Source organism: Plectrocnemia conspersa, unplaced genomic scaffold (assembly GCF_051122295.1).
Source record: "Plectrocnemia conspersa isolate PC_06_02 unplaced genomic scaffold, ASM5112229v1 ptg000006l, whole genome shotgun sequence".
Classification (NCBI taxonomy): Eukaryota; Metazoa; Arthropoda; class Insecta; order Trichoptera; family Polycentropodidae; genus Plectrocnemia; species Plectrocnemia conspersa.
The window spans coordinates 2421274-2493362 of NW_028277170.1; positions in this window are offsets into that span (position 1 = coordinate 2421274).

Consider the following 72089-nt stretch of genomic DNA (forward strand, 5'->3'; position numbering starts at 1 on the left):
TATGCTAATCGTCTCTCCGATGAGTATTTCGCATTCTTGACTACCTCAGAGGTCTAATCTGAGTCCGTTGCTCTGTTTGCTTATTATTAACAACACACAGGCGGCGATTAAGAATTCGAATGTGTTTAATTCTGATGACCTGAAAGTATTCGCACAAATTCAGATTCACTCTCTTTACAGAAAGACCTAAAGTCGCTTCGGAGAAGGTCGTTCTTTAGCTTTTCCATGTGTCACGTTGCCACATTTTATAGATCCCCATGCCTGACGAAATTTTCTTGCGGTTTCAGCAAAAATACTTCTGTCGATGTCACCAAAATTTGCGAATAGGTACCGAGGATGCTCAATTTTTTTATGCGGAGCGCGTGTCACTTCAATAATTTATTTACGATACGCTAGTCCGTAGCGTTCTCGAATATGGCTATATTGTCTGAAATCCAAATGAAGCAAAAAACTTTTTATTGAGGAAAAAATAATAATATATCTCTACAAAATAAAATACATTTTAAGATACAAACCGTTTTTTCTCATTGTATTGTTTACTCAGTGAAGCTCTTTTAAAAATGGCCGTGGGGCAGTGATGACAATCCGGCAATCAGCGATTTTTGGCCGCGAGGTTTAGATTGCCCTTGAGAGTCGCGATCGCATCCCTTATTCTGACCCATTGCGACTAGAACGTCAGCGCTTAAGAACATACCTCTTGCACAAGCCACCTAGATTCTCAACCAAACAAAAATATTTTTTTGGCGATAGCTATTATGATAGCATAACTGTTTTTACATATTTTTTTAAATGGTGTAAATGTAAATTAAAATATTTTACAAAATGACAATCTTTTTATCGAGTAAATTTTTATGGTTTTCAAAATTACGGATAAATACCCAAAATATAAGCAAGCGTTATTATTTTTTTGTTGTTATATAATTTATCAACATTAGGATTATTGTATTTTTAAAATGTTAATTAACCCCTGAAATTTACTATGAGCTCATTTTCCAAAAATAAATTGGTAATAACTCCAGATGTTTATATTAAACTAATTTTAGTGAGCTCTCAAGATTTAGAAAAAACGCTTTCTAGTATTTTAGCCTTTCTTAGTTACGCTGAAATTATTTTTAAGAGATTTATTATTATTTCATTACTAATTATTTGTTAATTTTATATATAAATATATATTCGCGTATAAAAAATAGATTGACATATACTATAATATCGAGGTTAATGTAAATGCAAAATTTCAGAGAGGGTGAAATATTTACACATATATGAAAGTACTCTACTGATGAAATTTGTAATTAGCTTAAATACAAAGCTTTTACTCGTGCCTCGCACATCCCTAAATAAATGAAGCAAAAATAATAATAAATTACACTACGAATGTTTGTTGTATTTAACTATTTCAATCCGATTTAAACCTGTTTAATGTATTTAACTATTTTAGTTAGATTAAGATATATGTATAGTCAAATTATCATGAAAATAATCAAAGTGCAGCGCAAAACTATATATAATTGCAATAAGTTGAAGCTCGGCAATTACCAGCATTCAAAGCATTTCTCTCAAAAGTTTCTTAATCAATTCGCTCTTTGTTTGCTTCGTTAGGACTGACGCCTAATTAATTATAATATACACCGTCCACGTGTTACATCTAGTATGAAATTAAGCGCTTGAGTGAGGTTATTAATTTATATCATGACGATGCACGGGTATGTGTAACAAGTATGTAGACTTATTACACTTGAGCGTTCCTAAACCACGTGTTGAACATGTTGAGTTCACTCGTAGATGGAATTATTTGCATTCAAGAAAATTTGGGTGCATGTGAGATAACGGTATCTACATTAGATCTATGATAATGAAATTATAATATTAATTTTATTCAGCTTAAAAAGTGATTGGCAAAGCTTGACACGTTGCGAATTCTAGAACTTTTTTCATTCTCAGGATCCTGGGACTTATTTTATTTTTATTAAATTTATTACAAGAGTTTACAACATATATTATAAAAAAAATCTAAATTAAAATACACATTTATAATAAATCTTAATAATAATAACTAATTTATATATTGAATACATTTTTGCAGCCAAATGTATTCCATAATTCAGACATAAAAGATTTTCTATCGAGCTTTCGCATTCAAATTTTACCATAATGCTGGCACTTTATCGGTTGTTGAGGGTATAACGTCGTCGTTAATAAATGTTTTATATCAAATTCTTTCAAGCAATTTTCAACCATCTTTATAATTTCCATGGCGTCGCATTTTCTTGATACAAATACTAAAGCTAAGTTAAAAATTTGATTTTCCACTTCATATTAAATTATATTTAAATAGTCGAATTCCTGACTTGTTGATTTTTTTCAACTTGAATACAAATTCACATATTTTTATTTATAAACGGATTTTTTTAAGATGTTCCTTTTTCTGATGTAGATTCTCTTATAAATCTACTTTTTGAAATAACTATCTTTAGCAGCCAAACGAGCTACAATTTCCAATACAATTACAATTTTTTATTTTAATTAAATTAACACATTAGTTATCTGCGTTTAACACGTGTTAATGAACAGATAGTGTACTATATTTGCGTTAACACAATCAGTTTGAGAGTTATCCATTTCATCATTATTCATAATTGAGAAAGAGATGGCATGTTTGGGCTTACGCTAGCTCTAAATCACGCGATATTTATTTATTTATTTAGATTAAATTAAAACTATTTTAAATAACAGGTTGGTGGTCAAAAACAATAAATGTATTACTTCAATACATAAAAAATATATAATTAAAGTAATAATCATAAAATAATAAATAAACTTATCATTATTCCTGTTTATATTTTAAAAAAATTTATAAAAATTAAAATATTCACCATATTTTTTATATTTATCAATTAATCAGAGTAATGATAATGATATAGGATCGAATTATATCTGTATCATTTTTATATTTCTCAATTATGAATAATGATAAAATGGATAACTTTTGGACTGACTGTGTTAACGCAAATATAGTACAGTTAGAAAAAAATCTTATTGCTTTTAAAAAAATATGTGCTAAGCAGAACCTATTTGTAAAGAATAAATTGCTACACGAGCAAAGCAATAATATGCTTTGGCTATAAGTAAATTTGTGGACGTAATATATTTCGCAATTAAATAATTATACGGGAAGTTTTTTAAATTAAAATGCTAATTAAAACGTTTGGATTAAAGATGAGAAAAATATTGTATAAGACCAAATGAAATTCTGTGTTTAATTTTTCTTTTTAAATAGAGATTTTTGATTGATTTACTTTATTTTGTTTTGCTAATTAAATTTGCATTTTGCAATTAGTTTTTTTTTTAAATTTATGAAAAACTTTTTACATGCTTAATATTATTAGTATTATGCTCAACATCTCGTCAGTTTCCCTGTCTGCAGTAAGCCATAAAACGCTGAATCGTTGAAAAGGTTTATTGGACCAATTAGACAGTTGTCGAGTGAATGGGCTCTAGCAGCAGTAGCACACATTGCATTTAGCAGTCGAGCATAACGACCATTCGAACTAAGCGGACTTATGCTCAAATTGGAATCGTTTATTTACCATTCATTATTTAGTTCGGTACTGGAGGTTATGGCGCAGTGGCGATCGAGGGGTAAATGTTTTCGTATTAGTAAGATGGCAGCGCTGTCTTCGATAAATACCCAATAAGCCCGGTTCGGATTGTTGTCAAACAAGATTGCTCGCGTTTCTACAATATATACAAACATAAAATAAAATTTACATTATATCTGTATGCCCGCAATATACAATGTAAGAATTATCTCTTTTCAATTCTTAATAACATTGTAATTAATCCTGGATTTTTTTAGACGGGGGAACGAGCACTCAGAATTGCACAATAGCCACTAAAAACAGCAATAATTATCAAAAATTAACACATGCCAAATAATAAAAATCACTTTTAGTCATATAAAATGTTACAAAAAAGTTTTATATGTTAAAAAAATATTTGTTTGTAAAAATAAATTTACTGTTTTTTTGTTAATTTTTACTATAAATTAACTTTTTATATAATTACATAATGCAATATTGCGTGTGATTTTATTTTTTTATTTTTAATGTAAATCTGACTATCATGACTGACAAGTTTTCCCAATGCGTCATAATGGTTTTTATACAAACAATATTTATTCAATTAAACATATAAAGAAATTGTTATGGTGTACAATCGCCAAAAACATATTTGTGTATGGCCAGCTCTTTTAAGATGCTGAATGGTTCGTGCAATAGGAGCTTTTCAATGAGTGCTGATGTTCTGACCGCAGCGGTTAGGAATAAGGGATGCAATCGCAACTCTTTAGGGCACACAAATGATAATATAAAAAATCGTACACAACTTTATGGTACATATTATTTTTTGTTAAAGCTTATATACTGACCTTTCAGATATTACTACATATTTTAATTTGCCTTTGAATAACTAAGTTATATTTTACAATTCAATTATAGTAAAATAAAGCATACGTGGCCATAAATTAGTTTTAGTAATTACTGCAAAATCAATTCATTCATATGGAATCAGCGTGTGATTTTAAATACAATTTGCGTTATCTTTACTTTGTGATAAAATTGTTATTCACATCATACATAATACATTAACCATAAGTGTTGGATCATACAGCCACACTTCTCTATCTGAGTTTATCCAAAGTAGATTCACGAATAAGCAACCAGATTCGATTATGTCTCGATTGTCTCCACATCGTTCTTTATAATTCGCGACGCACACACATACTCACACACGCACACATACAACGCTTTCGGCATATTATTCCATCCGTCTCTAGGGATGCTTTATGCAAATAGCGTTACTGGAGCCTCGGCTGCCGGGCCATATATCTAGAAGAGTTCTTGAGAACACCCAGGGGAAAATTTATATCGTCGTTACTGTCAGATGGTGTTAGGTTATGTCAGCTTTGTCCCACACCCAGAAAACGCCCACCACCACCACACTCGAAGCATCTTCGGGTCCCTTACCCCCACCACAACAGCAACTGTCCTTTGCAGAGGCTCGTTCATGTCCGCGGACTCCGACGCATGATGAACAGGTGTAGATAGGGCTTTCGATACGGGTCTCCCAACTGCTTTTTTAATACCAAAATACCGGTATTGATTCAATTGTTATAAAGAATTTTAAGCTTGTGATCCTCTGGATGCAGTTGGTTCATCCCAAGTATACATATGAATGTCATCATCATCATGTAAATTGTGGAAACCTTGATTTAAAACATACATGTTTCGTTTATAGTGTAAAACAGAAAATATCAGTTTAGGGTATGGTAGTGCTTTTTACAAAGCAAATATAGAAGCAAAATAGTTTTCTTTGCTTTTTTTAGACTTGTGCTTTATCTTCTTATAAAGCTTTTCTAGCTAGTTTGGCATATGTTGTTTCTTTAAATTTGTTTTTTCTTCAATATTGCGTGATGTTTTAATTTGCATATTGAGTGAATCACACTTTTGGCACGTGTCTTTACGTGGATGATGAAAGTGCAAATTAAATTCTTTCTTAAAAATATTCTCATAAATTCCTTAACATAACTTGTTCTATTTTCTTCACATTTATCAACGTATAAATTGTACATTTTTATTATATTAAATTCAAAGTGTAAATACTTTCTATTTGGATTGTGAGTCCTTTCTGATTAAGGAAAACCTTCTATCCTACCACGAAAATCTTTTGTGTAAAACCATTAGTCTGTAAGGCTCCAAATTTTTTTTATTTTATTTCCTTGTAACTATGGAAGCTTTTCAATTTTTATTAAAATTATATTATTTTGATTGGACTTGTCTCATTTTCAAAATCAACAATCAATTAATATCATTAAGCAAAATAAATTACTAGTAAAAAAATGACCCTATTATTTATAGATATGATGGATTTTTCCCTCACATGTAAAATATAGTATTACTGATAATTTGTTAGTTTAAAAAGATTAAGGAACCATCGATTAGCTTAATAATATATTTCTGTTTATTCTTATAAATAAATATAAACTCTGTTCTATACATTTACATATTCTCAAAGTATGTCATTCTATTTGTGTCTTAATAAAACTCGCGAATGAAACACTCCAGCGATATGAAATTTTTCAGAGCGTCTAGTGCGAACAACGCAACTTTAGAAATATTATATAGTTAGGAATTTATATTAGGCGATTCTGCAAAAAAAATCTATATTTAAAATGAAGCAAAAAATCACATTTAAATTGGGGTGTTATGTGTGATTTTTTGGATCACACCAGTTATCATCCAAAAATATTCATATTCATCCAAAAATGGCTGGTGTGATCCAGCCGAAATATCACGATAAAAATTCGTATGTGTATATTTGTATAAATGTGTATAAACATTATTAATAAAATATATACCTTTTACAGTTCTTAATAAAAATCGTATAATATACGGAACTGAACTGAAGAAAGATAAAGCTCAATACGCAGTGATATCACAGATAATATATAACCGCTTTGAATTCGCAGTATGTACTGTTATTTCTTTTCATAAATATATTATTCATCCCATGGATTTATCTCGTGTAGTATATTGAAGTAATAAAATCAAATTTTGCTTGAAATATATCAGGTATCATGTTTCTTATTCCTCTATCAATACATTTTACGATGGTATGTTTTTATTACATTGCACAAAAATACCATGCAGTTTTCAATAAAATGTTTATGAAATGAAAAGCTTAGGAGTCGGAAAATCTTTTGAAATAAATAAAACTCGGAAGGATAACATCCATTGTTGATTATTTACTCACTTTTATTGAAATTTAGAAATTTTATAAAAATGTTTAATGAATGCATTTAGATCAAGAAACTAAAAAAAATCTGATTTTAAAAGAGCATTCAGATTAATAATATCTACGAAATTCATTAGGTTATATATATATATATATATATATATATTTATACGTTTCCGACCCGGCACATTGAACTATGTGCTTTCTGTATAGAAATTCGAGACTCAGCGGCAATGGGAAACTATTAGCAGATCATAACCGCAGACTTTTAGTCTCTTCGGTCAAATTACAGAGGTGTAATTTACTTCGGACCGCCGCTTCATATACATCGAAATCTCTAGTGGCCGTTATTATGTTTGCAGTCGGAAGACTAAGCGCCATAGGTTGAATATCAAATTTCATAAAAATGGCTAAGAAAGATTCTCGAATCACGATCCAATATTATTATTAATATTTCGATCTACAAAGCATGATATAACTTTTAAAATGCTTTACATTGATTCAAGCTTTTGGTTGGCTGTTGATTATTATTATTATTAGTATCTCTTCCCCTTACACGTATACAATTTTGGAGCGCGTTAAATAAGAAAAAATGAAAGCAGAAAATTCGCTGCTGCCTTCGGGGACTTGTGAAATTTTATTGAAACGCATCATCGCAAGCCAGGCGAAAGTGTTTCAATTCAGGCGAATTGCTAAATTATGTTTCATGGGCTATTTTTGTCGTGAAACCTAATTGGCGTCGTGCACTAAAAACCCCGTGCACTTAAATCTAGACCGGGACCCTCCAGCAACTTTCAGTGTATTCGTATATAAGGCTTTAAAAACTTTTCTACATATAATAATAAAATAAAATGCCTAAAACTACAATGGAATATGACATATAAGTTATTTATTGAGCACATAAAACATTAGTAAAAATAGGAGATCGTGTCACAGTGAAACCACTGCCGTATTTCTTTTAGCCAAGATATTATTATTCTTCATCTGCGACATAATACATTTGATCGCTTTACCTTACTTAAAATATAAATTAATCGTTGCTGCTTTTTTATGAATTATTCACAAATATTTAGTTCATCTCAATAGATCCCAACGGCAATTTGGATCGAGTGAGATAAAAAGTGTTCCATTTAAATCTTGCATGTATTTTTTTTCATGAAAAAAAACGCACCGAAAATAATTATACATTAATTAATTTATTTAAATAAAATTAATTTGCTTTTATAGTAATATCATTTTCTACAATAAAAATGATAAATACATAGTCAAAGTGAAAATAGATTGCCAGTTCTTGCATTATTATCAATCCAAAAAAACTTTTAGACAAATTAATAAAAGACAATATATTGTATGCTTCGGTTTTTGATGACTTTTGTAAGAAGGTTTTTTTTTAAATATAGTTTCCCCCCTCCTGTTTCAAAAGTCACCGCCCGCCCCTGATATCATTGTATATATTTTTTACATAAAGTAAATTTATTTTTCGATGTAACAATGTGCCCTAATAAATTACTTCCGACAGATGCACGGTGTTACAATTGAATTTTCATCACTCCCTAGACCATAACAATAAAATAAATAATCACATCGTGAATCGTAATTTTCTATGAATATACATAGTTATTTTATTTACATTTTGTAGTTGACACAAGGTTTCAATTAGTGCGAACAGCAACAATAATACGTAGTGATTTGATATTCAAATGTAAAATAAAAATATACGTGATGCTTTGCTGCTGCTGATGAAAACATAAAAAATCACCCCATACTGTGATGAAAATATTATTTCCCCAATATTGTTTCACGCTTGTGTTGCCATTCAATTACGGGTTTACATTTTACATGTACAGAGGAGAAAAAATGCGTATGATAAATTTTCGCAACAATGAACAGCCAATATGTACGTATCACTTGATATACGTACCCCAATTTGCGCTAATCGAAAAGCTGGAACGTTTTGGTTCAAAGTGTCAATTAACATTCTGTTTGATATCGTGTATTTACAAAGTAAAACATTATATATATATATTGAAAATTCTAAAACAGTGATTTTTAGTCATTGAATAGACACACAGTATTTATTATTGGATGTAATAAAAATTCATGGGCATATAAGGACACAATTTAAAATATATGCAGTACAAGTTAGTTAGCTTAGGTCCACTGGAAAATTATCCTGAATTACTATTGTTAGAATTTAAATTTTTAAAATTAGCTTTTATGTAGGATAGCTTTTAAAAAAATTAATAAACACAAGTTGGGATAATAACAACTATTTTTAGACAAGCTTCCATATTAAATATTTTTTCACTCTATATAACCAAGGAACTTAGCTGAAAAATTTTATCTCATCCACCTTATGCTCCATACCTTGCTCATTTTGAGCACTTTTTATTTCGATGATTTGAAATGAGGACGAATTTTAAATCACAGCCTCCGTCATTTATTGATAATAAAAAATAAAAAAATGACAGAGAGATAAAGATTTTTTTTACTTTAAATGATCATATAATTTTGCATCATTAAATAAAAATTAATAATTAAATGCAATTTTTTGGTTTAATTAAAAAAAACATAGATGAACTAATACTTTGCTGTGCAATATTATCACGGACTTGGATAATCAAATGTGTTTTTATTACGTGTATATACTTATTCTATCCCATCTTCTATAATGTAATATACATGGCCATGGAAAATGAGCTAAAACTCATTCCACGCCATAACTGACGTTGGATGTTTAACCGTTTAAACCACACATTCCAGCTTTAATTATTCTCATGTTGTGGGCGTACTGGTTTTGGCATAGTATATACGAAATATGGACTGAAATATGTTGCGGGCGTAACATAATAAATCTAACCAATAAACATATTTTCAAAAACTTTATAAAGTTAATTGTTTGATACTTACACTTCCTAGACAATTGCAGATTTAACGTAATTAAATTAAATAACTATATATAATTACGTCTGAAATCACATCCAATAAGTTGTATTGTACTAACGGTTCACTTTTATTGGCAAAACCTCTTATATATTATATCACAAAAGCAGTAACGAAATTCTTTGATGTGAAAATAAACTTTGTAAGAAAATTGCTGAAGTAATGTTTTCCCAATGTTAAAAGCTTTTCTTAAAATATCATTAATAAAAACTAATTATAAAGGTGAAGCTAATAAAGTGAATAATTATATAAATACCTTAATTTGCTTGGGGATAGATTATTAAAAATAACCACTTAAAAATAATTAATTAAGGATTTCGGTAAATGCTTTATTCTTTATAAAAAAAAAACACTTTGATTAATTTGGTAGTGAATAAAAAGAAAATAACACCTCCTAAAATTAGTTTTAAATTAAAATTATAAATAAATATATGTCAAACTAATTATAGCTTTTAAACGAAATTCTATTTGAATTGAATTTTATTTTTATTTTTATATCAATGTAATTTTTATTAATAGAGTTTTATATAATATTTGCTTTCTGAATTTATATTAAAATGTTGCGAAATCACTCTCATTGTTACTTTAAAACAAGTTTAGATCTGATTCTCAAAATATCTTGAAAATGCACAAAGGTCATAAAAAAAGTGACAATAAATATAGATCAGTTGTCAAATTCAACTTAATTATTTAAAACTATAATTTATATTTATAGTTGTGTTGGACCAAAAGTATGATTTTGTCATGACAGATTTACTGTCACTTACTAAACCAACATCGAAAAGTATAAGTAAACGTGGTATATACCGATTTTGAACAAGCTTTAGACAAAGTTTTTCATTGGTTATTAGTAAAAAATATGTATTAATTTCAACAACAATTATTTCCTCTTCGTGAGTTTCTCAAATTTTCAACATTGATCCTCTGATTTTCTCTTTATTGATTAACTTTGCAACGTCGGAATATTTCATCATCTTGAAGATATAGATAAAAATCTTTTTATATGCTTTATAAATTTTCACTTTCAACAAACTCTTTTAATCATTATTTAAATATAATATAATTATTGACGAAAAAATATTTTTCAGGCTTTGTTTTTTTTACTTAAATCAAGTTGAGTCTTATTACAGATTTTTATATGTAAATTGAGTCAATTAAAAGTTTTATTATTTTTTTTATATAGTTAAAACCTAAATGTTAATAGGTAAACAATTTAAAATAGCAACATAAGCTTTTGAACATTACACGCAGCACTTACTTTCAGCCTTTTGTTGTAAGTGAAAAAACATATCATTCTCTTAAAAAGCGCTTTGTTATTAGCCATTGTTTTAAAATATGGTTTGCAATGACTTTTGCTGAGATACAAAAGATGTTCTAATCTAACAAAAAATGTACAAGAATTTTTTTTGTACTACTACTTTTTTTCTAAGACAATTTGCACTTAAGATCATCATGTCCGTTTTGTCAACGCTGTGCATATATTTATTATATAAAATTCCACAACTAGGTTTGGGATATTGTTGTTATTGCTACAAGACATTAAGTCACTATCTAATGTTTTAAATAAATATCTCAGCTAAGTTTGTGAGGAATCATCAGCGTCTTCTTTTAAAATGCTGACTATTTAAAATTAAAAAAAATAGGAAAACTCTTATTTTAAGCAGCCGCTACTTTAAAACAAGATCAATTTTATAAAAAAATATTTATTGTCCAATTAAAACCCGTTATCTAAAATATTTGTTATAACAATTTATTTTTATTTCTAAATATTTTAACCTTTTTATAAAATACTTTGAAGCGCTACTTTTTTCTCTTTGATTTTTTTAATAGAGGTATAATTTTTTATTTGTATTCATAGTGGCCATTTTTAAATATTACAGCAGATCAAACTAGTTGGGATAATAAAAATAAATATGAAAAAAATAGCTTTTTTTAGTCATTAATAAATTAGTAAAAAAATACGTTTTTCACAATTTTATACGTCGCAAGTTCCGCAACATAAAATTATATTGAGATCGTATACCAATTAGTCGAACTAATCTTGTTTTATTTAAAAACAAGCAGTTTTACAAGCCCATCTTATAAGGATGCGCTTCGCGCTAGTGATCTGACTCAACTGTCCATCAGTATAAAGGGTTAAAACATTTTTTTTATTTAAATTTTAATTAGCATGTTTATCATTTCACACATATACATATATAAATAGATGGTTTAACACGAAATGGTATTTTATAAAGGTGTATTTAAATTTCAACGCGAAATGTTTTGAATTTTTATTTTGCCGTGTTTTCTCGTCTCTCGTGCATGGCTGCGTCGAGACTTTTGTTTGAAATTAAAAGTTTATTTGCTACATTACTTTCCTTTAGAAACACGTCGCCAAAGACAAAGTAGACCGAGGAGAAGAAGAAGAAGAAGAGGGCAGAAAGATTTGCAGCAGAAACTTAAGAAACTCTGACGGTGCACATTAGAAGCCCTCAAAGCCATACACTGTTTATCTTCATCCCTCATTTCGTTTGTGCCGAAAACACTTTAATATATATGTATATCTTAGAATCGAAAATGTGTCTCTGATAGTGATCGAAGAGTATACAAAAGTTTTAATTAGATTAACTTTGAAGTTTAATATATTGTTTAATTTAAAATTTTTTTTTTTAAATAATTAAATTATAAATACAGAAAAATGTATATAAATACATTAAAAGTAGTTGTGGTTTAAAACCATTGTTTTTAATTTACGAGAGGTAAATAAAAATGTATAATATGTTTGCTTATATGCAGAAATAAACATGCAACGTTTATATTAAAACATGTTGATAGAGTCTACTATTAAAGGATTAATTATAAATTTATATACTACGACTAAATAATGTCCAGATTATATAACTAATTATTCTATTCTGTTCCACGCGAGAATTTTGAATAATAATATCACCTAATTAGCACTAGCGAACTAATTATTATTATTTATTTATTTATTTTATTAATTTATTTAGCATAATAGCTAATCTTTACATCTAACAAATTTAGTAAACATATATAAAAATATATAAAAAATACATAACAGAAAGAAAAAATAAAAATATACAATAATAAAGTCTTAATATTATAATTTATTTCTATATGTACGAAGGTGTTTTTTTATTCCATTTATGAAACCCGTTATATTTTTGCTGTTTCGGATTTCCCTTAGAATACTATTATATAAATCAAAACCTCCGTGCATAACTCCCCTAGCCGTACTCGTTTTCTTATACTTAATTATCTTTAAATTTTCTCTATTTCTAGTATTATATTTATGTACATCTTTATTTCTTATTAAATACTTATTAAAATATTTTGGTAACATATTATTTTCTAACTTATATATAAATACTAAAACATTCATACTCAATATTTCTTGAACATTCAACCATTCTAATCTATCAATCATACTTTTACAATTAGTTAATCTATTTTTATTTAAGATTACTCTCATTGTCCTATTTTGTAATTTTTGCAACATTTGTTTATCTAATTTATTTAACATATTTAATAGTGTTGCACAATAATTAAAATGGGGCAATATTATACTATTGTAAATTATTTTTTTTGTATTTATACTTAATAAACCTATTTTTCTACTAATTTTTTTTAATATGTAATTACAATGTTCTTTAAAATTTAATTTTGTATCAACAATTACTCCTAAATATTTTATATTATCCACTATTTCTATACTAGAGTTATTTATTACTATTTTGGTACTATTATCTAACACATTTTTATAATTAATAAACATACATTTAGTTTTATTCTCATTTAATTTAAGTACATTATTATAAAAAATGTTTTATCTGCATTGGTCTACGTTGGTTTTATTGTAATTAAAGCATATTTTATGTAAATATTCAAGTATATTTTTTATAAATATTCAGCTTTTTTATCTCAAAATGACGCATATTATTTTTTAATATATGCAAACTAATCTTCTGAATTTGGTATGATATTATATTTTTTTCAATATTTGATTAAGTTATTCTTGTATTTTTAATATCTGTTCTGTCTGGGTATCGTCTTCTATATCATCTAAACCATTTTCAAATGAATGTTGTTTTGCAGCCGTACTAGTTTTATCTTTTTTTCAATCAAATATTTCAAAATTAAGTACTCTCTTTAAAAACATAATACCATTTACGAAGCAGTCTAATATCTCTATTAATTATATATTTTTGAGACCATTTATTTGATTCTCCATTGTCATTAACAACTCGTTTTTTATAGTTTTTTAAGATATCTATGCTCACTTTTTAAATGTTTAATCATTGACGATGTGTTTTCATACTTTTTGGTTAATATTGATGTGTATATATTACATTTACAATTAAAACACTATTAACTCTTTTGCCATTTGTGTTTATTTTATTAAAAAAAATATATTTAAATTATTAAATATATTCTTTAACCTTTAGAATACCAGAGCATTGTTTTAGTACCGCACGTGTAGGGTTGAGAATTATGGCTGTGAAATTGAATAAAATGGACACTTTTCTATGTGTAAAAATATCTTTAAAATATACGAGTAATCACAATTTTAGCAAATTATCATTGTTTACAGAATTTTTACTAAAATCTGCGAGATTTGCGTGCTTACACAAAAAAGTTGTTGGTACTCTTAGGTTAATTAATAATAAGTTCTTACACACTGCAATTCACATATTTTAGAAAGTATTTTGACCTAAGCCCGGCGGGTTTAAATCTTAATAATCCTAATCACTACTGACACTTTTAATAAATGGCACTAGCAAAGTGTTAAATCTGTTAAAAAATTAAGATTATTTACACGTGGCCAGCATTTTTGTGGAAACGCGTAATCAAGAGTCTCGTAAATAATTGTATAATAATTATTTTACCGATATTTAACATTTTTTATACCAAAGCATAAGTAATTATTAATTATGTATCATTTTTTTGAGTTTATGTTTCATATCTCAATTTTTAATTAATTTTAACACAAAAATTGTTTTTTTTTAAGTAGGTCTTCAACGTCCCCAAAGAAATGTGCAGAAGTGAAGACATTATTATTGAACACAAAACATTCTTAAAGGAAAAAAGCTGCCATTGCAAGCGTTTTAAAGTCTGTGCTTAACAAGATTAAGGAAAAAATAGACTAAAACCTGCCCTTAGAAAGGAATCATGTTGGTAAATGTAGCAGATAGAGGATCACCACATAAAGCATCAGTCTCAGATTGGCTAAGGAAAACTTCATGGGTCATCGTCCAGCTAAAAAAACACTTCACGGTAGTTATAAGAAAATGAGCCTAAGCACACAAACACATTGAGTACTGGAATCATTTTAGTGTTTTTTAAGCTCTTAAAAATTCCAATTTTGTGATTAAGGTATTTTTTCAGATGTGCTTTTCTGACAAGTACACAAATCATCGTTCTCGGAGAAATTCTATTCGGACTGTTTCGTGGAGATGGTCAAACATCTTGTCAGTATAGTGGTGTGTTCAGTCATCTCTTTCAAGAGGATGGGGCGCCTTCACATCGTTCAAGGTAGGACAAGTTCTTAAAAATTGGTTCCTGCCTCAAATCGGAGAATAGTTTCTTGGTGGCCAGAAGTATATTTTCATGCACGATTTCGTACTTTGCCATTAAGCAAGGAATGTCACTGAATTCCTGTCAAAAAAACGTGCAGGTTTTGCCATGGCCAATAGGCGGTATTACAAAATTTTCACTTTTTATGCGATAATATTTAAATAAAAAAAAAACGAATATGGTAGTAAAATGTTATTATTAATAAATAAAAATTACTGTGCCTAAAATCTAAATAATTTTTTTATGCATATAGTAAATTTCACAGTCTCCAATATAGTTCCGATTGCCATCGGAACTATATTTGAGACTGTGAAAAGTCGATAATTTTAGATCCGAAAAAATTTTGAAAATCCGTTAGCTCAAAACGCGATGGCCAATCCTTACTGTCATCGATGAGTTGGAACAATATCAATTTTGAAGGTTCTGAAGAGATTGCAGATGGATTTGCTAGGTATTTTCAAACCGTATACCATAATGATGGGTCACATTTAGAGTTTAATTCTAATTACGATGAGACTCATCGTTCATGGTCATCTTTGTTATCAATCAAAACCTTTAGTTTGGTTGATATGGAATATGGATTTAGCAGAATAAAGTCCATTTTTACCTCGGGACCAGATTTTATTCCAGACTACATTCTGAAAGGATGCAAGTCTGGTATTTTACAGACTCTAAAATTTATATTTAATTTAATTTTGAGATCCTCTTGTTTTCCAGAATTGTGGAAATGTTCAAAAGTCACTTCAATTCATAAAAAGGGTCCCAAATCTCAGATTGACAATTACAGGCCAATAGCTTTGATCTCATCACCTGCAAAATTATTTGAAATTGTTTTGCATATATACATTTTTCATTGCAGGTGTATGCTTCTCGACCAACAACATGGTTTCCGTAAATCTCGATCCACTGTCACTAATCTAATGGTTTTGTCTAACTATGTTTCAAAATCATTGGACTCTGGTGTACAAGTGGACGTCATATTCACAGATTCTGAAAAAGCATTTGATAAAGTTAATCATGCTTTACTTGTAAAAAAGTTATCTAATTTCGGGTTTTCTGAAGATCTCATAAATCTATTCTCAAATTACTTGACCAATAGATATCAATTCGTCAAGTATAATAACTCCTTTTCAGAACGATATAAGGCCCCTACTGGAGTACCTCAAGGATCCAATTTGAGTCCATTGTTGTTTTTATTGTTCATTAATGACATAGAAACAGCAATAGAGCATTCAGATTTTTTATTATATGCAGATGACTTGAAAATTTACAAGAAAATGCATTCGATTTCTGATTCCTTCGACCTACAGGAGGATCTCAACTCTATATGGAAATGGGCTTGCTATAACCAATTGCCTTTCAGTGTAAAGAAATGTCACACAATTTCATTTTCAAGGTCGTTAACGCCGGCAAAATATTCATACCATCTAGGCGGATATTTTCTAGAAAGGTTTTCTTCAACTAAGGATTTAGGAGTGACTTTCGAAGAACGTTGGAAATTTAGCCAGCACATTGCAGAGACTCATAGCAAATCCTTAAAAATGCTCGGTTTTATCTTGAGAAATGCGCGTTACTTCAGGAATACTTTAGTATTGCGCACTCTTTATGATACTCTAGTCCGCAGCATACTAGAAACTAGCTCCATCATTTGGATCCCAGGCGTAATGAATCAATGTAATGAATTGAAGCTGGAAAAAGTACAACGTAAATTTCTTCGATATTTATACTTGAAGGAATACGGCTATTATCCGTTCTTGTTTCCCAGTGCTTTTATTTTGGGAGCCCTGGGATACGTTTCTTTGTCGACTCGCAGAAGTGTTTATGTAATTAAACACTTCTGGAAATTGCTCAAGGGCATCGTAGACAATCCTTCAGTGCTCGAGCAGCTTCAAATGTGGGCTCCTGAAGGTGGTTATAGTTCTCGGTCGCGTCCACTATTCTTGCCTGTTAAGTGTAGAACTGGAGCACTTGCCAACTCTTCTCTGGCCAAGGCTATTCATCTGCTCAATTCTGTCCATAGAAATATTGACATTTACTCTTGCACATATGGAGTTTTGGTTCAGTTCGTATGGGACAATGCACACCTGTTTAGGTGATTTGTGTCTGTTGTTTTGTCTTGTTCATATTTATATGTATTATGATGTATTTGTACTTTTGACTATCGTGACGCATTGGGTTTGCTTGTCAGGTCACGATGATTATAATTTTAATAAATAAATAAATAATAAATAAAAGTGAAAAAATCATAGGTGTCTCTATTAATTTGCTAACTCACTGTAAATCACTAAAAAAAACAATACAAAAGAGTGCAGTGAACACAAATATTATGTGTTGTGTATAATTAATGATTACCAGATAAACTCTTTTTGATAGACAATTTTTAATGCAATAATTGTGTTAAATAATATTTAGAAAGCATGTGACTGAGTACAAAATGGAAGAATGATGATGAATGATTTAAATCTTAATAAGTACAGAAGTTCAATGAGTGATAATTTTGATTAAACCAAATCTAAGTGTTCCTAATGTTTACTTTCTCAAAGATATTAGTGATCGTTATTATAAATAAAATTTCTGAGACGGTATCGCTCATTTAAAACTACTACTATGTCGCATTGTTTTTCTGTGTTTTTATTAACACTAACACATTTTAATAATCGCATAATTTATTGCAACGAAAGGAAATAAAATATCTTACTAAAAGAGAGAAATAAAATAGCAAGAAAGTTTTCCTCACGCGACTGTTGACAGTCGTGTTTGTTTCCGCTCACATTGTTGTATTTTTATTTTTCGGTGTTGTTAATCCTTTAGAAATGGTAAATTTAATTAAAATTTTCACATATTTGTAAAACGAATTTTCAGAGCAGGAACACGCCAAAGCTTCCGCACAGAACAGCTAGAATTTTTCGAACAAAAATGTGATAAAAAACTACACCAACGTTGATTTTAACGTAATTGGTTTTGTTTTACATAAAATAATTATACTAATGAAAGAATTTCATACACGTACCAGAACATAAATCTGTTTATTAATAACCTTGAATTTATTACTAATTAGATGGGATGTTACTGTTTGATATGACATACCTCAATTATTTGTAATTTATCAAACCTAACGTAACATTCCTACGATTCTCAGTAAATCTCTAAAATTTGCTAGCGCATATTAAGCTTAAACGTACGTGTCGTTATATATTACAACAAAATAGTTCAACTTCAGTTACAAATATTAGTTAATTCAAACCTCAATATATTCTACTCAATAAACCGTATGTTAAAATTACATATGAACCCCAAACATTCTCTAATATAATTGTATTTTTCTTGTTAAATGTGATTAATATAAATAGCTTAATAGTTATAGTATATAAATATATGTATAATTAAAAAAAATCGTAATACATTTTAAAATAATTTTTACTGAAGTTTTAAGCTCTGCATTAAATGATAAATTAATATTTAAAAAAAAAAAACTTTCACTGTTAATATAATAATAGTACATCTCATTAGTGACATGACTGAGCTTGAAAACCAACGGTACATAACTTTTGCTAAGATATTAATTGTTACGTTTGATAGTTGTAACTCGAGTCAAATCCGCAGTCTACAATTAAACATGAAAAGCCACACACAAAAGGGAATTCAGTGTAATAAAACAGCGCCGCTTTGCATCTCCCGATGCGATATTATTTATTACATTCACGTATACGTTTCTACTGATATACGTAGGTGTATATCGCTACGTAATAACGTAAACTGGATATGCCGACACGTTTATAAGGCGGACAAGATTTTGCTCGTTCTCGTACTATATTCACAAGCTTTCGCTTTATTTTATTTTCACCCCTCGTATACTAAAAATAAAAAGATGATTCGTTTTAAAATTGAATATCAGTTTAAATCAAGTATCATTAGTCATAAAATTAATTGACTTAATTGTCTTTGAATTTTTTTTATTGGAGCATATATATCTCCAATGAATTAGTACCGAAGTCATAGAATGACAATGTTATCAATCATATTACTATTATTTAAAATCTACGTACGTCTTAATAGCCGCTAAAGAGTCGTATGCGATATGTAAGAAACAGTATGATTCTGCTCTGAATCATTGACATTGTTTAGAAAATATAGGACTGAAAGGGGCGTTTAGCGATTTAATTAAGTGATTTAACGCCTCGATGTAAAATCTGCTGCTTTCTCGGGTTTCTTAGGGTCATAGTAGATTTGTCGTAGCTCTTCTGGTTTGAGTTCGTATAAAAGCTTGTTTATTCCAACACGAAAACAATGTGGTAGTTTAAGATAAACTTTTTAGCTCAGAAAGTATCTTAGATTAAAGGTAATTATTTATTTTGGGTAAATGTTTTAACCCAAAAAAAAAATTAACTATAATTTTATTAGGTCATTTTGGAAAATAGTTTTTTTAACGATTTAATTGTTGCGCGTGTCTCAGATGAGCAAATGTTATAAAGATGCTCCGTGAATAATACGACTGTATGATCCTCCAGTTCTAGCGACTAACTTTTTATTAATTTTATCATTTTTTATTTAAAGTTAAAATGTAATGACACTTTAAGTGCATTACACGTGTATATATTGTGCTACATGTGTATATAATGATAATTACATTTAAATTGATTAGTGCATTACACGTGTATGTAATGTTAATTTGAATAATGTGTAATAGTATTTAAAGATTTATTTTTATTCAAAAATCTAGTTTTTATAAAGTAGTATCAAATTTTTTTTTTTATTGTATTTTAATGGCAACTATATTTAAAAAGCCAGATCTAAAATTAATTGCCTTTTTCTTTGAATCAGCATTTTCGTTTTCAATCGATAACCAAAATGTATAGCGAATCTTAAACCTACATTAAATTTGCAGTGTTTCTTAGAAATATGTATTAACTGTTCTTTTTCATTTAAAGTTTAATTGTAATTAAAAATATTAATCGAAAATGGATCACAAATCCAACCTTATCTAAATTATGTCGAACCTGTTTAAAAAGTTTTCTCCTAATTTATTCATATGACTGGAAATGGTGTTTATAGATAACAAGAAATTTAAATTATTGCCTTTGAGTGATTCTTAAAAATATGAAATTATGTCTGTGTTCTTTATACAATTTTAATTGCCAAAGTTTCAGCTTATTTTCCAAGGCTTTATTTTACTGCTCATTGTTAAAATGTTTGTACTCTCTCCTTCTAGACTTAAATTCAAATCGTTAAGTTTTTCGAAAGTGTCAACCATATACTTACGTGTTTTTTGATTCTGTCTTCAATAATAAATAAACTAAGCATTATAGTATATTTATTTTGTGGCAAAAAATCTGTTTCTTAATTTGAAAATATAGCAGCTTTGAGAGCCATCTGATTTCGATATGTAGCAATAATATCTCATTACATAGTATTGAAAAGAGACGACTGTTCAATCTGTTGCTTTTATTGTTATTATTATACAGAATTAACATCCTGTAATATCGTGTTTGATTCAGTATCAATGTCTTTTGAAACAAGAGTCTATGTATCATACAATAGGTAAAAACTATACAGTGGGCAAATATCATTATTAATTCTCTTAGTCTTAGTCACAGTGAATCTAAGTAGAATCATTTGCCTCTAAATGTTTTTAATTTTAATTTTAACAACATACAAAATATTCGGACAATTTTATTAATGTCAGTAGTCTCAAGTTTTGTATTAGATTTAACGATAAAAAATCTTATTTAAAAACGTACCTCACATAAACAATTATTAGTGTCAGTAGTCGCAAGTTAAATTCAAGAGAGTTTTGTAATAAATTGACCAAAACCGATTCTATATTATGCAGAAATATGATTAGGCAGAAATTCGATGAGATAATAATTGTTTTTAATCTATATAATGGTACTTTACTTAAAGTATTGTAATATTATTTCGAAATATAAATGTGTTTTGTGAGAGCTTCGTAGGAAGCTGTGGCAATACAGAGCTTCTTATGGCGTCTGTGGCATACAAAGAGTTAAAATAGTGACTGCGCTGATAGCAATCCAAACAAAACATGAGTTAAGGGAATTAAATACAAAAAAAGAATACAAAAATACATGCAAAATATAGTTTTCCTTTAATACCATTTTAATACCTATATTATTTTTTTAATAAATTGTTTAACCTTACCTTTTGAGAAAGGTACTAAACTGTCCAATGCTTAAAAAATATGTTTTGTATTTACATACCTGATATGAAATTTTATTAAAATTGACAAATTTTACCTGCCGGAGTATAAATTTAAATATAAAATATGATTTTATTATTTAAATTTGACGATCTCAATCGCGGAGAGGCTGAGAGAGTATGTGATCTGCGTCACGTTGCTTGGCACTCTATATGGCGGATGCATTGTTTAAATTTCTTTACGACACGATTCCACTGTAATATTCTCGCCAGGTTTAAAAAACAGGCAACATATCAACATATTGTTTCTATAATTTTTTTATTGTAAACTTGATTTTGAAGCTTATTTTCCATTTAAGCATTGTCCTAATCTATTCTGGTTATCATAGAAAATCAATTTCTTATCGCAGATGATGATTCTCTTGATTATTATTTTTTTTTTAAAAAACAATCGGTATGTTCGTGCGGTACCCATTTGTCTATTTTTGCACGTTTCCGGATGTCGTGAAACAGGGAATAAAAAGCTTTAAGTTTGCTGCATTATATATAATTAAGCAATGTTTCTCAATCTATTTTATTAACAACAGATGGTTTTACATATTTTATGGTAGATATCGCCAGTAAGATATCACTCGAACTAATGCCTCATACTTCTCTGACTAACAATACCTTCGCGAAATCCCAAATTTATCTTTGCCGCATTGTATTTCACTTTGAATTCATGTGAATCTGTTGATGATACTTTTATATTACATATCGAAGCCTAAAAACATAAAAATACACCTCTTGTAAATTAAATGAAAAAAATAATTTAATAACTAATATACAAACGTCTTGTTTTAAAATTAAAATTAAGCTAAGTAATAGATAAATAATTAAGGTCTGGTTCTTATTATGTAAAAATCAGCCACTTTCTAGAAAACAATTTAATTGATATGTTCCAAAAATAATTAGTTAATACAATTATTGAGCATATTTACTTGTTTGCTTTGCTATTTTAGGAATACATATTTTACAATATATCAGTTAAAAAAAACAGCTGTATGATTATTTTAGATATTGCAAAATTTAAAACCAAACAATATAAATTAACCTTTATGCGACATCATGGATTCGCTATGAGAAACTTTAGTACTTGTACCGCCCATTTCTCTAAGTGCACCATATACATTCGCAAAGCATATAATTTGCTTAACCACTGAGAAGTTATCAAAGCATGAAAATGTACAACATATGCGGCACGTCATAATCATTGACACGCCATTACCGTTGTGGTACCTCTCTTGTATACTCTGAATACTTATTATCGTAATATATGTAATGATATAATACAATGTGTCCTCGATACATCTGTCATATAGAAGCACTATGGGGTTTTTGACGGAAACAGGTGGCGAATTTCGATTTCCGGCGGAATCTATATGACACAAATAAGAATGCCGCCGTTCATTGTTTTTATGATGACTTAAAAGTACTACATACATTACGTGGGTTGTATTGAGGATTGAATGTAATACGAGCTTAATGATTTTAAGTGGGACTCATTGTAGTTTGTTTTACTTTGCAATCTAATGGCATTTATTTTGGATAGGCGTAAGATTATACATAATTTTTGGAATTTTGTCAGTCGTTTCAAATACGTTACAAAAAACTTTTTTACCGGGTTTTAAAAATTGTAATTTATTTTTAAAAAATCCATGAGATGCTTAATCTAAAATGAAATCCTTTATATTCTGATATTTTTATGTAATTATTATAAAATTAATCCCGAAAAAATATTGTTTTTAATTGAAATTTTTTTTTTAAATAAAAAATATTTTTTTTTAATGATTTAATATTTATTTTCTTTTAATAAAAATAATCTTTTTCTATCTTTAATTTTTTTAATTTCATAAGCATAAAATTTTTGGGACTTTGACTTAAAATATTCCATATTTTGAATCACCCTTTAAATAAAATATCCTTCAGCATGAATAATGTGACGCAAATATCTATTGTACAACTGAAGGAATACTCTTGATTGAAATAAAGATTTAGCATTATTAATAGGGCACAAAATAATAAATATATGACAATTGATTCGTATTATTTATTTTCAAAAGTATATACATTAATGTAAAAACAAAACTTTTTTAATTGAGAACCATGGATAAAAATCATACGTTTATATTTTCCCGGTTGGCATAGACTAATTAAAAAATTGTATTATTCTGATCATTCCAGATAAAATGGTTAGGAATTACTCTCAATTTTTTACTGTAATATATTAAAATAAGTATCTCAAAGTAACTATTTAAATAAAATACTCTAAATTTTCATTCCTTAAATTATTTAAAATGGATTTAAAAATAAAAAATATATTGCTCATAAAATAGATATCTTTGGACAAACCATTTTGAGCATGACATATATGCCTTTGGACTTCTAAAGGTTAATCTCGAAATATGTAGTCGTCTGACCGTTGAAATTTAAATTTAAAAAAGAAACGATATTTATTTTGTAATAATTAATTAATATTCCTTTATTTTTCTAGAGTTCTCAATAAATATAAATATTATTTATTTTAAATATCTAGTCTAATTTATCTAAAATTACTTTAAACATATGTTTAGAAAATTAATTATTGACCTATTTAAAATTTCTTTAATTTGTTAATTACTGTTTTTCGACTCGCTAATTACATAAACCTGTTTTAGATTACGTACTCATTTTTTTGTGATCTATTTAACGCTATAATTTAATTTTCCTTTGTTTTACAAAATGTCAAAGTCAAGACAAGGGCTTTTATAAATATACAATAATTAAGAAATACGATAATGCTTCATGGTATATATTTCTAAAACTAGATTTTTTTATGTATAAGCAAAACAAAAGTTAACTTAGATGCGCTAAAAAATATTTTGCAATTTTTTCATTAACCCTTTAAACGCCATGCACACCATATGATGAGCAGCCGATTCGTATCACAAGCGCGAAGTACATCATATTTTATCGAAACTAGAAAAAGTAAGTTGTTCATATATGTTTAAAAAAAATATTTTGATTGAATAATAAACGATTTTAATAGTATTATTTTAAGAAATAAAAACTATTAATGTAAATTAAAGCATTTATTTGATTAGTTTGTGGGCTACGATATTAGTGATATTTAGCTGCCTTATTAAAATTGTAAAATATATTTTTTTTTACAAATTTATTAGTAACTTTAAAGTGCTAATTTATTCACGATTATTTTTAATATTTTAACTTATGTATAAGTCTCTGATTATTTACCTAAAAGACTTGTTCGAATTCCATATGGACCTTAGTGTTTTTAAATTTATGTCGTATCCGGGAGATTGGAATAAGTAATTATAATATTATTATAATTCCGACCAATCATCACAGATCAATTTAAAAATGTGTTTTATTTTTAAAACATATGTTTTTATTACCCGCTATTTTAAAACAAGATGGTATATAACCATGAATATATACAAGATCTTTCTAAAAAAGTTTTCTGGCAATCTGATTGAAGATATGACTGCTATTGTATAAAAAATCATAATATCCTATACTTTGTTATGTCATTCTATATTATAAAAATAAATAAGTGTTGACAAAACGGACGTGATGCTCTTCAGTGTAAATTTTTCTCTTGCTTTGTTGTCCTTTATTTGCTAAATTCATACGCAATGTACAACAACCTCGAAAAAAATGTGAATTATGTTAAATAAATTCTTAAGTTCTACTACACACAATGGGTAATTTTATGCCTTATTTTTGTTAAATATCAGAATAAAAAGTCCAGATGTGCATCAATACAGACAACAAAAGACCTACTTATGTAGGTATCAACGACCAAAGCACGACTAAATGTTAAATTAAATTAAAAAAAATTCTTTCATTTTCGGATTGGCTAACATAAACGAATTGCGCTAATGTCTGTAATAAAATTGTAAAAAATGTATTTTTTGTACTAATTTATTAGTTACTATAAAGTGCTGATTTTTTACAGCAAGTTTTATTAGTTATTTTATTTAATAATGACGGGTATTAAATCAATTAAACTCTATTAAAAATTATAAAAATTATTTATAATTTATAATTGAAAGAGCAAAACGCCTCCCATAATTTCAATTAGATAATGTTTTTTTAAATGGTGACATTTAAAACAATTGCCATTATTAAATCGGTTTCACATATGATTAATAAAAAATATAAACGATTCACTATCTTTCAAGCGCAGAAAATAATCCAAATTTATTGTATTTTGACAAGTAAGGAACACATATTATTATAATATTAATCAAGTACTATATCGGTTTGTGCCAGCCCTACGCATGGGTACGTGTGCGTATGTGAGTCTATATTCACATGCGTGTATGCCGCTATTGCATGCACCGAATGATTCAAACATTGATTTTTTTATTCCTTTTATATTATTTAAAATACGATCTTAGAGTTTTCTACATATTTATTCCGATTAAATAGATCTTTATCACTTACATACATTAAAAATCTATATTTTAAATAATTATCTTAAGAGAATTTTTTTTACATAGAATCCATAGCCGAAATGGGTTAAACATATATTTTTTCACCGTTGATAAAAAATTAATCCACTCTAATCTATTTACTGACTTACTTGTAAATTTATTTTTTGTTACGTTTATTTTTAAATAAAAATCTATATTGAATTCGCGCTATCTGTACTTCAATTTATCGTAAACAATTCGAAATAGAACTCAACCTGATTTAAGTAGTTATACTAATATCTTTCATCTGAATTTTGAAGTACGTAGGGTATTATAAACGTACAAAACATAGCTCAGAAAATATTTAACAAGCGCTTTATGTTAAGATTAGCTTATAATAGACTAATTATAATAATATGCCGTTTACGATTTTTAATTTTCAACATATATTTTTAAAGATGCTTAATTTTATTTAATTATTTTTCTATTAACAAAGCTTTTAAGGGTTTGTCATATAAATATATTGTTATTCAATGTTCCTGTTTATTACATTAATTTAAAAGTAATAATTATTTTTGGCGTACATATATTTTTAAAGTTAATAAAACGTCACATTGACAATATTTTAATTGATTTTTATTTTTCTAATTAAAACTAAAACATAATTGCGCAAGATTATAACCTTGAAGAATTGTTTATATGGCAATGTATTTAGAAGACTTGTTTATTCTATATATAACATATTAAAGATGATCTAAAAACTATGATTAAAAAAATGAAATCATTTGGAATAAATTTTAAAACATTTAAGGCATGCCATCTATCTGTTTGTTTACGCTTATAACAAAGTTTTTTGTCACAAAATTGTAGAAACACAGCATATTCTTTGGTCTTGATCTCGATACATAAAATTCATGTTGTTGATCAATCTTTAAATCATGATTTTTAATATTTTGCCTAGAGCTGATAAAATTGACACAAGTCTTTAATTCTCGATCATTAATTTGTTTCATGTAAAACTATTTGCAGCACACATCAAGCCCTAATTTGCATTTTATTTACTTTATAGTAGTATATGTAATTAACTTTACATTTACTAACAATGTAAACCATCTCGGAAAAGTTCATCTTTTTTTGTATATAAATCTTGTTAATTAGTTTTAAATTGTTTTTTCTTAATGTTTTTCGAGACTGGTACCAAAATAAATATATAATAACATTTAAATATATATATATATATATATATATATATATATATATATATATATAAATGAAGTACTCGCAAATAGATTTTTGTGAACTTTTCATCTATAAATAATTATGTTAATTATATTACTGAATAGTGAAAATTAATACTTAAAATTAACATTTTTAAATTTAGGTAATAACTTGGGTTAATTACTTAATAACAGGCGGCCCTCGACTTTCGCACATAATTGGTTCCTGAAAATGTGTGCGAATGTTGAATGTACGAAAGTCGAGGGAAGTAAAAAAAATTGAAATTGTGTGTATTTTAAAATATTTATTTATCAAGTAAATATAAGATGTTTAAGAGGCGTTTAAGAGACACGTTTAAGTAGGGTTTGCGTGTGTTTCATTTGTAAAGTTATCAAGAGTTAACTGTTTTCCGCTATTCTTTTTCTTTTCTTCATATAGTATTTTATAACATGCTATGTTTTATTGATCGTCCCACGCACTTGAGATATGCGTTTTCCATTGGGATCACAATCTTCCATAATATTTTAAAATTTGTCAAGGTGCGTGAAGGCTTCATTCTTATTTTTCATTGTTAAAGAGTTTTACAAAATAAACCTGTCTCATCTACATTAAATATTTGGCTAGAGGAATATTCTCCATCTTCAATAATTTTTAATAATTAGGAAATAAATTATTTTGCAGCATCTTTATCCAAATCAGCCGATTTTCTAGTAAATTTAATATTATGAAAAGAATACTTCATTTTAAAATTGTAAAACCAACCGTTACTTGCTTAAAAAACCGTGTTAAACTATTTTTTTAATCTATCCTTTCAATCTTTGTGCAAACTAAGAGCTTTTGCTTGAATTTTTGAAATACTCAGAGGGACTTCTTTTTGATGTTGGTCATCGATCTACGATGACAAAGATTTCCATTTCATCCATGTTTTTTTTTACTGTGTTTTTTTGGAAGCATATCATTAAAGATTGTGGAAATATATCTTTATTTTCCACAATTTTCAACGTATTCTTTAATTATATTTTTATTTTGCAAAATTGAACGTATATTAGACCTGTTTGTATCATACGAACGTCCGATTAATGCAAAAGATTCACCGCTATCAGAACGTATTTTAAAAAAAAATTAATTAAATTTTTTTTTTTTAAATGTGCGAAATAGCGAATTGTGCGAAAGTCGAACGTTATACTTTAATTTAAGTCACTTGTAGTAAAACAATTAATAAATATTATCACCGTACATGTACGGCGGCCGATCTTTAACTTTTCATCATGAACTTGTTCGGTGATAAGTTTTTGTGATCCAAAGAAAAGTTTGACACGGATCAATGTGTTTCATAACATAATGTAAAAATAAAAATATATTACTTATTACCTGCTTTGATAGTTATATGATAATAAACTTACTACAATTTTTAATGCAAAATACAAAATTACGTAAGTCAGGTTTAAATAAAGACAGATACTTGAAATAAGCAGCAAAAGTAAAATTCTAATTTTCTCTCGAAAATTCCAATATCAGTACACGGAATTTGAAAATATGCGCCTGAACTGAAAGCTCTTGCGATCGCATTGTGACCGAGCCATTTTTAATTTTTGTTCACTACATCTGACGATGCCTCAAGTACGACAAACCCATTACTGGGGCAAAAAATGCACAAACTCATTCCCAGTCCGCTCTAGGTGCCTAGGCATAGGCTTACCCGCACCCGTAAGCGGATTGCGGCCAAAAATTGAATGGCGCATTGGGAACGAAGTGGCGTGCACTTGACACGATTCCGTATATTAATTTTCCCATCGCCCGAGTACGGGCCTGGCCCGGATCCAAGTCGTCCCATTGTGTGGCGCATAGTGCGCGCTACACATACACACATAGCGCAATATAGCACAGCTTTAACAAAACTAATTTGCCAATCATGTCAAGTAGAAAAGTGCTCGGCCCGTTACTTTCGACGGAAGACTAATTGCAATTCGGTCCCTCTCTCTCTCTCTTTGAACACCAACGGATATATGCGCATTGTTAATCGACATCGTGGCTGGTAGGGGTGGATAGGAAGGCGGTGGGGCGGTTTCAATCGAATGTTGCAATTATCCGCCGCTGAATGCAAAACATTCGGGGTGCAACTTGTAATTGCGTCACGTGACTGGTGCCGCTGTGTGACGTCATTAAGGTGGGATTGAATACTGCTACTCAGATTGATAAATGTTCAATTCATCCAGAAATTGACGCAGTGGCAATATGATTAATTAATTACAATTAAATGCAAATTTAAATCTGGTTTTATTATACATTTGCACAAAATATGATAATATATTTTACAAATATACTTAACTTTATAAACGCCGTGAACTATTAGTACGACCGCGCACTACAGGCCGTAAAATTTTCAAGCAAAAACAGAAACTTAAAACTTTTTTTCGAAAATGTATCAATGGTGTTTTATGAACACGTATAATATAAATTTTTTACCAAAAAAAAACTTTTTTTATCTTCTAAGTCAGGGTTGTCACATTACAAAATATGAAAATAAAAAAATATTCATAAATGTATATATACATAAAAAAAATTCTAGGGTTGTCACATAGCTATTAGAAAAATAAATATAAATAATACTTCATATTTTTTCCAAATATATATACAAAAAATAAGTATAAGCAAATTTAATGCAGACGAATAAAAATACATAATGTCAGGGTTGCCACATTAGTTTTATAAAAAAATACAAAAATATTTTAAAATATAAAATTAACAATATATTTCATAAGTACATTATAAACAGACATATATAAAAATATTAAGCCAGGGTTGCCTCATAGCTTATAAAAAATAAAAAGCATAGTGTACTATTAAATAACTAAAAACACGCCAGTTGCGGGTTAGAGTTGATACTGATTATTCTCGTTAGTTAAAAATAGATTTAAATTAACCAAAGCTTTGATTTAAATATCTGTAATATCGATAATATTTACAATTTATTCCATGCAATATATATTTTTAAAAGATGATAAAATATTTCACGTGACACAAAACACTTAACATTAGCTAACACACCCGCTCATTTTGTATGGACGGCCTCGTGCGCTCAGACATATATTACATTAACACGCTTAAGGCATAGAAAGGGTTAAGAGCGACTTACTGTAAAAAAATCGAAATTAAGCTACTTCTTTCTATCGCCCATGAATCAGCACGTCACTTAGAACTGCAAAAAGTTCAAAAAGCATTACACCAAATGACTTTGAAGTGACCAAAAAAACAAATCTTACTCTTGGAGACTTTAAAAAAAATCATTTCCTCAAAATCATCGAAAAAATATGAGTTGAGACTCCTAAAACTTCAAAAGTAATGAATGAAAATTACAGGAAGGTTCTTAATCAATCTGCGGTTTAATTCTATAAATTTAATGGATTATTTTTGCCACCTAAAAATAAGTTTTTATTGCCCCCTCAAAAATATCATTTAATAACTTTTTATTAACTGTGACTGCTTTGCTTATCAACCTATTTACTTTGTTATCAGTTTCTAAATGAATAATTTTAAGTTCTTTCATCTTAGCCTTTTCCTGGTCTAAATATGCTTAAGATTTTTTCAGATTTGACTTGTCAAATTTTTTGCATTTATTTTAAAGCGATATAGTTATTTTATATGTGGTCTAAATTTCATGCAATTTGCAATAATTTATTTAATAGTTTTAAATTACAAATAGTTATTATAATTTTGATTATTTTAATATTTAATTAATAAGTAAAAATTATTTTAGCATGTTATGATATTTTTTTTTAATTTAATAGAAATATTAAAAGCATTTGCGTTGTCTCCATTAACAAAATAGTTTTGTTGAACAGAGATAGTTTTACATGAACATAGTTTAAATACATCTTTATAAACTCTCTCGAAAACAACTACCGTACATACAATTGTTTAGCACTGAACTTGCGAGCTATAGTATAACTTTATCACACCGTTAATTAAAATGTAACTCTCAATCGCCAGATTAATGAATGAAATCTGGTTAATAAATTATTCAACATTCACGTATACAACAACTGTAGAATAACTTAACTCCTTCTGACAATTTTCCTAAGAATAAAACTATAAATGTACGTACAATTAAAACAAGTACTTTATATTTCCATAAAGTTCTCTTTTGTTTTAATGGTCTCATTGTTGAAATTCATGTATTTATGCGCATACTTATTAATAACCTCATCGCCTTTTTAACTACTTACGCGACACGGATACGTTTTTTTTTTCAAAATCACTAAAGCCCTACCAACTTTAAATATTGCTCAGATCTGTTTTTTTTTCACTAGAAGTTATCCATAAAATTGTCTTTGACTATTAAAATTCTTATTCGTTTCAAGAGTATTGTCGAGTCCTTTATAGTGGTTAAACATCAGAACTATATACCAAAAGAAACTGCAAAAATCAATGATAATATTTAATATTTAACAACCGTAGTTAAACAAGCTAATATCATCAGTGCAATCTGACTGATATTTGCAATAAAATTCAGATCAATACAAACGAAACATAAAAAACTAAAACCAGCAAATAATTAATTATGGAAAGTTATTAGGTCGCCTAAAAATATACACAGAGAAATTCCACCGTTAAAAACTAGATATATCATAGCTGACATGGATCAGGACAAAGTAGAGATGCTAGCTGATGCTTACTTGACTCTAAAACTGAAAATCAGGTAGATTGATCATTACGAAAAATAAAAGCACGAAAATCAGGTAGATTGATCATTACGAAAAATAAAAAAACTTGTACCTATTATTTCTTGAATAAGAAATAATAGGTACGAGTAAACCTTTTCTATACTACAAATAAATATAAAAATTAGCCATTGTTGCGACATATTTTCTGAAATTAAATTAAGCATTAAAAATTATTAAAAATATATATTCATAATATTCACTTGATAATTAGTAGTGTTTTCTTTCCTGCTCAGTGTTGCCATATAGTGAATTTCCAGTCCAGGTCAAGAGCGGTGAAAACGCTCGATTATCAAGCGTTTATAATAAGAATTTTTATAACTGATATTTTTTCGGACTAGATTTTTATTGCTACATCTTTTAAATTTTCCTATTAATTAAATATTATATGGTAATATATACTAATAAGAGTTTATTTAATCAAAACCTATAAATCAACTTTTATAATTGTGTTATAAATTATATGACACGAATAAAAGTCTTAAAGTTTAATTCACAGAATTAAAATAATAGCGGCTATTTATACATTAAAATTTTCTACTGAAAATACACAACATGGATTCTAAACATACTCACTGACACCAAGAGCTTATAAGTTTACAGGTATTTTCCGGCATGCGACACAGTTTTCCACTTTGTGTTTTTGTATGTCTCGGACTTGGTAAGTCTCGTTCTGGAGGTTAAACGTATTTTGCGATTGAATAATGCACCTGTTTTATCTAAGAGAAAACAGTCCAAAATTACAAACTTTAAAAATTTTCCTATTTGTGGAAAATTAAAACTTTTTTATATTAAAATAATCTGTTTCGTTATTTTGCAACCATACAATATACACACGTTCCAGTAACTGCGCGTTGAGTAATTATATATTCAGACTAGCTGAAAATAAACTGTAGCATATTTGAAGTTTTGCTTCATCTATTTTTTATACATATTAATCGATTTTCATTTCAGGCTAATACTTACCTCGAATATGTATTAAGTCGTTTTATTTTTATTTATAAATATTACAATAGAGCTTTTAGCTTATATTTTAATAAAAAAAACTGTAACCAATATATTTAAAATTTAATATAAATATTTAGTCCTTCGTTGTTGTCTGAACATACAAAATTTTCTGGCATTCGATTTCTAGACTCTCGATACTTGATTGAACATCTTAACTTAATATTTTTTTAATTTACGTTCGCTTCTATTTTTAATTTACATATAAACCGCGCTAGTGGAAGTTAAATATTCCATTACTGTCTCACCTTAGCAAATGTATTACAGCAATAAAATTACAATTATTAATAAATATAAATATATTTACAGAAAAATAATCAACGTTATAAATTTGTGAATTTATATTTTTCATACTAAATTTTAATTTAAATCACCCGGTCGGCTTCCAAACACAGAAAAATCAAAGTCATGCAAATTTTTAGTCGGTCGGATATGGATCGCTGTTTTTTTGGCCGTTAACATTTTATCTTGGCCTTAAACATTTTCCATACGACTTGGTCTTAACAACTAACTTAGTGGATAATCTTTTTAAACTAAATATTACTTTATAATTTATTCAAAAATGTAGTATCTACCCGTTTATAATATCTAGAATGATGTTGGCTACCGAATCCAATTTATTTAGTAATATTCCTTCCACCAAATCAATTGGTGAAAATCACAGATACCTTGTTTGAGATTATACGAGCAGAGCAAAAAAAGTCAACTTTAAAATAATATTATTATTATTTGTGATTTTAATTTGTCGTCATCTAATTTCGTGCAGTTAACTTAATGTCGGATTTATTCGATCTTAATTAGATAAATCCTGTGTGCAATAATTGCGAGGGAAGGTTGGATTTATTATTTACGAACCTAATTAAATGTAATGTAGTTCGGAGCGATTACTTAATCGTTTCGGAAGACAATTATCACCTGGCTCTGACAATTAAGTTGAAATTGCCATTTAACGATAATTGCATTCCATCAATATATACACATTAACGCCTTAAGAATTTACTGTGAAGTTTGACTCAAATTATTTAAAATGTATTGCATTTAAAACCTTCAATGATTTACCAAAATCAACTAGAAATGATTGCAAAGAAATTTAAAAATATTTTTTTATTAAATTCATAAAACTTGAATCAAATAAAATTAAGTAAATAAATAATAGATATATTACATTACTATATAAATGATACTTTTATTTTTTATTTTTAAATTTAATAGTAAATATTTTAAATGTACTTATTTATATTCAAAAATAGAAATTCTGACTTACTTAATACCACTTTGACATGAGTGCTGCATTCTGTACACAACCCTTACCGCTTTATATGATGTAATTTACGGTGTGTTCGACCAATGTTCTCATAGGAAACGAAACCGCAAGGGCGGTAGAGTGTACCTAAAATAATTTTAATGATACTCGAAAAAAGTGTGTTTTTACAATGTTTTTAAAAGCGTTAAAAAGCCCGCTCGCCTTAGCAATGTTTCAAGCTTTACAAGTCCAAGTTAATAAAAGCCCAAGATTACTTTAGATAATGTAAAAATTCTCGTTTTGGAGATTCGTAAATTTTAATCGGTGCGCATAATGATGCATTGCAATGTAAAAATTTTCGATGGTTATAAATATACCGATGCTTTTACGGAGTATTTTTATTCCGTCTATGTCGAATCAAATTTAGCTCCCGCACGTAATACACAATACGACCTTATGACCTAGCTGGTCGTTCGTTTTAGCCATAAATAAAATTGACATTATGTAGGGTTTTGAGTGGCGCAACTCGCATAGTTTCACAAGACCGAATTTTATTCCTGACTGTATTGAAGGGCTGTCAATTTAGCTTGTCGCTTAAAATTTTAATTTATTTGTGGAGATGTACGAAAGTCACTCCGATCCACAAAAAGTATAAAAAATTGTGTTTCTAAAATTTAAAACTGGCACCTACTTAGTTGTTAGATATATTTCTTCACAGATATATTCACAACAAGCGACGTGGCTTTTGTGAACGGTCTCTAACCAGTGACTAAATCTCTTAATGTTAAAATCCAGGTCGATTTAATCTATACCGACTTCCAAAACTTTGTCATAAGCTACTTATTCGGAAGTTAAGGTTAACGGTTACTTTAGTCGCTGCCAATTATTAGTTTGCAATATTTACTATATGCTAAGTATCTCAAAGTATTTAAGAATATATGTAAAAAATCAGATTCACTCTTTTTACAGAGAAAAACTAGTTGTTCGATTATTGATTACCTTTCATTATCTCCCAGTGTCACGTTGTCATATATTTCAAGATCTCCTTTTGTGAAAAAATACTCTTACAATTTAGACAAAAATGTTTTATGCATAAATGTCTTTCATGCAAGGATAGAAATTTTCTATGCGCATTTCCAACATTTTCAATAAGTCGTCGAAGATGCTTGGCTGCAATATACGGAGCGCGTTTCACTTCATTAATTCGTTGCCGATTCACATTCTGTATGATCAGTGGCGTAGCTATAGGGGGAACGGAGGGGGCGGACCGCCCCGGACGGCACTTGCCTTGGGGCGGCATATTCGCGATGGAATCATCTAGTGTGGTTCTAAGCCCTGAATAAACTAAAATTTATGTAAATCTACGAATAGCAAGAGCTTAACTTTAATCAATTTATTATTTTAAAAAATGCTGATTTTATGACCCTACATAAAAATTATGGGGGGCAGCAATTTTAAGGATTGCCCCGGGCGGCACTGTGTACGATGCACTTATTCGTAGCGTCTTCGAATATTACTCTATTTTTATGAATCCAGGTGAAACGTAGTACTTCCTGTTGAAGAGAATTTAAAAAATATATTTTAATTTGAGTGCCTTTTTGCTAAAAGCGTTGAGATACAATTAATTGCATTATCAGTGCAACATCTACTTAATGATGTATTTTTAAAAGTTGCTAAGAGACGGTGTTGACAACTTGTCAATGAGTTGCAATCGCTTCCCTAATTCTTGTTCATGGAGGTCAGGAAGTTAGTACTTGAGAACGCTTCTTTTGCACGGGTCTTCTCAACGAACTTCCAAATACAAGGATGTTTTCAGTGATAGCTATGAAAAACTGGAAAAAATTATGTGGTATTTTTTTATCTATTTTAGGTGTGCACTATAACTTTTTTTTTAAATATGTTTTCAAATTTTTAATATTGTTTATTTTATTTTCTATGTTAAAAATTGTTGCATTAACCTTGGAATAGTTAGTTAAATTGTACATAATTGTTAACTTGTTAGTATACAACTGGGAGTGAGGTAATTTTACTTATTTTTCAATAATTATATCTGTTATTATTTATTTATAATTATTTTATATTGTATTTATAGTAACTTATAAAAAAAATCAATGATTTTCAACGTTTTATTGCTTGGATTTATTTTACCATTTTTTTGTATTAGTATGTTGTAATTATTTATTTTAACGCTTTTTTAATATTAAATTTAATTATTTTATTATATATATATTATATTTTTAATATAAAATTCAGTTTTTGTGGGTTTTTTTATATAAATTCAGCGGCTCTCAATATAGTCAGATTATATAAATTTAAAAAATTATGTTGCGTAATATAAAAATATTTTTTAATCAATTCAAGCGCAAAGTTTTAAATATCTCGAAAGAAAAGAAATATGACTTAATCCACTTTCATAATTATGGGCTCAATTGCAGATTAATTGTATTAAATGTTATAAAAGTTAAATTCATTTTAATTTTAATATTCAAATCTGAAATTTAGTAGAGTACTGTTTTCGTGTTTGTGATAGTATATCGACTATAATATGATTTGACTGATAGTTGAGTCAACTGTTATTAATCTTATTAGTGGAGAGGAATTGGCAAAACACGTATCGCTTTAGGCGACAAAATCTATCCACACGGTAGTGTACATAAACATACGTATTCAAAAGAGGCCACCGGAAAGCCCGTGCGTAGATTTCATTTGATAAATTATCGCGAGTCTTCCGCCCACTTCTTCTTCTTCTTCTTCTTCTTTCTTTTGTGCACGAGGAACTTAGTTGGGCGCTCCTGCCACGATTTATCACGGGTACGTGCTAAGATTTTTGGCGTCGATAATATAACGCTACGTACATTTATTTATTCGCACAATTCAAAATTTACTTCTATTAAATATCCAAACAATCAGAGATCGCATATCGTGTGCGTTTACAATGTTAAACTAAACGCGCACGAAACTGGCGGTCCTCGAGCCAAGCGATTTTAATTAATTAAGTTCGATTAAGATCAGACGCAATGCTTACTACGTTTATTTAGTGCGTTGATACCATCAAATATTTTTTTTAATTAATTATATTCAGAATTTATCTCGATATATATTTAAATATTAGTTATATACTTTAAACTATACAACATATATGTTATATGCATAATAATTCAAATGCATGTTAAAAACGGTAGCTTTCCATCACAGGCATGATTTTCGAACCGGCACTAAAATGGTCCACCAGCTTACGCGTATTTTTAATTAGTTTAAAAATAAATAGGTTTGCCTGGAGAACCTAGTTATAAGCCGATTATTAATTTTGAGCTGCTGCTAGAATGCTTTTTAACGCGGATTAACCCTTGGTGCGCCGCGAGCGAGAGAGAGGTGTTTTATTTCCCAAAACCTGCCATAAATTCCCGTTCTACCCCTTAGCGTCCGGATATGCGCTTAGTCACACGCTTTATATTACCACACTTTAAACGTGATATATTAAAACTCAAAACAGCGACCCTGGAAAACACACGAGAATTATTTCGATGGGATATGAGGGTATTTTTATGTAAGCTTAACTTTTTCTGGTGATAAGTGTCACTGTAATATTTTTTTTAAGTTTATTTTTTTAATTCATAACTATGGTATAAAAACAATAGTTATTTATTTATTTATTATTTTATTTTATTAATTTATTTAGCTTAATAGCTAATCTTTACATCTAACAAATTTAGTTAACACATATAAAAATATATAAAAAACACATAACAGAAAGAAAAAATAAAAATATACAATAATAAAGTCTTAATATTATAATTTATTTCTATATGTACGAAGGTGTTTTTTTATTCCATTTATGAAACCCGTTATATTTTTGCTGTTTCGGATTTCTCTTAGAAGACTATTATATAAATCAAAACCTCCGTACCTAATTCCTCTAGCCGTACTCGTTTTCTTATACTTAATTATCTTTAAATTTTCTCTATTTCTAGTATTATATTTATGTACATCTTTATTTCTTATTAAATACTTATTAAAATATTTTGGTAACATATTATTTTATAACTTATATATAAATACTAAAACATTCATACTCAATATTTCTTGAACATTCAACCATTCTAATCTATCAATCATACTTTTACAATTAGTTAATCTATTTTTATTTAAGATTACTCTCATTGCCCTATTTTGTAATTTTTGCAACATTTGTTTATCTAATTTATTTAACATATTTAATAGTGTTGCACAATAATTGAAATGCAGCAATATTATACTATTGTAAATTTTTTTTTTTGTATTTATACTTAATATATTTCTTAATCTAGATAATAAACCTATTTTTCTGCTAATTTTTTTTAATATGTAATTACAATGTTCTTTAAAATTTAATTTTGTATCAACAATTACTCCTAAATATTTTATATTATCCACTATTTCTATACTAGAGTTATTTATTACTATTTTGGTACTATTATCTAACACATTTTTATAATTAATAAACATACATTTAGTTTTATTCTCATTTAATTTAAGTACATTATTCTTTAACCATATTTCTAATATACTTAATTCATTATTTAAATAATTTACAATTTCTTTAATGTTATCACCTATGCAATACATTAATGTGTCATCCGCAAATAGATGAATTTTACATTTTTTCACGTTATTAACTATATCATTAATATACAAAACAAATAACAATGGTCCCAATTTAGACCCTTGTGGTACTCCATAAGACACTAATTTCTCTTCAGAATATACATTATTTATTTTAACTTTTTGTTTTCTTTTATATAAGTAATTATTAAACCATCTTAAAACTATATCACTTATACCTATACTCTCCAATTTCTTTAACATTATTTTTCTGTCTATTGTTTCGAAGGCTCTCTTGAAATCCAAGAAAACTGCTCCAATGATTTTGTTTGTATCCTTAGCCAATAGCCAATCATTTATCACTACTTGTAATGCAGTTTCAGTGGAATGCTTTTCTCTGAATCCCGATTGTTGTTCACATATTATGTTTTGAGAAGTAATAAATTCCTTTAATTGTTTGATTACTACTTCTTCTATTATTTTTTCTATACACGTTTTAATAAAAAGTAATTTTTTTTACATATTTATTAACTTATAAATATTTATTAAATTTCATTAAAAAAAAACACATTTATTCATATTATCTATTTTAACAGAAACACTGCATTATTTTTAATGAAAAAGGTTTTTTGTTTAAAAACTCACCTTTTTATTCAAGCAAAATTATTGCTTATATTTAACACATTCCGTGAACTATTTGGGTAAAAATATATCTGAGTGGAAATAAAAATAAACAAATAATAGAAAGAATTTCGTGTATGTAAAACCTGTTATTGCTCTCACTTTGCCAGCCATCCCTATCATTAAAAAGGCGCAGTCATTTCTCTGTTACAGAACATAATTACAGGAAATTGCGAGGCACCCTTAGATTTGCCTGAGATAAAGCAAATATATTCCTATTATATTTATACGTTGCGCATATTCAAAAATATCGCACATGTAAAATTTATACAACTTGCCATTTTTTTTTATTAAAGTTTATTTCAAATATACATAGGTATAGTAGCATAGACACAATAAATGCACAATTCTGGTTCATAACCATTTTTATTATTTACAAATGGTTAAGTTTTACAATAACATAAGTAATAATAAATTATTTGTAAGTATACTAAATATAAAGAACAATACGGCAAATTTTTCAAATTTAAAAAAATACATAAATAAAAATACATACTTCATAACTATTTTACCAAAATATAAACTAATAAAGGTATAAAAAAATCGACTATATATATTCAATTTAAATTTGAAAAAGCTACAATAATATGTAATTAAATCTGCTGATGATTAACTTAACCTTTAAGCATTTTCTGTGAAGTTTGTAATTATTGTATTTAGTGCATAATATCTGATTTACAGCAAAATAATGCCTTATAAAAGCTTTTTTTAATGTACTTTACATTGTCTTCGTGTGATTTTGCAGCCGAGAGAAATCCGACTTTTAAGCAATACACCTGAATAAAATTTAAATAGCTTTATTACTAAAATAATATTACATTGTAAAACTGATTTTCCTTTTAGTGAAAACGATTCCGTCTTTTTAAAATAATAACATAACAAAAACGGTTGGCGATTCATCGATTTGTTAATCTTGTTCAGCGTATTCTCATTAAGTTCGTTAGTTGGCTTATAGCTGGCGTAAAAAATGTCTGTCAACTGTACGGTACAGTTGCTGTCAGAAATAATTAACGAGACGGTCACGGGGCAAGGGATTTGCGAGGGCCCATCTGAATTTTATCCCAACGAGGGATTACCATTATTATTAGTATTACTATTACACGTTACAACAGCATTTAATAATGTATAAATATAATTTTAAAAAAATACAACATTCTAATATTATTTATGACGATTTTTATTTTGCTACTAATATTTTTCAATTTTAATTTGCTCAAAAAGACCAGTCTCACTGACAGACGCAGAGAGACGACCTGGAACTCTAGAATGACCTTCGCTGCAAGAAGATCTACCTCCTGATGTTCGCTGCAGGCAGCCACAAAAACCCTGAGCATTATCACATACGACAGCTTCACTACCGCTTGGAGGAAACGTCTCGCCGATTATCATCCGTCGCACTCATGTAAATATATCAATAAAAAGTCTTACTAGATTCACATTGAGGTCAACCACACTTCAACTCCTAAATAACCTAAATTTCTCTATGCACATAAATGAATTATTCGAATATTTTTATGATATTTTTTCGGCCTTTACCGATATTAATTTATTTAATCAAATTGTGTAAAAAAAAACAGTTCTAAACCAGATAAATATAAAAATTATATATTGGAATAACATATTGGAATAACAATATGAACACTATATTTATTAAAAATAAATTTACATAAATAATATACAAGTAGTTGTTATAAATGGAACACAAAGCGAGTGTGAGGTGGTTAAATGTAGAATTCCACAGGATTCTATTTTGGAACCTTTATTATTTATTCTATACATAAATTATTCAATTATATTGAAACTTAGAGAAAGGATTCAATTATATGCTAATGATACAGTACTTATATATAACTCTAAAACATATAAAGACATGCAAAGAAATATGCAGAGTAATTTAATCCATATTAGTGAATGGATAAGATTAAAGAAATTAAAAGTTAATGAAAAATAATATAACTAAATGATATTTAATGATAATATTGATAATGCAATGACTGTTAATTATTCTCTAATTACAAAAGGTAATAATATATAACTCTTAAGTATACTTTCAGATAAAAAGTATTTTTTAACTATATTGATTATATAACGAGAAAAATATTAGCAATGTCAAAAAAATTTTATATAGCTTCTAAATTATATTATTTTATAAGACTAGATTAAACATTTATTATGCACATATTCATAGTCATTTAATATATCGATGGCTTATAAGTATAAAATTGCTAGCTTCTTAAGAAACAAAAAACTCAATAAATAACTTTAAAATATAGAAATAAAACAATATCTCAAGTATGTATGTAGTTTAAGGTCTGTACTTAGGACATTCAAATTGGGTAGAACTGGAACCGGGTACCCGGGTACCCGCCATGTTTTTCATGGAACCGAAAACCGGGTAATTTTTGACGGGTGTCCGGTTAATTTCATTTAAATATTTTTTTCCATTACTTCAAATTAAATGGAAGAGCCGAATCGGCGTTTTTAAAACGACTAACGTCTTTGAACGACAAAAAAAGGGACAGCACTTAGCGGCCTATAGATTTCGAGATAAGCGAATGTATAGATAAGGATTATTTTGAAAATATGCAGTTGTAAATAAAAAATAAATTTTAATGCGTTGTAGGGTGAAAATATAACACATTATATTCGTTAGTGTTTTTAAAATACATCTTTTTACAAAAAGAACATCACTAAAATAAGCTTTGTTTCTCTACCTACATATAATACATATAATAAATACAATCATCTAATTTCTTTTATAATTTTAATAAAATTTATTTCCTCGGTATTTTTCATGCGCAATTTGTATTATTATTGCCAAATATGTGTTAAAATAAATATTTCGGTTTTGTACTGTTACACATGTATGTAGTATGTAAGTATATGTATATATGTACCTAACGTTGGAATGTAAAAATATTTTGATTAATAATTACATAATATATTGATTTTATTTCAATACCTTATTTTTTTTTAAAAATGATATTAATTATTAAAGTAAAATTAAATATATCATGTCATATTTAATCAAAGATTCAAATTTAATAAAAATTAGACTCTTAACGGCTTACAAAAATTATCTGGAACCGAACCGGGTACCCGGTTCTTTCTCAGAAAACACCCGTAGAACCGGGTAATGAATTTGGCCGGGTATTTGGATGCCCTAGTCTGTACTGTTGAATCAGAAATTTTTGAGGTGAAAATTTTTTGAGCATGTGTATTTCAATTATGGGTACAAGATGACATTGTAAAGTAATTTTTACTTAAAAGTGGGGTTAGCAAATTTACACTCTAAGTCAGTGGTTCTTAACCTTTTCAAAGTCACAGTGCACTTTTGATCAAGGGAAAAAGTGGCGGTGCACCAGAATTAAGAGGTCGAAAAAAATATGTGGACATAATTTTTATTACATATTTAAAAAAAATAATAGTTACCTACAAAATTACATAAAATTTTTTACATATTTTTTAAAATTAAATAATATAAAAAAGTTTAGTATTGAAAATAAATTTAGGTAGTTAATTTTGCCCTAGAACCAGTTTTTAATTACGTGTTTTATTAAAAATATTTGTATTAATATTTAAAGGTGTTCTTTGGATGGCAAATCTAAGTGGTACATTTTCCCCCCTTTGTTTACCCAAAATGACGTTCCTGCTAAACATAATGGAATTTATATGATCGATCAAAAATTAATTAATGTGATACCTGAGCTTGTTGGCTTTTGCAGATATCAGAAATATTAGGTCGAATATTTTATGTAGTTACCATGAATTCTTCGTTTAAATTTTTTTCTCTCTTTCTTGTTTTTTAGTTTTCATATTAGTTGTTGTTGAGAAACCAAGCTCACACAAATATGATGTTGAAAACTGTAACAAAATTTTCAGTGCCTTCATGTAAAGAAGTGAATATTCCTCTTGGACAGTAATCCAAAAATTCTTCATAGTTATTTCGGAAAATTTAATTTTTAGAGTACGATCAGTCGACAATTGGACTAATTTGATGATTTCGTATTCGGTCATACTTTTTTATATTTAAGAATGGAAAATAATGTGAAATTTTTTCTTCCAATAAAGTTAAATGGTCTATTATTGCGGAAATAACTCCCTTGGGAATGTTTTCGTTAAGTGAAGGAAACATATTTTTTCTATTATTCGATTTTTCGAAAGAGTTATTTTTTTCCGAAATCCTGTCAATTTGTCAATGGATGTCATGAATTTTTCGTTTTTTCCTTGAATGCTTGTGTTAACGTTATTTGAGTAATTAAAAATATCTGCTAAATATGCCACTTTAGCATACCAATCATTATTCTGAAGACATTTTACAAAATCATCCATACCTTCATTTCGAAAAAAGATTAACAATTCATTCTTAAGTTCTATGAATCGGCATAAAACTTTACCCTTAGATAACCACCTGACTTCAGTGTGAAAAAGCAAACACTCGTACACAGCTTCCATAGAAATGCAAAGTTTTTTAAACATGCGTGTTTTTAAAGGTCTTGATTTTATGAAATTCACTATATTTACAACTTGATTTAGTACAGGTTTTAGTGTTGCTGGTAATGTTTTAGAAACTAAAGATTCTCTATGTAAAAAACAGTGCGTAAATATAATATTAGGTTTTCTTGTCTTTGCAAGGGTTACAAATCCTTTAAATGAGCCTACCATTGAAGGAGCACCATCGATACAAATTCCTACACATAGCTCCCATGATATTTTAAATTGTTCTAAATATGAATAAATAAGATCAAAAACATCTTGTCCTGTCGTATGCTCGGTAAGTTCCTTGCAGCATAGATATTGATTCACTATTTTGTTTTCATTTATGAAACGAACGAATCCTAGTATTTGTGCCTTACCGCTAATGTCAGTAGATTCGTCGCTTGTAAAACAAAATATCGCTTGGAAAGTTTATCGTTAACTGTTTTCTCAGTATCATCCGACATATTTAATTTTTTTTTTATTGTATCGTTTGAAAGAGGAATTTTCATAATTTCCTTTTTGCTTTATCACCAAACATAATTTTTCCTATTTCACAATATGCAGGTAAAATTAGAGACTGCTATAGTATGTGGTTTTAATTGTACAGCAATCAATTCAGCAATCTTGTATGACGCTAGTTGTGCCTTATCGGAAATTTTAACAGTTTTTTCAAAATATTTCGCTTGTTTATTTTGCATGCTTAACAATCTTTTGAAGTAATCTTTACTTTTTGATGCAAGATCGGCGTGCCTCGTAGTGAAGTGGCGATTTAACTTGTCAGTATACATCGCGATATTGGACAGTTTTTCTCCACATACAACACATAGTGGAATGTGATATCCTTCCTCATTGATGCTAGTAAAACTGAAACGTAAATATTCTTCAGAATACTGTTCATTCATTTTTTTGATTTTACTGGACATATTTTATTTTGTATGAGACGTATGATGTCTAGTAACATCGTCACTACTTCTTCCACTTGCACTCCCAGTGTCATTAATATTTTGGTCTGATTCACAATTTCGTTTGGTAATAAATTTATCCATTGTGGGGTATCACGACTATAATAAAATATAAATTGATTGAAACATTAAGATTTCACCATTTTGCGTATTTTTTGTTTTTACCAATTTTCTCGCGGTGCACTTGCAATAAGTTCGCGGTGCACCGGTTAAGAACCACTGCTCTAAGTCATCGATATATGGTATTTTCAAATAAATTCAAATTAAAATCACTTCAGGTTATTCAAAATAATAATACAAAAAAATTGTTTTTAAAAACATTAAACACTTCAGGTAATTCAAAATTGTGATATAAAAATTTGGTTGATTTGCCTTTCAGTGCTCACAAAAAACATCAACTAGAAATAATTTCAAAGAAATAAAAAAATATTTTTTTAATGAATTCGTGCAACTATAATGAAATAAAATTAAGTAAATAAATAATGCATTTATCATTAATTTATTTTAACATGCTTTTTATTTTTCTTATTTGTTCTTTTAAAATTTAATAATAAATATGTATTTAAGTGTACATATAATACTTATTATATTTTTCTTAATGTATACGTATTTAATTTATAATTTTATTTTAGCAAATTGTAACTGTAGAATAAATGATTTCATGCTCATACAGAACTACATAAATAAAAATTTAGAAAAAAATATCAAAGAGCCGGATTTAAACATATGCGAATGAATATTCAAAAATGTCAATCTTAGCATACTTAATGTCATGTCGGCGAATCGCACTTAAACGCATGTCTTTGAGTGTGACAACCTATACGCAGCGCTTACCGCTTTATATGTCGAAATTTGCAGTGTGTTCGACCAATACTCTCACAGGAAACGTAACCGCGCGAGCGGTAGAGTACATCCAAAATAATTTTAAGAGACAAAATAATTTATTTAAGCCATTCGCGCTCTTGAGGTTGGAATTTGCTGTTTTAAATCTTGATATTGAGCAATTAAATTAGCATGATAGTTGTTCAATTATTTATTATTACTATTTATATGAATTTTCTCCAGTGACGTCATAGTATTTTTGCCTAACATAGTCATCACATGTTACATATAAGAAGAACAATGAGTGTAAAGTATTCGAATATTAACTTTATGGATTCATTCTCAGTTTTATAACCCATACAATTCTTCGAACTATTCATTCGCCCCATAAACGATCCGTCATACCTATGAGTTTATCGCTCTGTACGGCGGCTGGCGCATCTAATAAATCGGGTGCAAGTGCACCGGGCTGCCTGCTCGCGTGTCGCTCTAAGCCCGCCGTCGACTCGACTCTTTAAACACCAATAATATATCTTTACGACAGCCCGATTTTACGATCGCTGGCCGGCATAAATGAATTTCCACAATGGACACACTATCGAGTAGAGCCGCGAGTGTGAGTGCCTCACCGGCGACAATTGATGTTGTGACATTTTACGGCGCCAAAGCGATTCGCAGCGACGTCGTTAAGTTGCGCTAACGCCGACAAATGACACCGAACGAACAGGGGTGGCCAAGTGTCGTAATACGTGCGATTTAGTGCCGGCGGCGAGAGGAGTTACCAGATAAATTTATTAACTGGGACTTGATGCGATCACGCGAAGTTTAAAAAACACTCTACTGCGCAATATGCCACTACTGATATTTATTTTCTTATAAAATAAAAAAATAAATTAGCTAAAAGCAAAATGACTCAATAAAGATATGGAATTTTAATATTCTAAATTTTTAATACTTTTTGTGTAATTCGGAAATATTAAAAGCACTGTTTTATTAATGTTGCATAAACGGTTATGAGTACAACAATTGTGGCAGATAATCAAAGTGAATGCGATTGCTTTTATCTGTTAATTTGGCAAAAGCTATGTATGGATGCGACTGTTTTGGCTGATCTCATGAAGCAAAGTGAAATTTCTAATAAAAGTTAGGGTAGTAAGTACAACTTAAAGTGGGTTTTATATAAAAGCTCTAACGCGCATATATGAATAAGTCAAATAAGTAGATATATCTTGCTTCCTCGAGCGATCTAAATAATTTAAGACGAAACTGAGTCATTGGTTTTTATCTAATAAATATCTTATTTGCTTATTTTAGCTGTTAAGTAGGCGCTTCAATCAAGATTTGCATAAGTTTGACAACAATGAAATTTGTAAGTTTCTTTTGTGTATTCCAAGTCGAAAGCAAGTATAAATTCAACGCCAGTTCAAATTAAACGTAAAAAATCTGAGTGAATTTTACGAATAGGGAAGAGAGAGGAGATCAACGACCCTCTTTTTCTCGATTTCAAAACCAATATATATATATAATTAATGACGCAACTCAGTTTTTTTGTTTTTATGAAATAAAATTATAGTCACTTTAGTTTGCATAAATTTAATTATAATTTAATTTAAAAGCTTCAGTAGCAGTTCGCTTAAAAAATGGAGTATTTGTGGCGTTGAAAACAAAATTTAAGTACTTTTAACATATTTTATTATACATATAAATGTATGTATAACACTAGTAAAACACTGATTATGCATGAGTGATATCCAGAGTTGTAGACCCTTGGCGACGCGGCATAAATGGGTTATAGTCGATGTGGTATTTCCTAGTGTTGTCGTCCTTAATACTTTACTTTGAAGGTGCAGCCCTCAAGAGCTAAAACATTCTTAAGTCCATTAAAGTTCACTATCTATTCTTTCCGTTAAAACCGTTTAATGTGATCATAAAAACGTCGCTATCTCATTTGGTGAACGGTCGCCACACATTTTGCATGTAATATCACTGGTTTTCTATTCGATGATATTATTGGCCAGGCCCCCCTGTTTCTATACATACGTAAAAGACAGAAAAATATTGCTAAAATGTAAATTTTTATTAATATTTTCTCTATTAGATAAAAATAACCATTTAAATACAAGTGATAATTTAAATATTGTAGTGTATAAAAATAATAAAAATTTTGATGTCAATTAATGATTTTTTAATATATGCAGTACAGTCTTACATTTTTATTTTAAATAAAATTTTATAATCAATATTAAAAATGCATATAATATTATTTTTTAATTCATATTAAAAATACAAATTAAAATTTAATTTAAAATATTGCTACGGCGAAAACTGAAAAAAAATATAATTAAAAACAGATTTAAATTATTATATTAATTATCAGAGCAATTATCCTTTTTCTTTTTACTTCAAAATTATTAATAATCTAAATTACTTCACCTTTAAAATATTAATTTATTAGCTAGGGAAATATCCATTTTTTTTATTTAAGGATACGTAATATAATAAAGCCAACCATTTTATTATACGATTTAAGCCCATCTGCTTTTGAATACATTTAAATATTGATATGGCAGACCGCAGATCCTTTTCTATCTCGCATTTTTAGGAAATAACCATTTTTCATGTCGCCTGAAAGGAACCGCAAACATCACTCTGCATTCTAAGGCAAATCATATATCATAGCTATGTTTTTATACTGCATTTTACAATTTTACCCCAATATTTATATCAATTATGTTGTATAAATATAGTTTATAATAATTCAATAATCTGGTTTTTGCTTTGTAAGTGTTAATTTTACTTTTAAATATTATTTTATTAAATTAAATATTGTATATATATTATGAAACATGTTAGATTTTACTTTATATTTGCTACAATAGAATAAAAAGCAATTTTATAATTTAAGTCGTATCTATGTAATGCCTATGTAAATATTTTTAATCGCAGTTATTATAATTTATAAAAGTACTTTGCTTGATATTATTATCTTTATTGATCTGATTTCTCTGCTTAAATTAATTTTTATATAAACCGAATTTATATGATAAAATTATTAAAATACTAATTATTCTAGAATACGTGAGCTTTGTTTAAGTTACGAACTATTTATTAGCTCCGAAATATCAAATACCGCATTGTGTAAATGGAAATGTTATCCTATAAAATGAAACCCGACGAGTTGTGAAAACTTAATAATGCAATAATTCCATTCTTCCGGAATGACAAATATAATTAAGTATGTTTAATTAAAACGTTGCTCGTGTATCTGTCTGCATGAGAATCTGATAATCTTTCTATTGTGGCAGAACAAAAACTCGCAATCCCATTTGTTAAAATAAAAATAAATACACATTGCGATGGAGATAGACTGAAAAGGGATTGGTAGGATGGATAGGAATTATACTATATAGAAGCTTGCGCTCTATTTTTATTATTTATTAAGGATGCTCTTTTCACACTTGTCTTATGACTGTGCTCGCATTGGAAAAGTTTAGAACTTGATACACAAGAGAGCTTATAACAATGCACGACTTTCAAAGCAGGATTAAAATATATTTACATTAATATTAAAATCAGAATATGAATAAAATGTTTTAAAATAAACTGCATTTTAGTTTATTGTAAATTAAAATCGACAGTATACTAGAAAGCTCAAAGATGTAATGAATAAATTTTATTTATTTATATGAATTGAACTTGCATAAAAATGACGTCATTTTAAAGAGTATGTTTATATTTTACCGTATGAAGAAGTAAAATTAAAACAAAATTTTTAGTTGAGCTTTTTTAAAATACGTTTTGCATCTCTACTTTAAAAAAATAAGCTCAGAGTTTACATTAAGAATAATCTGTGATTAATTTTTTTATTAAAATAGAGTTGTAATTAACTCATTGGAAATATGATTAAATTCTATATGAGGCCCAGAAGATTCATAAGATTGGACATACCTGCCGTAAATAATATTAATCCACTAATTTACTTAGGTAAATACATAATTATTCCTAGGGCATTCAAATACCCGCCAAAATTCATTACCCGGTTCTTGGTAATAAATTTTGCAATAAAGGAGCCGGGTACCCGGTTCGGTTCCAAATACTTTTTGTCAAATATATACTGAACCAGAATTCAAATTTAAGAATATTATGTATATTGGATTTTAATTCATTTTACTTTTTCGATACCCTGCTTATCACTACCTACTCTGTATGCAGCTGTGATTTTAACATTTTAAATCGAAATAAATATATATATATATATATATATATATATATATATATATATATATATATATATATATATATATATATATATATATATTGGCTGGATCACACTAGTCATCTTCGAATGAATTTTTGACCGAAGATGACTAGTGTGATCCAGCCGAAATATCACGGTATAAAATCGATACAAAAAAAACCGAAGATGTCTCAATATATTTAAAAGTAGTCAAAACCATTCATCGCTATATAAAATTTATGTACGCCATCATTGCATTATAAAAACGTCCACCTTCTAAGACAAGTGTATTCTGAATTGTTGCATGTTACATTTACAACTGAAAATTACATCATTTTCGAGTGTTTGGCAAAATTTCTAAAGCATACTCTCTTTTTCTCTTCAGTCCCCTGCTTTCAATTTAAAACTTTTGCCATGACTCCGGCAAAAACTACAACGCACTGCAGCATAAACTACACTGCGGCTCAAGCCACTTGTTAATCTACTCGTACCATTGTATAATATAATATAGATATGTATATTAAATGCACAGCAAAAAATATTTAATTAATTAAAGCACTCAGTACTTGTCCTACTTTTATTACTCCTAGTAAAAACCTGTTCAGTGTTAATGCTAACATAACGACTTTATTTTGATACCGGAACATTCCAATATATAATCATAAGTATTTTACTTAATATACATATATGTAAGTAGTTATAGTACCTATTTAAATAAATCTATAAATTATTAAATCGTATTTCTTCTTATATTATATCTTATCTAAAAATAGTATTAACCCTTTATTTATAAAATGTGTTTCATCTCGATGTGCAATTTGTTTTTTATTTATATTTATACGATTTTTAAGATATAACATATTCATTCGGATGCCCCATTATTTTGGCCAAGTTTGTATTTTTAAAAATATGTTTTTTTTTGTTAATGCACTTCTTTTGTTTAATATCAGTTTTAAACGCCTGGTAGTATTCACTTGTATATTTTCATTGTGTTTGATTGAATTATAACGCATTGTGAATTCACCTATCAGGCTACAACAAATTTTTGAAAAAAGAAGTAGAATAAAGAGGAACGGCGTGAGCAAACTTCACTGCGGGACTCCAGATGGAACTATTATTTCATATAATAATTTTCTAATACGAATGACTATAGTTGACGTATTTCCCATACAATTGTTTGGAATATCTGTTTTGCAGTAATAGCTTATTATTAATTGAACTTAGAGTACTAACATTTTTTTTTGTATATACCCAAATCTTGCAGATTTTAACAAAAATTCTGTGAGCAATGAAAATTGATAAAATTGCAATTAAAATATATTTTTAGACATGAAAACTCTCCACTTAATTTAATTCTAAAGCTATAATTCTAAGCATTACACAAAATGACCGATTTTAAATGACTTATAACTCTTGATGATTTTGTTATAAGCAAATCGATAATATATCGATTTTATAAACGGTCTTAATGTGAAAGAGACAATAAAAATTTAATTAATAATTCTTATAAAATAAAAAAAATTGAAGTGATTGAATTATCAGAAAAGTTATTTATTAGTATTAAACGAGCATGAAAATGCGAAAATATTTAAATATCAATGTACATGAAAATGATGATGAAATTAATTATCTTGGTTAAGGCAGACTTTTAAACTTAGGTTTAGCAACTCAGTTACTTGATAAAGTACAACACCATTTAAGTTTATTTAATACAGATTAAAAAAACATATTGTTGGATCAACCAATGATGGGAGCAGTGGCGTACGGTGGGTGTTAATATTGGGTGTGCTATAAAAAATAAAAAAAGTACATTTTTTCATTTTTATTAGCCGAGCTTTTTCCCATATATAAATAAATAAATAAATAACCACAAACTTATAATTATTTATACATAAAATCTAATCTTCTTTTTTTGATCAAAAATTTTTCTATCACGCTGTCATATAAAGTGCTCTTCTTTTTAATATCCATAAGGATCCCTTTTTCTATTGAAATCAAGCTAAGCCACATAGCCTTTCTTGGCCTTGGGTACTTCGATAACAAATATTAATTCGTTTCAGAGCAGAAAATGAACGTTCTGCTGAAGCAGTACTGCTTGGAAGAGTTAATATTAGTTTGCCTAATTTATCTATTTCCTGAAAACCTGACTCAAAATTATTTGTGTTCATAAATTGTACAAGCTCATGAACAGATTTCTTTGCAAATTCAGACAAATGATAAAGAACAGCAAGCTCATTTTTTAAACTTATATAATCAAATAATGTTCCATAAAATTGTTGCAGTTTGGTAAGTAATTCATTTGGAAATTTTCCCTTATATTGCTCATATTTTTCTTTCTCCAGAAGGTGAAAATATTCCAATTTGGACATTGAAGAAAAACGGGTTTCAATTTGCTTACATATATTATCAAACATTGTATTAAATAGTTGGCTAAACGCGTGCTTTTCTTCAACAAGCAAATCATTACTCAGTCTTGGATAATTTTCTTCCGTTACATAAGAATCCCATAATGTTTCATAATTATTTTCCTGTTCATGTCTGAGTTGTTGCAAAATTTCGGTAACTTTCTTACAGCAATATAATATGTCAAAAGATTTGGATTGTAAAATGTATAACACATCAGTTTTTCCAAAAAGGTTTGAAAATATGTGGAGAAGTTTTCTTGTTTTAAAATCTTCCAAAAAGCTAAGAAAACCTCGTGCTTTTATTACAGTGTCGGGGTCCCATAGTTCACAATTTTTCACGACGTCTCGAAGAAAGTCCGTAAATCCATTTCTGTATTTTTGCACTGTGTTACTTAACCGTGATGTGTAATTCCATCTTGTAGGTGTAACAGAAGGAAGTCTTCTAGCTACAAACTCTTGTAAAGCATTTATTCGTTTGGAAGATTTCGAAAAGAATGCAGACAATCCATTTAAAGTTTGAAAGAATGATTTGCACACTTTTATATTGGAAAGACCTTGTTGTAATGTTAAATTCAACATATGAGCGAGTACTTTGGCTTGCAAACCATTAATATGCCCACTCATTACACTCGCCCCATCATAAGTCTGTCCAACTAATTTTTCTTGAATTTGAAATTCTTCAATTATATTTACAACGTGGCAAAATAAGCCATCGGCTGTTTTATCAGAGCTAACGGCTGTAAAGCCAATAAACCGCTCGTAAACTTTACCTTCATAAACAAAACGCAAAACTGTTGAGAGTTCGTCATTATATCTGAAGTTTCGTCAAGAATAATAGCGACAAAATTTGCTGAATTTACTTCTTCCTTAATATGATCTTTAATAACATCACCAATTGCTTCAATTATGTCATTCTGTATGGATGGGGAAGTACCACGAAACACCGTTGCAGTATTTAAATGAGTATCCAAAAGAGAATCGTATTCTCGAAGTGCATTTAAAAATTTAAGGTAATTTCCTTTGTTTAGTGAATTACAGGACTCATCGTGGCCTCGAAAAGGTTGTTCTTGTTTTCCTAGACATACTACTGCGTCAATCATTCGCTTTAATATTTCTCTATTTTTATGAACTTGTTCATTATGTTGACTTATATTAGCTTTACGTTGAGCGTCAATCATGACTTCAATTCGTTGTTTTCCAAACATTTTGAGAGAAAAAAATGATTGAACGTGTGACTGCGCTCTTTTGTGTTTTTTCAGTGCCGTTATCAGATGACTAAGGTCAGCAAATCCACTTTTATTCCACACGCTTCTTTCTTTGGAAAACAATAAACATGGCCAACAGAACAATCTAGATCGAAGTTCGCAGCCTGTTAACCACTCAGTTCGTTCATATGATGAAAATGAAAAATGTCTTGTATATTCACATTTATTGTCTTTATGCTTCATAAATAAATTGGGAAGAGGTGGACGTGGTTTGCCAATTTTGATGATCTTCAATTTAATTTCATAACTTCTTTTTGAAAATGGATTATTCCAAATATCTTCAACAATATTCTTCATCATTATTGGGGTAAATAAAAAAATATAATCTAGAATAGAAAATTAAGTATTGATCATATGTAAATAATATAATAAACTATTTTACCCCAAAATATAAAAAATGAGTGACCTGTTATTGTGATATAATGTAATAAAAAAGCAGCGACGGACGCAAGAGTTTTTGAAGTACGTGCACCAAATTCGAGACCAATTTTACTACTGAGCGCTGCCAGCCGACAGAACGACTTCAGCCGTTAAATCTCGGAACAATTTACTTTAGTCGGCCGCCGCACTCAAGGTCGGCGCGCCACATGAGTAATACATAGCGTGTCGGTCGCGCGGAAACCTTTAAAGCGAATGACAAATTCCAATGCATACTATACACTGCATATTAAAATTTTATAATTTTGCATACTACTGTATGCAAAATGATGTCGCTTTATGCCCTAAATTTTCTGAATTTCTAAATTTATATTTTAGATGGTTTTGCGGGTGTGCGCCGCACACCTAGCACACCCTGAATATACGCCCCTGGATGGGAGTAGTGTAATGGTTGAAATTGGAAAAATATTTTCAATGTATGTACTTTACAAGAAATCAAATTATAGCATATAAAATCAAAATAAAGATGAAGGTAATAATACAAATTATCATTTTTTTTCTTATATTTTATTTATTTTAATAATTTATTTAGCTGAATAGCTAATTTTTACATCAAATAATTTTTAAATAAGCATACATATAATATATAACATTAACAGAAAATAAAAAAAGACTTATTATTGTAATTTATTTGCCAATACACAAAGGTGATTAGGAATATTATTATACAAATTCACACTTCCGTACAAAATTCCCCTAGCCGTTCTCGTTTTCTTATACCTGACTATCCTTAATTTTTTTGTATTTCTAGTATTAAATCTATGTACATCTTTATTTCTTATGAATATACTTTGGTAATATATTATTACCTAACTTATATGTAAATACTAAAATATTCATCTTAAATATTTCTTGAACATTTAACCATTCCAATCTATCAATCATACTTCTAACCCTAGTAAATCTATTTTTATTTAAGACTACTCTCACTGCCTTATTTTGTAATTTTTTCAACAGTTGTTTATCTAATTTATTAAGCATACCTTATATTATCGCACAATAAGTAAATGGGGCAATATGATACTTTTGTAAATTTTTATTTTTGTATTTATATTTAACATATTTTTCATTCTTGGTAATATACATATTTTTCTACTATATTTCTTATCATGTAAATACAGGGTTACTTAAAATTTAATTTTGTATCTACCACTCCTAAAATTTTATATTGAAAACTATTTTTATAATATTATCTAACATATTTTTATAATTAATAAACATACCTTTAGTTTTCTTCTCGTACAGTTTAACTACATTATTTTTTAACCATATTTCTATTAAACTTAATTAAATATTTAAATTATCTACAACTTATTTAATATTATTCTTATGTGTCGTCTTTTTTACATTAATAACTACATCATTAATATTTAATATAAATAACAATGATCCCAATTTAGACCCCTGTGGTTACACTGTGAGATATTAATTTCTCTATGGAATATGCATAATTTATTTTAACTTATTCTGTATTAATGACGAATAGATAATACCAAATGTGTTCGTACCGTTAGCAAATATTATAAAAAAATCAATGTTCGAATCTGATCAATGTGCAATGGATGGGCACAGCCATAGGTGATTCGCCAAGTGCAAACGTTTTAACCCTAATGGTAATTAAAAGAGGAGTGATTTTCTAAGACGTTCTGGAACTCGAAACTATAGCTGGATTGTAGACAGCACCCTTCAGTAGTTAAAAAAAATGCTTAGCAATATGCAACTTTCTGTGAGTACTCATAGAGCGCTTGGATACATAAAATATCCTTTTATAAAGAGATTTAAAAAATGTTTTTTGTACTTTTTGAGAGTATTTGATTATTCGAATTTTTTAAATTATTGATCCTGAAAATGCCAAAATAATTATTAATACGAATAACTGGCAAATCTTTAAAGTGTGATGCGTTCCTTATAACAAAGATTTATTGCAAACGTCGAATACGTCTAGAAAAAACCTCCACTTGCTTTCAAACATGATTCCGAGATCGTTAGTGAAAGTTTCTATAGCCAAAATGTTTCCACCGGGATCGTAAAAATAAACTTATGGCAAACGGGATCGATAAAATAACACTGACGCTTGACGGAAGCCGATCTCCATAAATAATCTAAATCTTTATGTAGATAGAAAGAGTCTGAAATAAACCGAATGCATTTAAACAATTTCAATTGATCTGCATACAAAATAAAATTTTATATTTTAAAGGTATTTATGTCATTATTAAATAACGTGGAAAGCAGAGGGCCCAGGAAGGGCCAACGAAAGTGACTGTGGGTCCTGGGAATATAATGCCAGAAACACTTAATGTATTTTACTATCATAATATAATTTTTTAATGAATATTAATAGGTACGAGTTATATAAAAGTGCATTTTTTGATATTTTCATTCCATCGAGTCTCATAGTATTTTATTAAATGAAATGCATTTTTCTGGCCAAATTCAATAGGGTCCTTATTTAGAATCCACGTAAAAAGCAATAAAATCGTGCGATGGAAACTTTTTATAGCAAATTATGACTTACAATAAGTGTGAATCGAATGAAGCATATCTAAACCTAATTTTGATCAATAGGAGAGCGCAAAAAACAATTATCACTTTTCAGAAGTCAAAAATTCACGTCAAAAGCAATAAAATCGTGCCGTCGCCGTCGCAGTGGAAACGCTCGTTACCGAGCGTTCCCACTGCGACGGCGCCGACACGATTTTATTGCTTTTGACGTGAATTTTTGACTTCTGAAAAGTGATAATTGTTTTTTGCGCCCTCCTATTGACCAAAATTCGGTTTGAATACACTTTGATCAATACTCTCATATGAAAAGCCTTTTTAAAATCCATATTTACGACGTCTACTTAAATCCTCCCATCAACTGAGTTTGTCAACGTTTTGGTGAAAGACAAAAAACTAGTATTTACATCTGCACAGCGAATAATTTAATTGTTTCAAATGTTTTTATGCTACATTTATCAAAATCAGTGAACACGCCTCAATCGACTGATTGTGCAGAACAGATATATAGTTATATATAAATATAATTATTTTTACGGATCTGAATTATGTCAATCGTTGACATCAAAAAAATCATTTCAAAGGATCAAAAAATTAATTATTGCAACTATATTTTATTTGACAAGATTATTTCTGAATTATTTTCAAGGCAGCTTTAAAGTGAGATGAACCTGTTCAGGTAATTTTCCTTTGATAGCTACAGTACTATAGCATGCAATAAAAGGCTTTCAAATTTTCAACAAGCTTTTTCACAAAAATGACGGAAGAAGCGACATTTCAGCGGATTTCACTTGATATAATTTACAGCCCTTATAAAAGCGGAAAGTGCATCATTCAATCGTCCCTTTAATTTTTTGCTACTAAATGCTGTCTATGAATAACGAAGTCAATAGAATAGCTCGTTAGCGTGTTCTTAATACGCTATGAATTGCTTTCATCTCCCAATCATCTGTAGTCTAGAACATTTATCAACGAGATACTTTTTCAAAGCTTTTATATAGTATTAAAATATAATACAATTTCAACGTGACTATAAATTATAAGAGTAAAGTACAGATGTAAATTTGCCAATTGTTTTATTTATCTCTTGATAATTGCAATTAAATATTTTTTACAGTGATTTTGTTATTATAATTAGAGAATTATTTACAGTGATTGTGATAGCAAAATTATCATTAAATATCAGTTTTTTTCGTTAATTGTAAATTATTTAATGTCGTCTATTTACTAATATGGATCAAGTCACTCTGCGTACTTTTTTGCTTAACAGTTATATTTTAACACTGTATCATCAGCATATAGTCGAATCATTTATGTATAGATTAAATAATAAACGTCTGTGGAATTCCGAAATTCATCACCACACATTCACTTTGTGTTCCATTTATTACATCTACTTGTTTTCTAATAATTTAAAAGTTGTTTCTACTATTCCAATATGTTTTAATTTTTCTACTAATATGTTATGATTTTCTGTATCTATAAATATTGCTAAAATTTTATTTTTATTGCTTAAGCTTTGGTGTATTTTAATAATTAAATCAAAAGCTGCATATTTTATGCATTTTTTTTTACTAAATCTTTATTGTAAATGTAGCAATAATTATTTTTTTAAATTAATCTGTATGTATAAACAGTTCTGAAGGAACTTATATCTGAAATACATATCTCGATCCTTTATTGTGATCTTAAATTAGAGGGTAGTGAATAAGTTATTATTATATTTATTAATAATTTTACAATTGATATTATTTTTTACATAAAAACAATCTTGATACAAAGATAGATCAATAACTTTCTATATTAAAAAAAATCTTATCCATCTCCATAATCGCCATTTGTATTTTTTTTTTTTTTTGACAAATCAATGATAATGAATTCAGTTACATCGTTCAACTTATATTTCTCATTATTTATAACTAATATGTAAATCAATGTATACATAGCGGTTCAATATTTAAATATTTGTGAGTTCTTCTCCGAACTAGTCATTAGTTTTTCAAGATATTTGATACAAAATTTATTATGACCCTCTCAATGTCACATTTTATTTCAAAGGTCGTGCGATTTCGCAGCCGATTTTAATCAAAGCGCAACAATATCGATTACATTTTTTGCGTTTCCTAACGAAAATTCACGATAGTCGCCCTTGAATTTTTGACCTACGACCTTGAACTGTTTTTTTTTAATTTTTTAAGAAACTGTTTTAATAAAAAAAAATATATTAAAACAAATAACATGTCATTATTTTAAAATATGAGTCTAATTTTTTTAATTTATTTTAATAAATACATTTGACAATAAACAAATATTTTAATATTTCTGAAAAATATAATAAAATTTGGACGACCAAATTTTATATGGAATAAGGTAGTCCTGGTTGATTCAGCTTAGCTCCGCTTGCCACAAGTTATGCTAAGCTCATGAAGTGGTAAAGTGATGTCATAATGAAATAAACCACGAACTCGATTAATCAGTGTTTTAACAGTATTTAAAAATAAAGGGGGTGCAACAAAATAATAATAACATATAATAGAAACGTGTCATGAATATGATATAATGCTGCATAAATAATTTGTTAGTGTGAATTAAAATATGATCCTTAGATATCCTGAAGCTTTAGAAGTATCCATTAAACTATTGCAATTCCATATTTTTCAGAGTTGTAGTGCTAATTCAGTATTTGGTTTTATTTACCGAGCCGCGAGTAATTAAAAGATATGGAGTTCTCAACTAGTTAATCATAAAATAAAATCGGTTTAATTCCATTAGATGATTTTATGTATTTTTAATTAAAAATAGCAACGACAAAAAATTCGCTGCGCAACGATATTTTTATGATATTTTATAAAATTTGTCGGGAAGTAAACAAATTTTATATGTGACCGATTAATTTTGCACTAGAAAATGAGCCACGAAGTGAAAAATTTCTTTAAATAACCAATTATTTATATTCTTTAGTTTATTTTTAATCCGAAGATTTCACAGAAAAGACTTTTCGAAAGACCCACCGTTAGTGAACTCGTGATATAGGGAATGTAAAAAATAATTAAATTTAATAATATTTATTATTTATATATTTAAAAATACAAAACTATTTAAGCATGTATGATTTCGGACGACGTATGTGAAATCAAATAAAAAAATTAATGTATGCATAAAACAGTAAAAACGAGATAAATATGTTCAATGTTTTTTTCTCTAATGTGACTTTTATCGCTGTTTTTCTTTCTATATTTTTTCCATATCTGCTTTGAAACCGGAGATAAAAATCCAAATATATCATATCATATTTTTCGCGAATCCCTTAATTTTTTGAAGTGCACTTCGATAAAATAGTTAATATTTTCCGACGTATAAATATTTTTCATCATTTCATTATTTTGTTACAACATTAATTAAAATGTCCATTTGTAATTGATGTTGTACATCATCAATATGAATATCAAAGTGACTTGAAAACATTTTTATTTAATTTTATTTTACACTTCTTAAAAATTCGCATTGTAATCTTTAATAATTCCAATACAGGTTGTCTATTGTGTTTGCCATTCAATTTCAGATACAGATTTACATCACATAAAATAATATAAATATGCTTCTGGATTCAAAAGCCTTTATTTTAGAATACATAATTTATCTTTACACTGCAACCTCAAATTAATATTATTTATACATGTTGTAATATCTAACATAAAGTTCAGCTTCGTAATCTATTTTTTATCTGAAAGTTGTGGGACAGATTAAAATATGGATTTCTAGAGCGTCTAAAATTACCCATCTAACAAGTTGTAAGTAACGGCAAAAAAAATTAAAATATCTGGTGCTTCAGTCCATTGCGGCAAATATAATTTATGGTCCATACAACGGTATTCATTACGTCTTTAATTGGTGACAAAATTTTACAACAAAGTGATTCCTGTTAAATGAACATATTAAAATTGACTTTACTCAATAAAAAAGTTTTTTTTTCATACAAAATATTTTTTATTAAGCCATGTTAATTAATATTTTTAATAATGCTTTAGATATCTGATTATAACATATATTTTTATTCTGTGGAAGTAGGATTTTAAGCTTTGGGTTTTTAAATATTCATGGTAAATTGGTGGAGCATAATCAAATCTGTCATATCTTTAATTTTTTTTATGTTATTGATCTGTGGGTGGAGTACAATGGAAGCGAAAAAATTTTTGGTCTTCCTCTTTTAGGCAAAATATGAAAGGATCAACATCTCAAAAATTATCTAGGGCATTTTTAAAAACGCATTCATTGTATTTTTAGCCAAGAGATAGATACAATGTAGAAATAAAATCCTTTTGCATTATTGTTTCAACCGAAAATGACTTTTTTTTACTACATTGTCCTATCAACTCATAATATTGTTTAGTGATGTATAAGTAATTCGTTTTGTTTAGTCTCGTTTCTATCAAGCCAAAATTACGATTATTTGGCAAAAAAAAATATCCCGATATTAAAAATTTGTGATCTACAGTGTTAATATTATTATTAGAAGATTATTTTCAACTATGTTAGTGCCATTTTGATGTTACGATTTTGGCCCGAACAAGCATCGCTGTAAGCTATTAAATGTTTTTGGGTAGTCACATTTCACAATGCTTTAAAATACATGAGGCGACTTCTTGTGAACCTCTTGAAGTTATAGTCTCATCCCATACATACATTTTAACCATATTGTTGTGAAAATTATTGCAACCTAAGTTGTATAGCTCACTTATAATTAGCAACCGAAACGGAAAGTTTGGCATATGGAATGGAAATTTTTTCAAATCTGATAAAAATTCAAAATATTCTACAACATTTTTTTTTAATTGCTGGATACATAACTTTTTTATTTCAGTAAATCACATTTTTGGCACGTATCTTTACGAGGAAAAAGAAAGCTTAATTTGAAGTCAGTATTAAATGCTTTTCTGTAAATCCACTCATTAACGTACGATTCATTATTTTTCCTTCAATTAAATAAATTTTGCTTCAGAGAATTTTTCATTTCCCAAAATTGTTTAAAATTTGATTTCGTTTCTACATATTCAAAGAGATACAAACATTTTTTTAGGCAGAAGCAATTATTATTTTTAAAAACTTTAGCTTTACCAATTTTGAAAGATTTGTAATGTATTCTTTGTCGTTATTTTTCTTCAACTTTCTGAAGTTTTGTATATAGTTCATGTATGTTCATTTCTTGTTCTCTTTATTTTTTTTAATTTTCTTCGGCTCTGTGTCTGTGGTTTTAAGCATTTTCTTAAAAAAATGCTTAAAGAGATATCTTGATGGGATATATTAAAAGACGATAACTGTCTTATACGTCTCCATTATTTTTACGTGTTATTTAAATTCAGCGGTCAAATGTCTATAAACCACATTAAAAATAAGTTTATTAAAACACGTAATAAATAAACATTAGCGAAAAACCGTTGAACATTGTAACAAAACATTTTAATATTTTTACAATAATAAATTTTGCATCATATTTTATTAGATTAAAACAGTGTGACACGAAATAATTAATAAATCCATTTTTGTCGATTTCTTAACTTAGACCACTTTCATAATTATGTGCTCGTATCTTAGACACAATAGACTTTAAAAACATTAAGGTTCTTATTGTATTCAAACTTAAGTCTTTAATTTCTTTGATCGTCAATAATGAGATTTATATATGATCATGTATTAAAAAAATATAGTGTTAATTTTTCAACAAATCTAATACTATATGTAAATATACGTATTCTCTATGTAAATATATGATAAGCTATTTAATTTTCATTCAAAGAAGTATGCAAATATTCATTCTCGCAAGAGAGCAAAAATGAAGAAAAAACCCCGTAGTAAAATTAAACGATTCATTTTTATGGCACTTCACTCAACAGCGCACAATGTTTTAAAATTCAGTTTACGACATCAGAGTTTACAACCCATTGTTTGGTCTTGGGGGTATCCAAGACGATACCGTGAATAATATTGCGATCCCAAAGTCAGTACATGCAACATGTGTGCGTGAGTTCTTTTATATTATACATATAATAGTTAGGGAAAGGGTCGATGTTGAAAAGGGGAAAAATTCTCTTATTTTTAACATTATTCATTATAAAAGGTTGTCATGTTTAAATAGTAATCGTTTATATTTAATAACGTGCGCAATGCATTTGCGGTTTTGTTACTGTTTTCTACCCTTAGTATAATGTTGCTATTATATTTAAAACGAACTAGTAAAATATAATAAAACATTAACAAATACAATATTTATTTAAAAACTGATTTTGATATCACAAAAGTGTATTTTATTTTATTGAGTATGAAGTCTCTGAGGTAAGGTTTTATTTAAGAACAGATTCTTAAAATTTTCTGCCATATTTTGAAGTTAATATTTTTCTTTGCCACATTAGTTGCAGGAGAAAACTTATATTTCTTATGAACTTATTTAATATATTTATTTTTAAAAAGAAAATTATTCAATTGAAAGTTCACTATATTTTCTGTGCTTGATGCAAACTGGCAAGCTTATTGATATATGGATGCAATGTTGTCAGCGACAAACGAAGATCGCTTCTATGAACAACATCAATACAGTTACGAACTTCTGAGAGGAAATGCATAACTCTATTAAATCTAAATTCAACGAGATAAGATGTAGAAAATATAAACTTTCTCTCTCCCAGAACTGTGGAAATGTACTATTATATTATCCTTATTTAGTTCAGATATAACTTTGCAAATCTAAATAAAATCTTTCTTACAGTTGATATTAATATCAATTGCATTCACACTAAATACATATATAATCCAATTTGGAATATTTATATTTATAATATCAGCATATCAATATAAAGCTGCTTCATATGTTAAATATTAATTAAGATAATCATATTGTATTGTATCATCGAAAGCAATTATGAAAATTATGTTAAATTTTAAAGTATATTAAGCTAAGAAAAACCATAATAATTTTTTTACATAACTTAAATTTTTATTTATTAAAAAAACGCTTTTAATAAAAATTGCCCTCAGCTATAAATTAAAATACGCATAATAATTTTATTATTTGCTTGTATGTATTTTAAGTTTTTTAATAGCGACAATTTTTAAGTTTTTTAGATTAATGTTAAGCATATTTAAAAGCTAGTTGTCGGCATTTATCAATGCCATTCATTAAGTCACTAAATGACCATTTAGATATCGTTAATTACTGTATTAATTCAAGGTATTGCATTTACAATAAACTAGTTTACAAACAATTAAAGGAGGAGTCATTGTCGCCAATAATTGATAACTTTTTAATGAAATACATCGAAACCAGAGCATTAAAAAATTATGAATTTATACCAAATATTTGGCTCTGATATGTAGGCAATATATTTGTAATATGTTTTTATAATTCTTTCGAAAAATGCTTTTTTTAGTCACAGTTTATAAGGAAAAAACACATAAAAATCGATATTTAAATCAATTTTGCACCTGAAAAATATATAGAATTATTCAAGTTCTGTTTAATTATCTAGAAATGTTGAACAACTAACGTTTAACTTGGAAGCTCTTGAATTTTTTTCGTGATTCTGATTTAACTAACGATTTAAGTCTCTCGTTATTGATTAAAAAAAGACGCCCACGATCTTCATTATCTTAGGGAGTCTATATTTTTTTTAACACACACAAAAAATATTTTTTAGTTGATGAGTATATTTTACATATCATCCAATGAAAATTTTTACACATAGCTACAGAACGGTGGACACCTAAAATGTTATCACAATATTCTACCTATACGCAATTGTGCACAGAAGCAATCGGCAGCCGTGTCGATACGAACGACCCTATAAAACAATCGATGCCACCTACCTTCTCTCCCCTTGTATCCTAACCATAGTGGGTTTTTTCCTGTAGGGCTCCGCAAATTGTGCGAGCGTGGACCTTATTATGGGGCGAATTCCACTAGGCACCCACACACGAGTATCCACGTCCACGAGCTCATTAACTGTCTCTGCATTTCCGCCTTCAGACAACAGACCCCCGCCCCTTTTACTCCCCCGAGCAAGAGAGTAACCATTGTGGTTTACCCTAGCACATTCCGCTTTTACACGTGCTAAAGTTATTATATGGTCTTCGAGATTCGTCAAAGTTTTCAACGGAGCGTAGGAATTTTACATGGGAATTTATTTCAATGCTGGTTATTGCCCCTCGTCTGCGTATTATTACCTTTATTTCAACCCCTTCGCACTGAGTATTCAAAAAAAATATTTGCATTTTTCAGCATGGAAAATATATGTTTGTAAAAATATGAGATAGTGTGTTTTTACTTAATGATAATGACACATCGACACCATTTTTAAAAAAATTATACAAAACTTATCACATATTTAAATTATTTAATAAATAAAGCACTCTCCTTAGGAGAAATGCCTGAAAATTTAAAGATTGCTACTATTGTACCTATACCTAAAATAAAAAATAGTAAAAAAGTTGAAGAAATGAGACCAATCAACATGCTACCGTGTATAGAAAAAATAATAGAAGAAGTAGTAATCAAACAATTAAAGGAATTTATTACTTCTCAAAACATAATATGTGAACAACAATCGGGATTCAGAGAAAAGCATTCCACTGAAACTGCATTACAAGTAGTGATAAATGATTGGCTGTTGGCTAAGGATACAAACAAAATCATCGGAGCAGTTTTCTTGGATTTCAAGAGAGCCTTCGAAACAATAGACAGAAAAATAATGTTAAAGAAATTGGAGAGTATAGGTATAAGTGATATAGTTTTAAGATGGTTTAATAATTACTTATATAAAAGAAAACAAAAAGTTAAAATAAATAATGTGTATTCTGAAGAGAAATTAGTGTCTTATGGAGTACCACAAGGGTCTAAATTGGGACCATTGTTATTTGTTTTGTATATTAATGATATAGTTAATAACGTGAAAAAATGTAAAATTCATCTATTTGCGGATGACACATTAATGTATTGCATAGGTGATAACATTAAAGAAATTGTAAATAATTTAAATAATGAATTAAGTATATTAGAAATATGGTTAAAGAATAATGTACTTAAATTAAATGAGAATAAAACTAAATGTATGTTTATTAATTATAAAAATGTGTTAGATAATAGTACCAAAATAGTAATAAATAACTCTAGTATAGAAATAGTGGATAATATAAAATATTTAGGAGTAATTGTTGATACAAAATTAAATTTTAAAGAACATTGTAATTACATATTAAAAAAAATTAGTAGAAAAATAGGTTTATTATCTAGATTAAGAAATATATTAAGTATAAATACAAAAAAAAAAATTACAATAGTATAATATTGCCCCATTTTAATTATTGTGCAACACTATTAAATATGTTAAATAAATTAGACAAACAAATGTTGCAAAAATTACAAAATAGGGCAATGAGAGTAATCTTAAATAAAAATAGATTAACTAATTGTAAAAGTATGATTGATAGATTAGAATGGTTGAATGTTCAAGAAATATTGAGTATGAATGTTTTAGTATTTATATATAAGTTAGAAAATAATATGTTACCAGAATATTTTAATAAGTATTTAATAAGAAATAAAGATGTACATAAATATAATACTAGAAATAGAGAAAATTTAAAGATAATTAAGTATAAGAAAACGAGTACGGCTAGGGAAATTATGTACGGAGGTTTTGATTTATATAATAGTCTTCCAAGAGAAATCCGAAACAGCAAAAATATAACGGGTTTCATAAATGGAATAAAAAAACACCTTCGTACATATAGAAATAAATTATAATATTAAGTCTTTATTATTGTATATTTTTATTTTTTCTTTCTGTTATGTATTTTTTATATATTTTTTATATTTGTTTACTAAATTTGTTAGATGTAAAGATTAGCTATTAAGCTAAATAAATTAATAAAATAAAATAATAAATAATAGTTCAATCTTCTAATAATAATATTAACATTGTAGATCGTAAATTTGTATTATCGCAACATTCGTTTTTGCCAAATGATCGTAATAAAAACGAGATTAAAAAGATGAATTACTCATTTTTTTAATGCCCCATATGAGATGTTTTATAAAACTTTTTTAGATAATAATGCCGACTTCCACTCAAAAGAAGACCAAAAATACACAAAAGTATTTTCTCACTTCCATTGTACTCTACCAGCAGATCAATAAGATTTGCTATTTTATATTCCACCAATTTATCATGAATATTTTTTAAATAAGACCCAAAATACTACTTCCAGAGAATAAAAAAATATATGTTACAATCAAATACTTGAAGCATTATTATAAATGTTGATTAACATAGCTTAATAAAAATGTATTTTAAAAGAAAAACTTTTTTATTGCGTTAAGTAAATTTTAATACATTCAGTTAATTTTTAAACTGTCTAAATCATTTCAAAGTTTCCTTATAAGCTACGTGCAAAATTTATATAAAAAAATAAATATTAAATCTAGCAGATTATATGAATTTGAAAACACTGTGTTGCGTAACATAAAAATATTTTTTAATCAATTTAAACGCAACCCTTTAAATATTTCGGAAGGAAAGAAACATGGATTAGTCCACTTTCCTAATTTTTTGTTATAATCTTTATAAACCATCTTTGTCATTTATTGTCAAAATGGTTTAAAATATTTTAACAAAAAATATGATGTAAAAAATGGTATATCTTTTCATCATAATGTTTGATTAATAAACGTTTTATCATCTTCAAATTTGATTGTACTTAATTAAACTTATTGGTGATTTTTTTGCTAGATTCTTTCAAATATCTTAACGTGAGAAAAATATGTCTCTATATGTGTAAGAAAATAGTTTATTGCTATACTTTCAATTTTGCTTTTGTGTTTTAAAGGCTGACAAAGTAATCAATTCATTCGCCTTTAATATTTTTTTACAGCACGTACTAATTTCATCATCTATTGTGAGATTACAGATATTCTTGTTATACCCAAAAAGTATTTTAATGTGATCTTGCTACAATTTGATTTAATTATTATATTATCCCCCACGCAGAGTTGCCACTTTTGATCTATCAGATCGAATCTGTCGAGTCATTTAATGAAATGGATTCTCTTCTTCTTTCACTAGGTTTTTTGGGCTAAAAGGAGGAAATTTTGCTGCCCTCCGTTGAAACTAATCGGCTTTACCGGAAAGATAATGTGCTCGACTTGCTCTGAACCCGTTCTTAATTTAATTTAATTAACTCCATAGTGGAAGTTGAGGAGAGAGAAAGAAAAAGATCGATAAGAGAGAAATATTTTTAATTAACGCCAAAAACACTCTGACACTTTCTTAATTATTTATATTGCATTTACCTCTCACCTTCCTACCTGTTTATTACTATTTATCAAAAACAATCATAAAATTCTATACATAAAAATGATAAAATCATTTTAATTAAACCCTAAAAAATATATTTTATTAATATGTATCAATACTATTTTTTATCAAATTATTTAATTATTTTAACTGTCTAAGTAAAAAAAAATATATCTGTAAAAATTATTTATATGACATTTATGATGAATTAAATTATTTTAACTGAACATTGACAGAAAATTTTTTATAAAAATCTGTGATATTTTAAAGTTCTATTTAAAATTTTATTCGTTTTATTTATTTACTATGAATATTTCAATATAACCAAAAATTAAAATGGTTTATTTTCAATAAACAATGATTCCCAAAATGAGGCAATATGATACTATTGTAAATTAATTTTATTGTATTTTAACATATTTTTTATTTTGGATAATATTATTTAATATATACTTATAATCTTCTTTAAATTGTTTTTTTTATCCAGAATTACTCCTAAACATATTATATTATGAATTATTTTTAATAAAGAGTTATTTGTTACTATTTTTATATAATTGTTTATCTCGTTTAGTATAAGTACATTATTTTTTAACCATATTTTTATTATACATAATTTATAATTTAAAATATCTACAACTTCCTTAATAATATCATTTATACAATACAATAATTTGTCGTCCACGCAGATGTATTTTACTTTATTTTACATTAATAACTATATCACTAATATTTAATATAAATAGCAATGGTCCAAATTTAGACCCGTGTGATACACTCTTTGAAAGACGCATAATTTATTTTATCTTTTTTTTAATAATTATTAAACCATCTTAAAACTATTTAATTCTAGCAATATTCTCTAATTTCTTTCCTGTATTGCTTCTAAAGATTGTAATCCAAGAAATTTATACTTAATAATAAATATTGGTTAATATTTTTTTTATATTACTATCCCACGTTGCTCCTTTACAATTAAAATTATTTTATTCTCGGCTTCTACTTTTAAACAATATGGGAATCGTTGTTTTTGTAGGTAAAATACTCTGGTATATATTATTTTCAATATTTCTTGAATATCCAACTATTTCAATCTATTAATCATATTTCTAAAACTAGTAAATATATTTTTATTTTAAATTATTCTCATTGCCCTATTTCTTGATTTTTGCTACAATGTATTAAGCATGTATATAAGCATATGCACTCTAATTGAAGTTATGCAATATAATACTATTGTAAAATATATTTTTTGTGTTAAAATAAAATTTAATTTTAATCTAAAATTACTCCTAAATATTTTATAATATCATCTAAAATATCTTTATATGTAATTAATAAACGTACATTAAGTTTTATTTTCATTTAGTGTAAATACAATTATTTTTGATCATATTTCTATTATAGTTTATTCTCTATTTAAGTTATCTACAATTTATTTTACAATATCACATATTGATGTATATTTTTATAATTTTAATTATATCATTGTGGTACACTGTGATATTATTTTTTTTGGAATAAGCATAATTTATTTCACTTTTTTGCCTTCCGTTATTTAAGACTATTTCTCTTATACATATAATCTATAATCTGTTTGTTTTGAAAGCTCTCTTAAAATCCAAGAATACAGCTTAAATGATATTGTTTGTATCCTTGGCCAACAACTAACTTTTATTACTACTTGTAATGCAGTCTCAGTGGAATGTTTTTCTCCGAATCCCGATTGTTGTTCCCATATAATGTTTTGAGAAATAATGAAATCTTCATTAGGTATTTTTCCTTCGAGGAATTTTTCATTTATTAAATAATATAATTAAGTTCCTAGTATTACCCTTGTTTCTTGAATTTTATTTACATTCAATTCATCAGTACTGTTTCATTTTTTAATTTGCAAATTATGCTGTGAATTTTTCTAAAGGTTCTGATTTAAATTCGCAAATTTTTTGTATGTTAACTCTATTTGTTATATTTAATCTACAAAAATAATTAAAACACATATGCGTTGCCTTTTGATTAATATAAAATTTATATTTTCTGTCATAAAATTTTACTGTAGTTACCGTTGCGTCAAAATTCCATTCAGTGCCTCTCCCTATTTTTTCGTCTCTTTTTCGCTTCCGTTCTTTCATACCGACGTGAAAATTTTAGCGGATATAAAGTTATTTCTTTGTTTAGAATAAAATATGCGACAAAAAAGAGAAAAACACGGTTGGTCGCCCCTGGATCTCTCTTTGCGCGGAGTAATATACATTCGAAACTGTTTCAACTTGTTGGGCCCGGCACGCGCCGCCTCTGCGCGCGAGAATCCACCCCGTGGATTTTCTTTATTCCACCGAGTTTACAATTTTACCCTCGAGAGATGTGGAATAATTCGCTCTTAACGCCGCAGTTGGATTTTATGGATAAAATTGCCGGCGTCTAAATCTACTTTGAGATTGGACCGAAAGTGTAGATTAGTCTCTTTGTAAATGTGTAGCAACAAAAAACGCTATTAAACAATGCGGATTTACATGCGGCACGACAGAATAAATCTTTCGCATGGAATTCATAATTACACGGTACAGCCATATTGTTATCTCAAAGATCGTACAACGATATTAAAATCGTATGTAAAATTATACGCTGCCATTATTAAACACTGGTAAGGAATTACTGCCAATGCGCTTAAAATATAAATAATTATGTAGCGATTAATATTTTTATTATAAAGCGTTTACTCTAATGCGATATTTATTTTTACAAAAAAAAAATATGAATATAATACATGTGTTAGTAAAAGAAAGCATGTTAAATCCAGCTGGAATTTACTTTTTTTATTATTGGAATTAGTGCATATATGCTTCGTCAAACTAGTAAGTTGATATGTAGCTCGTTAATAATTTTAATCCTCGGAGAATATTTTTTTTAATATTTTATTATTTTACGGTAATAAACTAATGATGCGATAGCTAATCAGAAATGTAGGATCCTTATCGTGCTTTTCTGTAATATAAATTTTACTGTTTTTTTAAATGGTTAGAAAATGCACAGATGATAAAAAAGTTATTGAGTAATAAATTCATATTTTAGGTAAATGTTTAAGTAATGTATAATCTAATTTGTCAATTCCAGAGCTTTTTTGATTTTTAAATTTCTTAATTTTCAATATCGTTTTTGACAAATTTTAATTATTGGCTCACGTCGGATTTAATAATGATTAAATCATCACAGATAAAATTTTCAATAAAATAAAATAAATCGTGCATAGCGACATTCATTTATTGTAAGTTGTAATAATAGTTTATAATTATTAGTAAAGATTCCACTCATGTATCGACTTTTTTACCTACTAATAATATTATTAAAAATATTTTTAACGTAGACATAGTCATAATATGATATTAAATAAATTCATTAAAATAGGATAATAAATACAAAGTTAATCTTAAATAAAATACAATTAATTTATTTTTATCTTGATAAAAATGTATTTGTTATAAAATTAGAAATAAAACTCTGGATTTATTGTTAACCTTTAACCGAAGCATAAATCTTTTTAATAATTAAATGTTATTTTTAAAATAAGCCGTGGTCTGATAAATTATATTTTAAACATTAATTTAATAATAAAATTATTTCATTGGATTAAAAAATAATGATTAAAAAGCCTGAATTTTCCCACGACACCCAAAAGTACGTAGTAGCTTAGATAGTACAGAATTAAACAGAAGGCACGGCTTAAAGCCGTGTAAAAAGTTATTGGAGCAAAGTAGGAGACAGCTGTTAGGTTCGTGGGTACAGTTCGCGAGACTTCAGACGTGCGTGTGGCGTCTTTTGACTGTTGATGTGTTTAAATCGCTACATATTTTGTGTTATATGTATAAAAATAAAATACATATGTAATTCTAATTTTGTCAAAAATAAAAAAAAAAAAATTGATTTTAAAACTTCTGATAAAGCTAAACCTTAAATATTATTATGATACAGAATTTTTTTGCTAATAAAGGTAGATTTTTATAACCTACCTATTGCATATAGCAGCTCTAGTGAAATTTGAATACAGTGTTCTCTTATTTATACTTTGTGCCTATTTATATTTTAATTTTTAAAACTGTGGTAAAATATCTAATTATTTTATAATATATATTTATCGCTTTCAAAAAGGGACAAAATTTATAATTATGTTTTTATCTAATAATTACGTTATATTGTTTTAAGTCGAAAGTATACACAGATAGGTCTGTCTGACATGAACTATAGAAGATCTTAAATAGTTTTAGCTCA